Source organism: Mixophyes fleayi, chromosome 2 (assembly GCF_038048845.1).
Source record: "Mixophyes fleayi isolate aMixFle1 chromosome 2, aMixFle1.hap1, whole genome shotgun sequence".
NCBI classification, from domain to species: domain Eukaryota; kingdom Metazoa; phylum Chordata; class Amphibia; order Anura; family Limnodynastidae; genus Mixophyes; species Mixophyes fleayi.
In genome coordinates, this window is record NC_134403.1 from 365,754,659 (window position 1) to 365,826,747 (window position 72,089).

Here is a 72,089-nt window from a genome sequence, read left to right on the forward strand (position 1 = left end):
GCTGATTCCCCGCGACTACACTGTCGGTTTCCAGACCGCTTCAACTCTCCCATGTTTCATCGTGTCTTCAGCTCCAGCTGATTCCCCGCTACTACACTGCCGGCTTCCAGACCGCTTCAACTCTCCTGTGTTTCATTGTGTCTTCAGTCCAGCTGATTCCTCGCTACTACTCTGCCGGTTTCCAGACCGCTTCAACTCTCCTGTGTTTCATCGTGTCTTCAGTCCAGCTGATTCCTCGCTACTGCACTACAGGTTTCCAGACCGCTTCAACTCTCCTGTGTTTCATCGTGTCTACTATTCCTGCTGACCTCCGCAAGAATCATCATTGCTCCACTCGTGTTATGTTCTCTGTCTGTGTGCTTCACAGAGACGGATTACCGCTACCAATCTCCTGTGGCCTCTACTCCTGTTGGCGTTCAGCCGCTCAGCTATCCCTGTGTTTCTCTGGTGACAGCCTGCTCAACTGAATCGCAGTATGCTTATCTTTTATTGACTGTACCAGTTTATTGCATATCCGCTTAGACTGTGTTCTGCTCGTCTACGGAGTCCTCTATTCCACGAAGTTATATATGCTATTGACTTTGCCTTATATGATCCGGATTTCATTAGTGACTTTGTATCTTCAAGCAGCGCTAGTCATTTACTGTGATAATATATAAACCATTGGAATCAAGTTCCTTGTGCTCACCGTGTTACCATTGATGTTCCATTCATCTACCCTAGTGCCTATCCTCACATATATATGCAGTGGTACAACTTGCTGAATGCAGACCACTGCCTCCCTGTTTCCTATTGGCACCAGTTACAACTTTTCTCACTATAAGCAGTGGTACAACTTGCTATACGCAGACCACTGACTTTCCCGTTACCTACTTGCACCTGGAACCAGTCCCATCACTACAAGCAGTGGTACAACTTGCTGTACGCAGACCACTGACTTCACTACCTCCTATCTATCCCTGGACATTCCTCTCACTATAGCAGTGGTACAACTTGCTGTACGCAGACCACTGACTTTCCTCACGTCTTCACGTCCATCAAGATCCTCGTGTGCATATTGTTTAACTCATAACCTGTTGCTGCTACTCATAGACTTTCCTCTAGCATCCTCTCACCATCTGCTGATTCTCCTGTTCCGCTAGTCACCCTGCTACCAGAAGACCACTGTGTGCATACACTACTCTGGTAAGACTACATCTGGTGATATCCTGAGCAAAGACTCCTAGGGCCCGTGACAGGTCAGAGGTAATACTACTGACAACCAGTTTGAAAAACTAAAGGATGTCATTGCAACATGGCTTATCCTGCTTGGACTCTCCTGAAGATATGTGATTTCTGATAACACCACCAATATTGTTAGAGCATTACAGCGGGGGGAATTCCAACACATTTCCTGTTTTGCTCACACAATCAACATGGTGGTACAGAACTTTTTAAAAAATGACAATGACATGCAGGAGATGCTGTCTGTGTCCCGAAATATTTAGGGTCATTTTCTGGATTCTGCAACAGCAAGTAGGAGAATGCAGCAGCTGCAAGAAGAATTGAATTTAGGGGGAATGTACTTTAGTCCAGCGCAGTGGAGAATACTTTCCGTATTGTACAAGGTGCTGAAACCACTCGAAGTAGTCACCTGTGAAGAGAGTGCAGACACTGTTAGCTAGGTTTAAGAGCTATGTCTTCTCTTTCTTTCCAACTGACCCAGATCTCAAGAGATGCAATGAGCTCCTGGTCAACAAGCTGACAGCTGACAGCTGACAGCTCAAGTGGTACATGACACAATGAGGTCTCCTCCTTCAGATTCTCTGGAAATTGCTGCTAGAAAAAACTTAGCTTTCCCAAGACACCCAGGGCTAGATTTACTAAGCTGCGGGTTTGAAAAAGTTGGGATGTTGCCTATAGCAACCAATCAGATTCTAGCTTTCATTTATTTAGTACTTTCTACAAAATGACAGCTAGAATCTGATTGGTTGCTATAGGCAACATCCCCACTTTTTCAAACCCGTAGCTTAGTAAATCTAGCCCCCAGTGTTGATGTAGATAAGTCTGCACAAAATTTTGACATTTGGGGGTAAATGTATGAACCTCCGGATTCTTCATCTCCGGCGAGTTCAGTGTCTTCAGCGCTTAAATTTAAAGCGGCACTGCCTTGTTAAGGGAAGTTTCCCTTTACAAGGCAGCGCCGCTTTAAATTTAAGCGCTGAAGACACTGAACTCGCCGGAGATTAAGAATCCGGAGGTTCATACATTTACCCCTTGGTCTGGTCTAAAAAAATTGCCCAAAAATTGTGACAGCACTTCCGTAAAATGAACTACAAATTCCATGAGGAAGGCCATTACCAGCAATTACACGAAAGTACACAGACTTCTGTAATGCTGGATTCCATCGGGGATGAATTAATATTGTTTGAGGATGATGTACACCCTGATGAGGGTGAATATGATGACAGTGTAGATTGCAGGTGCTGAGATCTAGCTGAGAGAAGGGAGCTAGCTGATGCTGGTATGTTTGGTAATATTTTGGGTAGAATGGCATGTTGGCAATTTTATGTTTTTCTGCAGTAAACTTTTACCGTTATTAGAGAGATGTTTTTTTCTTTAAAAAGGTACAAGCTTTTTAGTTACATTTTGGTTTCCCTGACTTAAACCGCTATGCACTTGAACATAGGCTTTAGCACATGAGGTAGAGGGATTAGTATTATCATGACTGAGACTAGAGAGTGACAAGAACACTGCCACCCCTCCTGTTTCTGTATAAGCTATGGCACAGTAAAATGTGACTGGAGACTTTCAATAACACCCAGCCCTATTATTTGAATTTCTGTTTCAGCACTAAACACTGTCTCCTCTCCTATTTCTGGGTGAGTTATGGCACAGTATAATGTAACTGCAGATTTTGAAGAACACTGCCAACCCTATTATTTCTATTTCAACAATGACAATTAGCAATGGAGCTCTATAATTCTTGCTTATCTCATATATGGTATGTGGTATTTCATAAAAACATGTATTACACTATTAAGCGCCCTGTGTGTTTGTTTTATACAGTGTTTAATGTTTTATTCTAATGTTTACTGTCCTTTGATAAAGGTTTGTAAGTACATACAGTATCAATACTGTAAGTCAAAATTACAATATAGATATGGGATAATAATCCTGATGCCCTCATACTATTGCGAAGGGGAGTAAGGGTTAAGGGAGGTAATAAAGTGGGAAGAAAATTCTATAAAAAGGGGGTTAGTACAATAGGGACCTTAACATAAATGTCACTTAAAAGGTCAGATTTTTGGTAACAAAATAAGAAGTAGTCTACTCATTTGTGGTCTGTGTGACATGGCCAATTTGCCCTGATTTTTCCCACTTAGCACGTTAGTGTCACGATCTGCCTTAGGCTGCAGTTCAGTATTTCCTCTCTAGATGCTGCACTGCCTTCATCTGATCCTGCCTGCAAAGGGTTAAGCCTTCATGATTATTCCTGGATCATAAATGCCTGTTTATGGTCTTTAAGAGACTGCCTTTCTGTTACGGTTCTCAGGAGTTTTCTACCAGTCAGTATTAGCGCTGGCTTTCCTAAGGCACGGAGTCTATCAAACCCCCCGGTCTTCACCAAGAACCGCCGCAAGGCAGGATGGACTTTGCTGCCGGGGGTCCACAGGTCGCGGTCCCTAGGTTAGCCCACTAACGTGATAGGAGACAGACGTTTGGTAGGAGGTCCGGCAGGAAAGGGGAATAGACTCTGCAGAGGTAGTGTAGCAATGCACAGAGGAGCAGGATCTGTTAGCTGAAGTGACACAGCACATACAGAAGAATCCTAGCCGTATGCAGTGGAACTCCGGGTCAGATACATAGGGGAGCAGGCAGAAACGTAGTCAAAGGAGAGCCGGGTTGGATACACAGGAAAATACCAGAATGCAGCACATGATACACAGGGAGAGACAGATGCTAAGTGGTAACTTGTTGCTCTGACAAAGCTGCAGTGTACAGGTGAGCTTAATATAGTCTGTAGGTAGTAAAAGCCGCCTCCCAGCCACGATCATGTGACCACCCAAACCAGGAAGTGCTGCTGTACACAGAGGCAGGAAAATCAGCAGCATGAAAGCAAGTAAGTTTGTGACACTTTCCCAGCAAGCTGAGTCTGTTCATCAATTGTCACTGCTGCTGTTTTCCCTAAGATCTGATCCTGACATGCTTCCTGGTATTTGACTCCTGCTAGTTCCTATGTTTTTCATCTTCTGCTGTGACCCAGACGCTGGCGTTGTTTGACTTTAATCCTGCTTACTTCCTGGTATTATTGTGGGTCTTCAGCTTCCGACCTCTGGCTTGCCTGACTCGCCTTTTTCCGGCATTTCCATAGTGTATGTATATATATATATATATATATATATATATATATCTGCAAATACCTTGCTTTGCCAACTGATCATCTCTCTGCAAGTACCCTGCAATTCCAACTGTTCATCTTTATGCAAGAATTCTGCATTCATTAAGAATGCTTACCTCAGCAAGAACTTTGCATTATCTAGTGCTTATTCTGCAGTGCCTGGGGGTTGCCATTCTCACAGTCCGGAGTTCTCCATTTCTCCCAGTTCCAGCTCATTCTGTTGTGAGTTTCCATGTGTTACGCAGTCTGACTTCCTGTGGGTTCCAGTTCCATGTGCCTAGATACAGGTGCCAGAGGGTGAGTTCTCACAAACAGTTCCAGAGTGTTGCTATGGCGGCTTCCGGTTCTGTACTCTAGCGCAGACTCCGGTCCTAGACAACCTGTATCTGCAGTCATCCTGCTGTGTTTCATTCACATTACTCTCTGTGGTCTTCATATTAGGAACCCTGACAGTTAGGAGGTATGAATTTTTTCAACTGATAAATAAACAGTATACTGTAATAGCAGATCATTTCAACAGTCAATATTGAGGTCACTGTGAGGTGTGCTCTCAGACTATGGGATTTGCAGCCGTCTCATCGTTCAACTTGGCAACTTGGCGATGGTCCCACCCCATGGCATGGGGCCCCCTGATTTATGGTCCTGTGGGCACTGCACACTCTGCGCTCATTATATATAGACCATTGGGGAATAAACAGATAAATAGTACCTTGGAACATGGTTTCGGGTTTCTGACCATTAGACCTGGACAAGAAAGTGATTTGTGGTGAAAAACACAATTTCCAGGCACTCTCAACTCGCCACTCCAGGGGCACATATTATCCCAGACTTTCCTGCAACTGGCTCCTTGGTGAGAGGACCATGGTAGTCTTAGAATAGATAATTTACTTGAGGTCGACAACTGTTACTAATATAGGGATACATGTGATAATATGCCTGCTTTATCCATAAAGAGAAATCCACTCTTTGCTGCCAAGTTTATTCCAAAGCAATATAATTTTCTAGTGCTGAGAAAACATTGTTGCTACCTAACAGTTAACTAAATATAGACAAGTGTTGTCATATATCATTTTTTTGTTTGCAAGTAATGTCTAATGTTGACTTAGCTTCTCTCCATCCAGTTTAAAGGGTTATTTAATTGTGGTTTCCTTCGTAGTGAGGCCAGTGTACATGACATCATTGCTGGGTAAAGCATAGATATGAGTTTAGGTACAAGAAAAATATGAGGACACTTGTTGTAGGGTTGCAAGCTTAAAGGATTTTATCAAAATATAAATCAGAACTGTCACGAGCCGTGGTGGTAAGCCGCATCCTGGCGAGATCCAGCAGCCGGGTGTGTGCATTGGTTACAATGAACTGTTATTTTTCCTTGGGCTTATCTTTGTGGCATAGAATCGGAGGGTGTAGGGACATACTCCAACACCAGGGGGAGCTCTCCTATGATTTTAATTGGTTAATTTATACATTTATACATGTTCCTGGTTTATGTTATTATCAATGCCAGTTCTAAGCTAGTAAATTAATTAGCAGCCTCCTGAGGCTGTTTGTCAGCCCTGTCCTCCTCTTTTCTGATTGGCCCTTCAAAGTATTTAAGACAGGGAGGGCTTAGCCTCACTGCCGGTTATAGCGTCCAGTTTCCTGTTAGCTATCCTGCTCCTGTACTGTGTTTGGTGAAAGCCTTTTGGATTGATTTCTGTGTATGAACTCTGCTTGTTTTCTAGATGTTGATACTTGCTTGTTGCCCTGATCTTCTGCCTGTACTCGGACTCTGAACCATTGCCTGTGACCCTGACCTCCTGCCTGTACCCGGAAACTGAACCAGCGCTTGTGACCCTGCTGGTATCTGGCTTCTCCACCGGTGCTCTATCCAATCCGCAGACCCCCTGGCCTGTCCTAGTCTGTGCATTACCTCCTACATCTCTGCGCCGCCATGCAGGCATAAACTTGTACTACTCTGAGCATAAGTCCTGGGGGCATCCGAGTACCTGTGAGCATAACCAGTCTCTACGGGAAAGGCGGCTGCTAAAGGTGAAGACCTCTACCTCTTGTTCTACAAGGTTATGCTGCACTGGTGACCATAACAAGTACTTTACATTTCTATTGCGTTAGATATCGCTTATGCAGATTACTGGTAAAGATATGCACGGACAACTCTTGTGTTCTATACAGGTAGATATGCACCAGTTTTCATAAATGTCTACCTGTATGTTATGTGTACTGCAGTCCACTGAAAGATCAGAAGGAAGCCACACTTGGGAAAGAGAAGACTATTCACAATGTCAGAAAACCCAAGATGATTTACATCACTGACTTATATGTGGGACATTTGCAATTTTTTACCATCCTGTCAGTATGAAGCTGCAATCCTAGGATCATAATAACATAACTATATTACATTCTGAAAACTTTAAAGCAACAATTTACTTCTACTTTAAATATATGTTATTTTGCTTCTTGTTGCTCTATAGTTATTTGGTTTGTATATAGGTATTGATGCGTTTTAGAACATTTATCTTCTTTTGCGATTTATAGTTGTATCATTGTAACATAGTCTATGGGTTTTTTTAACTACTGTATGAAGATCCTGTTGCAGAATTGGAACAATTGGGATGCTACACTACCAGGTGCTTCCCCTACAGGAACCCGTTTCATTTAGAGCAAAATAGCTCACTGATACTCTGATGCCTACATGATATTAGTATACAATTCCAGACATTGCCTAGGAGTTAGATCCTGGAGTCTGTCGCAAGGAGCATGAGAATACTGATAAGGAATAGTCAGGAGAATAGCCATAAAAAGACATTGGTCAGGACAGGCTACATTTGAATTGTCCACCTAATAATACTGTCTACATTTCAGTTGCCGGCCTAGTAATACTATCGATGTCATTATTGTCGACCCTTCCAACCCTATCTGTATTATGGTGTCGACCATATAAATGTCTATCATGTAACTGTCGAACATATGTAGTAAACCCTATTAATGTTCCATATTAAACAACCTGTGGGAAATTGTTCCTATAGGGGTCAAAAGCCACTATATGCGACTAGAAGAGAAATAGCTTAAAAGCCAGCTATGAAAAGGGTTTTTACTTTAAGAATATGGAACTGTGCATCACACGCCTACAATAGCTGGTCTTAGCAGTCGCTTGAGAACATTTATTTTTAAGGAAGTATTGAACATCTTCCTAAAAAAACAGGATATGTGAGGCTATCAGTATTAACAACACAGTATAGTATGTTGCGTCAGCGAAACCATTTGGTTTCAGGGAAAATTGTATTCCCCTGTTTAAAGCAAATTGAACTATGCTTTACATGGTTTTTTTTTACGAAACATTTAACTTGATGGACATTTTGTTTTTCAAATTAAGTGTAACCCCCTGTTCCGGTCTGTAGTGTGAGGTGCACAGGTCACACAGCGCACCTCCTTCTCTAGCCCTGGCTAGCTAGTGGGTGTAAAAGGGGGGTCTCTGCACATGCAGTTTTTTAACACAAAGTAGTTGGTGAGACACAGCTGATGTAATTTGGTGGTGCAGTGCAATTAGATCTTTCAATAATTTGGGCGTCAGACAATCTCTATATTGCAAAATATAACATCTTTATTTACACTCTTTCTTCACTCCAGCACATTCTTAAACTGTCGCAGTGATAAGTAAATATATTCAGTTCCTATATACACCTCCTGTCTCCTCCTGCACAGTGCTTAACATACATGTGGACAGAATATTCATGGGGAGGTCACATGGTATCTTTGTAGCTGGCATATCTCGCTCTCCTGTTAGAGGTACATAAATCAGTCTCACTTGGCATCTCGCCATGAACCCTCTCCCAGGGTGCTGACCCTCTTTGCCTTGAGAAAGCTCAGTGTAGTGAAACGCACGTCGGCGTCTCACGCGCTGTCCTTCTCTTAATAGAATTTAGATTATAAAACCATATAGGAGGTAGATACAGGTATATAATGATTACAGGGTGATTATTAAGAGCTAATTTAGCGCAGTGTCTATACACGAGTATCCAGAACAGATCCAAGGCCAGGCTTATTAAGATCAGAAACTATCAGAGGTGGAGTTATATACACGCTGCTCCTTCGCATTGAACTCAGATAGAATTTAACTGCTAGAGACATTGGCTCTCAACTCGGAGTCCAAACTATACATAGTGTGCCATTACCTGCACAGATTAGAGAATATAAGGGCGCTTGACAAGCGGGGTGGATTATTAATCAAGTGCAGGCACCTACTGCAATACATAGCACTATTGCAGCTTATATACATCCTGGACTCTTTAATTTTAAGAGAAAGAGAGATTAATGCGCATGACTAGCATTATATAAAGCTGCTCAGCTGGTATTTGCCTTTTCAATAAGGCATACCATTATACCAACTAACACAGATCTGGTCACCGAGTATTTATATAATAGTAGGATTTTCTATGTCTCACATCATTCAAGAGGTTAGATGTACCCTCTAAGTTAGGTCTATTATTGACAGTGGAGAGGATAAATACTTTTGTTAATTAGACACTGTGAACAATTAACCCTGTTAACATTATTGACAGTACAAATCTGTCACGTTCACTCTTCCTTACTAAGTAATAGTTTGGCCCAATATTATTATCCTAGGAAGAAGAAACAAGTTGCAATACCTTTCTACACTATCACTATACATTAACCATACATAGAAAGAGAGAAGGGCGCGTACTAGCAGCTACATGCTAGTTTTATCAGTTTGTATAATTTCTGGATATAGTTTATCATATACTCTTTTTAATATTTCACTGCTCTACACATTAATAAAACTGTATTATTAATTTTAATGTATACCAATAAACTTTAAAAGTGTTTTATAAAACATATATCCTTAGAGTGCCCTAACTTCCACATACTGGTTTTCTGTGTTTGTAAACCTCTTCGGGGTATATTTGCTAAACTGCGGGTTTGAAAAAGTGGAGATTTTGCCTATAGCAACCAATCAGATTCTAGCTGTCATTTTGTAGAATGCACTAAATAAATAAAAGCTAGAATCGGGTTCTGCTATATAGCAACATCTCCACTTCTTCAAATCCGCAGATTAGTAAATATACCCCCTAGTGACGCCTCCTGATAATTCATGGTGCCTCGCGGCACCTGCCGCGCCTCTCCCTTCTCTGGCCGAGGACCGGGGACCACCCTCCTACCTCCTGGGTCCTGGCTTGCAAGATGTCTCCCACCAACGGCCAACTGTCACACTCCCAACTGCCATAGAGGTTCTGATCCTCCCATACCAGCCTTGTTGATAAGCAACCTTCCTGGTGTGTCTTCTCTGGGTTAAAGTGCCGAGCCACACACTCAATGAGCAGCAGACGGGGTGTTACATAAGCAACTATTTAATTGTTCCATTTCTTGATCAGCAACCCTGATCTTTATAAAAAGTTCCAAAAATGAACTTCAGCTTTCCAAATATCAGACAGGTTATTTATTATATGCCGTAGTAACTGGTGAAAATTTGGGCTTATGAAAATGTGAGACAAACCCTAAAGGAGAACTTCATAAAAGCATTTCCGCAAGTAACCCCTTCCCCCCCACACCCTGCAGTCTGAAGCCCACATACTGGGGCAGACTGGCCTTTGTTAGGGTGGCATATGCCCCTTGGCCCGGTCCTATAGTGGACTGTCTGAAACAATGGGGGCTTTCCTTCTGCATTTCTTATTCACTTAGAAGGGGAGCTGGTTTAGCTTTCGCAAGGCTGCATCCTCCCCACACCCCCTCCACAGCCTCGGTAGCTGAAAATCCTTCACTAATGCATCACTTCCAGTCCACAGCATTCTATAGATAAGGAAAGTCTGCTTAAGGGGATTATTAATATACAAATGGGTATTAATGGTATGTGGGGATAAGTGAGCAGGGGGTAAATGTTATGCGAGGACTGGAGTGTGTGGGGTTAATGTTATGTGGGGACTGGTGTGGGGCAATTAATTTTATATGGTGACTGGTACAAAGGAAGTTATGTTATAGAAGGACTGATGTGGGTGGGGTTCATATTATGTGATGTCTGGTGTAGGGAAGGTTAATGTAATGTGAAGACTGTTGTGTGGGGGATTTATTGTTATGTGGGGACTAGTGTGTATGGGGGCATTATTATCATGTGGGGATTGATGTATTAGGATAGTTAATGTTATATGGGGGTTTAATGTAATGTGGGGTAATATGAGAATTATTAATTCTAAGCAGTGCCCTTTTCCCATTAAAATGTAAGATCTCTCATGTGCAGAGCCCTCCCTACACTCTGTTTTAAAATCTACATTTATATTGTCTACCTTGTATGTCTGTTTTCCAAACTGTCACAATTTCACGCCAGGTACGTCTCACTTTTCATCGGCCCCTAATTTTTTTGTACTTCATGTTTATTTGAAGAAAATTAACAGGCAGACAAAACATACCTTTAACATTAAATAATTTTATTTAAAACTTGTTTAACTTACATTAAAATAATATTAATAATAATATTAATAATAATAAAAAGAGATTGAAAAACATACCCATGTATATACAAACGAAACAAAATTCACAAGTAGGAGAGCTTTGTACATAACCAGAACAGATGAGTCATTCAGCAAAAACGTCTTTACACCGACACTGTGTTGTTTTCCACTCATGTTGCATTACTGAATTAACTACTCTGCATGACTATTGTTCAAACACTTTGCCTAGTGTGTAAATCTCACCCTGAATACAGCAACAACTTAATATTAAACATAGATAACAAAAAACATACAACAAAAGCAGACTTTTATAAAATAATAAATAAGAACAAAGCAAAGCAGTTCTTCAGTTTGAGTAATGGCAGTCAGTCCCTATGTCACTTTCACCCAGTCAGTTTATGATCAAATAAATTAAATATTTAAAAAAGGATTTCTTTCCTGACACATTGATGACATTTGGCAACCTGTTGAAATTGGGAGAAGTAACAAGTTCTCAAAACTGCAACACCCCCCTTCCCCCCCCAAACACCACCTTCAACAACAGGGGTATTATTTTGGCAATGCACAACCATGCTAGCAGCAAAAATAAAATAAATATTTGAGGCTATGCTGGGACTGGGTCTTGCATATGCCATCTTAGCTCAATACTAGAAGGGTTGATTTTCTGTAGACCTAATTGTGTCACAACGGAAAACAAAACTGTTGTCATTAAGTTGGTTCTGTTTTACTATTAAAAAGTTGGCAAAAAGGCGGTTTGATTTCCTCATAGACATTTACTAGCCTATAGTGACTGCTGGTATTTATCTGCTGCCCTTCCAAAACCTGTCACCTTATGCACCTGCCTTGGACGGCCTTTTCTTAATGTGATCTGTGATCAACGCTCATAAGACTTTTAACCATCAATTACGCATTAAAGTTATAGCGTGTCAATTGTCAGAGGTCTGTGATACATTTGTTCAAAAAAGGAAATACATTCTGTCGTCTAAATTGGACTATACATATAGCTTACTTCTGAATGAGGTTGATTTTCAGAAAAATTCAACCTGAAGAACCCAAGAAACATTCTGAATGGTTAAAAATCACCATTTTTATATTTAAACAAGGCAATTTGCTCAGCCCAGCTTAATTGTCAGATATTGGCGGTATAGTTGTTACAATGGATGAATCTGCTACAAATTATATGCGAAGAAGAAATTACAGAAAACTCGTTGCAATAAAAAAAAAAGAGATTATTAATTACTGTTCAGTGTAACAATTCAACATGAATTTATCTTAAAGTCCTCAGTTTGGACACCGAATTGCCCATTGTATTGTACCGTATCCTGTTGCTGACACATTGAATAGGGTTTTTCACATTGTTGCTCTAGCTGTTGCAGGACTCGAAGACTAACAATAACTGGACAGTCAGACGGTGCCTCTAAATAGAGTATATTATAATGGTGTTTTTCTTGTTTATTTTTTTGTATGTAAAGTGAGTAGTAATAAACTAAAAATCAAATAGTATTGTATTCACTATCAACAAAATATGCACAGCACAGTCATAAAGATAATACAAATACTTATTAGTAGTCTTTTTTTTGCTGATGTTGAATTTGGCTCATTTTAGCACTAATTTCCAGTATGAGAACATTTACCAAAGTGAGAAAATAGACATTTTGGGCCTGATTCATTATGAAAGTAAAGCAAAAAAAAAAAATGAGTAACTTTGCAAAACCATGTTACATAGGAGGGGGAGGTTAATGTAAAATGTGATGGCAGATTTATAGTTGGGGTAGGGTTATGGTTGGGGTAATGTTCTAGATCAACTTTAAATTACAGTGTACAAACAAAGCTATCAAGTATTTATGTGCTCCATGAAAAGCAGCCAATATTAATCTTATGTGCAAAATAATAAACTAATTTGCACCCCTTGCATTGTAACATGGTTTGTCCCGGAGAAAACTTATTCATTTTTTTGCCTTACTTTCCTTAATGAATCAGACTCTTTATGTCTGTTCTCAGCACAGAACCAGATACATTAGCATAATGGAATACAAGACTGACCACTGTAACAACATGAGAACACAACCATCTCAAATGTAACTGTCCATTACTCTGAAGGACTATTTGCTTGTACTAGAGTTTCATGATTGATCATAAGTTTAAGAGGATCCTTTTTTTATTTTCCTTTTGTATTTCTCTATTATTGAGATGACACTAAAATAATAAGTTTTTGCTTCACCAAAAATGTTTCTGCAAAGGTGCTAGTTAAAGCTAACAAGTGCAACACGAGGGATATTTCTTTTGTCTGTCCCATAGTACCCTGACCTCTTTTAAGACTCTCCACTAAGTGTTGAAGTGCCCAAAAATACTGCAATTATATACTATAATTGTTTTTTGTTCGTGTGGATTCAATGTACTTGCTACAATGCAAGCACTCTTTTAAATGTTCTCAATTTAGCATGGCCGTCATTTTCATTTTCTATGACCTTTATGATTTAAGTTACAGGCAGAGCAGCAGTTTTCACTGCAGGACTGACTCATCTAGCTTACATGTGCATACAGCAATAGAAAAGATTTTCTTTCCCTTTCATAAATGCAAGTCTTCAAGGAGAACTAAAGTCAAAGACCGCACTAAGATGTGTTAAATGTGATGTTAAATCAGTCCTGTCAAGAGGTCCTATGATATGATTTGTTCTTTGCTTTCCTACACAGTGCCTATGTGGGAGAGAGCATTTATTCAGCCCAATACGCACTCTCCCAGACAGGTCCAGCCCCGGAGCGAGCATAGTGCAGTCTGAAAGCTTGTCCCGGAAGACGATTTGGGCTGTCAGAGTAGAGTGCTCGCTCCCAGGCCAACTAACTCTATACCTCGCTAAAGGACATGATTCTTCACTTGGAAAGAAGATGGTATAAGTGGACCAGTGATAGAAGTGGGGGGTTTATAGGGCTACGTCATACAGGCACTTCTCCTACTGCCTCCATTGTAAGACTATCAAAATCCTTTCCCTTCCAAATTTCCATTTCTTCCCCCACTGGGGTGGACTATAAAATTATTTGATATGTTGCAAGAACCAAGGAAATGCAAGACATTAGATATAATAGCATACTTATATAAAGAGAGAATTACTTTGCAAGTAATTAGTGCAAAGCAACTTATCGGATCTTATTGTTCTTAACAACTTAACATATAGTAAATATTCTGAAAACATACTTCAAAGTATTTTATCACCATGTAGTTCTGAAACTGTCATTGACCTTCAAATTCGTAGTATGTTGTGGTTTGAATCTGTATAGTATAGGAAAACAAAGTTCACCAATCTCCCGTTGAAATTGTCTGTTGCCCATTCCTTTTTCTTAAATTAAAACGAGAAAAAAAAATATTTTTGAGTATTTGTGACTACTTTTAGATGTATTTTGTCAGATTTCAGAGCTTCCTTTTTGATCGGTCGATTTTATCTTACGTTTGAAGGTCGCAGGTGACAGAACGACACTAAACATGTCACAATGTTAGACACGTGTTTTTTCACATAGTCTCAAATTGACATCATAATTCCCTTTTTATAAGGTAACATAGCATAACTAGAGATGAGCAGAGTGGATGCGGAATGTTGCAACGAGTAACAAAGGCAAAACGTTCCAGTGGTACAAAGTTCGAGTTCCACTTTTGTATCCCCATTCTGCATATTGGCACGCTGCACTGAATTTGTAAATTTCACAGAATTCATAGTCTATAGACAGAGTTGGGATGAACGCTTCAGTTCATCCTGTTGTGTGGTGCTGATAAGGGGGAATTCAATTGGAACACTTGAGCCCAATTTTCTTCCAGAGGAATATTTTCAGGAACAGTATTGAGAAGTTGTACTCCACACGTATCCTACCCTGAGCGTAAAGTGCAGAATTAAATACAGCATACAGTGATATCAAAATTCCATCTTTATTCCCGTTGTCATAGTGCAGGTTAGAATGGCTTCCCTTTACCAGATGATCAGTCATTCTTTCAGCTCATAATTCTGCAGAGTCCATGAATAACGTCATTCTCTATGTCATCGCAAAAACAGTTACAGACACAGTAGATGACACAATATTTGCACTTCAGTGTTCCCTTGTTTCATCAGTATTCATTCTAAAACACTTTGAGGGGAGAATTTGGTGGAGGAAAAGTTTGCAGATGAAACTGCTCGTTGATTTTGTCATGAGGATCCATTTGCCATCTCAATTTGGAGACCAGTCAGTGGAAACAACTCTCTAACAGAAAAACAAAGGCAGACATATAATTAGAAGGGAAATATGAAAATCTATTAAATGCATTAAATTAATTAATGAAACCCAACTTAAAAAAAAACGGTTAATTTATACAGTATTTTTTTCCCCTTTCTACCACCAAAAGCAAAAGATACAAACTGATTTGGTTCACTGATAGCTTCCCCATAACTTTGCATGGTGAAACTTACTCAACAAGGATCACGGCCGTACAGTACTGTACAATACTTTTTCTGTTATCGGCAAAGGCGGGCTGGGCCGGGGGGCAGGGGCCGCTCAGCTTTACAGCTATTCGGGTAGCCACCCCCCCCCCCCCCGTTGAATATAATATTTAATAAATATTGCAAGAGGTCGCATCACAAGACATGTGATGCGGCCGCGTCAGAAAAGGGAGATAAGAAGCAAAATCCACTGCGTAAGTGAAGAATTTCTTAAGTTAAGATGAAAATCCATCTTAACTTCAGTCTTATCTCCCCGTTTCTTCTTAAAAATTATCATCTTAACTATTGCACAAGATAGGATCACTAATGAATTAGGCCCGTTGTATATAATAGAATTGCAGCATAAATGCGTTTGTGGGGTCAAATTAACCACCAAACTCAATCAATGAATCTGCTAAGATGTCTATATACACGACAGAAGATACAGGGGGTAATTGAACACTATCTGAATGACAAAGCTAATTATCCACCTCAAGTGTTTGCCCCAACTGCCAAAATACCCAATCTGCCAATCTGGCCATATTTGTCAAAGTTGGTATTGTATCAATTTGTATTTGAGACTCACGCCTGGTCTTTAGGATCCTTATTTCCATTTTGAATTTCCGCATCTCCATTATTCTGGGAACGTCCTGTCAGAAAAATCATCTACAAGTTAGATCTTGTGTGTTATTTGTATGATATTGTATGTTGCAATGTACTATAAGAAAGAAAATAACATGTAAGGAAAATACCAGTAATTTCAAACTTTCACTTTTCATTATATCTAAAGATCATTTGGAAGTTGCCGTGGCTGATGGGATCCTCCCCAGAGAAGATTGATGATTCTTATATATTTCTTTTCTGGTCAACACAATTTTTTATTATTTACCCAAGGTTCATAAAACACTTTTTGCACCCACTTATCTCAGTCAGAGGGTCTCTCACTTCCAATTTTGTTATATATTGATTTTTATCTCCACCCTTGCACTGTGTCCTACCTATTACATTCAACCTATATATTACATTTGGCTAACATAATAATTAGAAAGAAAGTTAGAGTTTGATACAGAAATATTCTGCATGAACGAGGAATTAAAGAAATCGGTGATCTATTAAATCAAACAGGTGGAATCTCAGAGAGACAGCAAATTTATCTCAGACTCAACTTTGTTCATTGTCACACAACATGATTTTCTTTTTGATGACATGTTTTGCGAACATGCAATAGGAACAGCCATGGGGACCAAATTTGCCTCCAATTATGCCAGCCTCTATATGGCAGACTTTGAGTCCATTAATGTGTGGGGTGGAGTCTGGGGGTGAACCTGGCTCTCTATAGTCATTACATTTTGATTATATAGGATGGGGTGTTTATTAGCGCAACATTGTGTCTCTTATCATAACACAAATACTTATAATCTTAAATTTAATCACACCTTTAACAAGGTTTCCATTGACTTTCTGGATTTCAGGTTGCTCCAGGTTTCCAAAAATCAGATTTAGACCAAAGCAGTTCTAGCCAGTTTTATAAGCTGGATTGGATTCCTAGTGAACCTAATGGGAGCTACAAATGTGGGAAGATATCATATATTACCTGCCGACATATAGAGAATAGTCTACTAAAGATGTCTTCAAGTGTAAATAACAAAATTAATTAATACAATTAAAATCAAGAGCTTCATTAATTGTAGACCAGTTACATGTTTTTTATGCTTAAAACACAGAAAATACCTTAACATGAAGCCTATCATAAGACTCATCCCAATTCATTGTAGAATTGTAGGCCTAGAACATATTAAGTAAACAGCTAGGAGATGTTCACTTTAAATGCCTCTGCAAAAATGAGGCATACTGAATATATCACATGAACACGTTATATCTATAAGAACAAAACTATAGGCTTAATTGGCATCATATAAAAGTTATTTTTCTGTACAATTTACTCTTTTGGTGTATAATATAATTCCCTTCCCTTTCACTCCTATTTCTTGTATTGCTTGTTGAGATACACCTCTCTTTATTTAAGTAGATTGTCAATAAACATATACATTTGAGGTTATAATATTTGGTATTAAATATTAAATATTCAATGATCAAACTGGACAGTCACATGATTGGGACAAATCACATGAATGAGCACGGTCAGATGACTGACACTTACTTTCTAATCAATATAAAGCTTCTAGAATACCCTATTACTCCTAGTTTATTTACAACTGACGTCTTGACGTCATGACTCAGTGACGCGACTGGTCATATGACCGATAGTATGTTTCCTGTCTTAAATGTCCAATGTACTTTCAACATTTGATCTCAGCCACAATGTGTTAAATATTAATCTTATATTCTAATTTAATGGTTTTTGAGAATATTATAGTTTAAAGCTACATATGACTTCCTCTGTATAAAATAAAATTGTTAACATATATTAATTATGATAGACTAGTAGTAACGATACAGCTGTTGGTAATTTGTGTCTAATCAGGACCCTATGTAAAGACAAGGTCCTGGGGATATCATCAACTTTGACCCTCTTTAGACGATTTACAGCGATGAAACGCGTACGGGTTCATACTTTTGCTGTTCTGCATTTATGAAATTAATATATCTTGGCTCAGACCTGGAGCACATGTCAACCTGACTGTACCCTAGTAATCTGACATCGAAGGAAAGAACCTTCGTGCAAGCTTACCCTTGCTATAGTTTCTCTCTTGTGTCCTGATTTATGTGTAGATATATAAACTGTCTGTTTGGTACTATTGTTCCTTATATATATAGGGTGCATTTTAGGAGACAAATCAACATCTGATACTGTTGGGATGGATAGATCTGTAAGGACTCATCTATACTGAACTAAGCATTTTATTAAACACTTTGATTCACTGCAGTGTATGATTGTAAGATTATACTATAATATAGATATATAATTATAGGTTAGAGACATGGTCTATCAAGAACTTTTGCGGTGATAAATAGGCATATTTTCCCCTAAAAATGAAGGTAAATGTGTCCTTTTCAACCCAGATGGTGCCCACTTCATTAGTAAACTGGATGGGGGCGGGGCTTAGTGACACGATTATCGCGTCATCATGGCTCCGCCACCCATTGTAATTGGTCAAAATGGTGACAGTTGCTTAGGGGGCGAGGACAAAATGACACTATTCATCGATCCCCATCCCCACACCCCCACCTCCCCTGGATCTCCTGGGAGCCAATGAATAAAAGTTGGCAAGTATGCATTAACCCCTTCATTAATTGTGCAATGGCACTTCCCCCACATTTATGACTGATTGAACTTTCATAAGTAGAAACTTAAGTCACCCCTTCTCTGAGTGGGCATTAAACCTTGGACTATATCATACTATATCAATACCTCTCCAGGTCTTGGGGAGCTGTGTGTCTGCCGAAGGCGGAGTGACAGTGACTCAGGGCCACTATCTTTGCTGGTAGCCTAAAAGGAGAGAGGGGAAGAAGCTTGGATTGATAGACAGCAGTCCCTGAAAGTGACAAGGATACTGGTGAGGTGTTTTCATTATACCCTGTATGTTGTCTGTGCCAGACTGTAGTGTTATTGTTGCAAGTTATTATTTAAATATGTGTATTGCTGTTCTGATTGCTTGCACTCATGCTCCCTGTGCTCTCTCTGCCTATCTTAGGATACTCTCTCTCACTTTGCGCAGGCTCTGACACCCTCTCCGTCTGGTGCACTCTCAGCCTTGCTTAGTAAAACTGATAGACTCACTATCATCATCATCAGCAGCACAATCACAATTTATTTATATAGCGCCACTGATTCTGCAGCACTGTACAAAGAACTCATTCACATCAGTCCCTGCCCCATTGTAGCTTACAGTCTAAATTCCCTAACACACACACACACACACACACACACACACACAGACTAGGGTAAATATTTTGATAGCAGCCAATTAACCTACCAGTATGTTTTTGGAGTGTGGGAGGAAACCCATGTAAACACAGGGAGAACATACAAACTCCACACAGATAAGGCCACGGTGGGGAATTGAACTCATGACCCCAGCGCTGTGAGGCAGAAGTGCTAACCACTGAGCCACGTGCTGCCCTCTTGCACGCTCTTCACCCCCCCTTGGGCTACAACACCATCTAATTCTTATGTTGTAATTATCAGGGAAGTAAATAATCTCCCATAGTAATCAAAATCTTGCACTGTTCCCAGTGTCCCATTTATCTAGTTAAATGGTGGAATCCCTGCTTTAATTTAACAAGTAAAATATATTTGAAAAATCTCTCTGTGGGGAAACAAGGTATTAATATCACCGCAACCTGTCTGCACCTCGTTTCTCACAAACTGCGGACTATATAAACATATAATTTTTCTAGCCCTCTAGTTCCCCATATTTGTTAGTCATATTTAAGCTTTTATAAATTCTATTTTGAAAGTAGTTATAATGTCTGACGGCATGGTTTGCCTGGGTGATTTTGAACCTTGGGTAGGTATCGGGTATGCCGGCTGTGCGGCGCAGTAGGTTACGTTAAACCCGGTATCTCCCACTCTGAGACTTCAGATTACCCCCCTTCATGGCACAGAGAACACAGTTTTCTGTAAAGATAAGAGAAAATAAATGACAACACATCGACATCCTGATAATAATTAGAACCATGTTTACAATCCCTGAAACTCTTAAGTTAAAGTAAAATGTATTTCTGGAATTCCCCGTACTTTCCATTGTGAAACAAGTTGACTCAGCATTTATGCCCTGTCCTCTTTCCACTGTAGAAAATGAAAATAATCATTTGTAAAACATCATCAAACTAGTGATTCCTTAAAGTGTGAACTTGAAGAAGATTGGACCGGATTCATTTAGAAACGTAAATTCCTATACGTGCTTTATTTTGCGTTACATTGCACTGCGCATGCCCAGAAATTAACTATAGAACGCAAGTGTATGCAATTTAACTTCCACCACAAAGGACAGTTAAGAAGACAGGCTATGAATTCAGGGAGGGGACTGGGCATATACACATAGTCAATGTACAGTAAGAACATGCCAAGCTTGAGCGTATGCAGTAGCATCTGATTCAAGCTCTGGGTATCTCTCAGGTATGTGATTTTCAGTCGTATCACTACCACCAAGTCAGGTGTAAGTGCCGAGTGATAGTGATGACGGCTGTGTATACAGCTAGAACATGTGTTTGTAACCAGCAGCAACTGTAAAAATGCATTTTCCGTACTGTAGACATTAATAATATCCTGATTAATGTATTTCATGGGAGGGGGAAATTAAAAAAACAAAACACACACACAATAAAAATCACAGGTGAGAATAATTGAAAGCTTTTGTTTTCTGTGCATTCTCCTGGGACTTTATATTCTACATATGTACTGTACGTATCATGCAGTGTATTGTCTATCAGAACAGAGCGCACCTAGACCTGTATTCAACAAGAGACGTTTCTTCAGAACCACTTGTTGTTGAAACTGTGCGTATATTCGATTTAAGTTTAAAAAAACACTCACAATACTTTTGTTTTGCGTTCCTTGATGAATCAGACCCTTTGTGTGCAGCTTAAAGTGGCCCTGCACATAGAAATATCATTGGAGATATCAGCAATGGTGCCCAGAATCACCACATACATTGGTTAGCATGGCTGCCTCGCAAAGCTTGTGCGCTGGCTTCCAATATGACCAATGTGCTATATGTTCTCCTTGTACACGTGTGAGCATCCGCCCATGGTCGAACCGTACTGGTAATTTAATTGGCTCTAATGTGATTGTATAGAAAAATTAGATTCCATTGGTGCAGGCACTGATGTGATTTAATACACATTCTCTGAACAAAGAGTAATAATAATAATAATAATAATGGGCCTGATTCAAGTCGGAATGCAAATTGGAAGTAGTTCCTGTGTTTAAACACAGTGCGCAACTTTTGCATAGTGCCGCCCATGTTGAAATCAAAGCTTTTCTTAAGATACATTACGATTTAAATAGGCATAGGCAAACCAAGGGGGGGGAGGTTCCTAGTGCCCAGAAACCCCCTCGAAGCCTGCGGCACTGTATAATTGAGGTGGCTGGACCCTGCCCCCGCTTCACATCGCTCTTCTTGAAAAGAGAGAGCTGCGTACACCTAGCAGCAGTGCACGCAGCATTGCCTATGTATATTATGGGGATAGGAAGAGATGGAGAGCAGCCAAGCACTGTCTAATAATATAGCCACCCACGCCCCAATGTATGCTGGTCACACCACTGGCGGCGTGGTGTGAAAACCCCCCCTCTGCAAATCCTGCATTTGCCCCTGATAGGGGAGCAAATACACAAGTCTTTTTTAGGAACATGTTTACTACATGCCTATTTACAATTAAAACAGAACACACATAATTTTTATATGATCAAAAATAAAAATAACAACTGGTAGTGATAACAATATAAAAACAACTAAAAAAAAATTTAAAATTTTAACTATAATTTTTTTCAATATAATCCATATATTATCACTATCATCCGGCATTTACACCTGCCTTCTAGCAGCTGCAAAAGATATAGCTGGAAACATGCACACTAAACACAGGATTTACTTGTGTGAACATGCCCTTAATGTACATGGCCTACATTTGTCCGCTCCTTCCCTTCCGTGTCCCGCCTCCCAAGTTATAAGGGGTCGTAAATGTGAGATGTGTGTTGATATAAATTATGTGCAGTTGTTTGTAGGTGTGTAAATTTGGTGCGAAATCACACAAGTTACATTATCCAAACGGGCGGACGTCCAGACTTGAATCAGGTCCAATGTGTCTAAAATGGTTACCATGAATAAATCAAATTACTTTATTGTGCACGTTCACAAACCTGGTCGGCTGATGACCTCTTTTTTCAGTCAACCACGTTACATCGTTTATATAAGATCTCTTTATACAACTGTCAAACAAAGTGATCTATCCACTTGTTTCATGTGTCAAGTCATATTGAGAACAGAACTGGACGCACAGATAAGTGTGTGACCAGCAGTACTGTAAATTCCAATCTCATTTCGCCTGTACCCCAATGGTATAAATGGTATAAATATATGATATGGTGGGTCCCAAACAATAGATTTGCAAAAACAGAAATTGCTTTTTTAGCATGTTAATAATATGTAGTAGTCTGGACAGAGCAATGCTTTGCAGACCTGTAGACAAGTATATAGTAGAAAAGTCTGCAAAATATCAGTACAAAATTAAAGGGGATGCTGTACTAGAAGCAGACTTTAAATGACAGTTTGTGTTGAGTTTCAGTGTTGTTAATTTTGGGTTAATTAATTCAACTTATTCAAAATGCTGACAGTAGAAAAAAACAAACAAATCATATTTAACTTTTTATATGTCCATCTAAAGTTTTTAAAGTTTGAATCTATCTATCTATCTATCTATCTATCTATCTATCTATCTTTCTATCTATACATGCATACATACATACATATACGCACATGTGACAGCAAAATATTGCATACAAGCATGCAGATATGGTCAAGAGGTTCAGTTGTTGTACAGACCAAACACAAGAATGGTGAAGGAATGTCATCTAAGTGACTTTAACCATGGAATGATTGTTGGTGCTATACAGGGTGGTTTCAGTATGTCAGACACTGCTGGTTTCTTGGAATTTCTATGCACAATAGTCTATAGAGTTCATAAAGAATTGTGCGTAAAACAAAAACTATCCAGTAAGCGGCAGTTATGTGGGCAAAATCACCTTCCTAATGAGATAGGTGAGACTGGCTCAAGCTGCCAGGAAGGCTATAGTAACTCCAATAACCATTTGTCACAACAATGGTATGCAGAGCAGCATCCGTGACTGCACAGCGGATCAATACTGGATGGTCTACAGCAGCGGAAGACCACACCGGGTTCCACTCCTGTCAGCAATGAACAGGAAACTGAGGCTACAGTGATCACAGGCTCAACAAAGCCGGACGGATAAGGATTTGAAACATTGCCTGGTCTGAGGATTTTCGATTTCACGCAGATGGTAGGGTCAGAATTTGGCATAAAAAAACATGAATCCATAGATCCATTCTGCCTTGCGTCAGCAGTACAGGTTGGTGGTGGTGGAGTAATGGTCTGGGAAATGATTTTTTGGGCACATATTTTGTCCCTTAATACTGGGCATTGTTTAAATGCCACAGTCTGCTTGAGTAGTGTTGCTGACCATGTACATCCATTTATGGTCACAGTCTATCTTCTAATGGCAACTTACAGCAGGATAACATGTCATGTCAGAAAGCACACGTCTCTCAAACTGGTCCCACAAACATGATAATGAGTTCAGTGTTCTCCAATGGCCTCCACAGTCACAAAGATCTCAAGCTCTCAATCCATAGAGCATCTTTGGGATGTGGCAGATTGGGAGATTTGCATCATGACTGTGCAGCCAACAAATCAGCAGCAATTGCGTGATGTTATCATGTCAGTATGGACCAGAATATATAAGGAATGCTTCCAGTCCCTTGTTGAAACCGTGCCATAAATCATTCACTCTGTTCTGGGGGCAAAGGGGGGGTTCTTTTTTCTTTTGCTTAATTATACATTGTATATGCAAAGTATATTGCACTCATTTAATATAACCATCCCAGGTATCAGATTGTTATACTGTAGTTATTACAAATGATTTATAAATAAATTCACAGAATATTGGGAGGGGTTTCACCGTATGCTTCATAAACTTAAATTCAGCCCCATTGAATTAACATTTTGCAGTTTTTAGTACCTGCTGTTAAAGCTCACGGGATACACACTGCAATTCGTCTTGGTTTTCCAGCAGTAACCGAGATGGTCCGTCTCGCCCACTGCAGGTGCATGACTACTCTCTACTCTTAGGAAACTTAAAGTGCACCTAGGTTTGTGGTCAGGCAGAAAAATAAGAAGATGAGAAGTGTGCACCATTGTACATACAATATCAAATTCCAGTTACCTATCACTTTAGAACAACCCCTTTCATTAAGAATATTTTTTTTAAAAAAATTCTCCTAAAATAATGCTTAGTTTATCCTTATATATGTCTGTAGTTAAAGTATATTGATGCAGCGTTAATTACATGGGGCATTTTGGGTGTTTAAAGATCTTGCATTAGGTAAGCAGGACCTAGAAATGCACTTCTTCTCCAGTGAACAACTTGTAAAGTGCAAAAGAACCTACACTAAGGGGTATATTTACTAAACTGCAGGTTTGAAAAAGTAGAGATGTTGCTTATAGCAACCAATCAAATTCTAGCTGTCATTTAGGCAACATCTCCACTTTTTCAAACCCACAGTTTAGTAAATCTAGCCCTAAAAGTGGGAACCAATTGTTGCAGCTCAGAGCTGGTGCAAAATACATGTGGTTTATAGCGTAAAAATGGCCTCCATCACATTATCTCATTGAATAATCTCCCTCTGCAAAATGCAATGTATTTTTGTGCCATGTTACACAAAGCTAGACTCATCTGTGCGCTACTTCCATAGTTAGCCGGGAACATTCTCAGTCCGCCCAATTCCAGCTCCCAACTGTTCCAAATCTCTGTTCCTCTGTAAACACCACCACATTCCACAGCCAAATTGATGTGCACCTGTGCAAATTGAGGTGGTAGATGGGCTATCCTAGAGCAGGCTCATAGAGCACAAAGGCAGATTCTAGCAGTTAATGGTAATGGCTCTGTACTTTGACAGAACACACTTGCCGCTCTGTCTGGTTTAGATAAAACACCACATGTAGGTATTGGATATAAGGACCTACATCTCCATTCACCACAATGGTTTCCTCGGTAATGGGTCAATTCACAGCTAAATGGCTACACTAGAGGTACCCAAACTCAGTCATCAAGAACCAGGGCTACCATCAAAAACTGTGGGGCCCAGTACTAATTAATCTAGCAGGGTCCCCCATCACCTCTCCATACATACCCAACTCCCTTATCAAAGTAAATGTTTCACTTTTCTTGCTAGTTATTTTAAAGCCGAATATATTGAGCATGAGATCTAGGGGTTGACTGAAATTAGAGCTTTGCATATGTCAGCCCAAATATTACCTACACTGTACTAGAAAGTTTATCTAACCAATGTCCCCTGCAATCAACGCCCACTAAGAAGTCCTCCAAGGATTTACCCTTTAAAAATGCAGCTTCATACTCCCTTACATGTATAGAGGGGTTACCAGAACTGTGAGTCTCTTCTTCTGCCTTGGTTGAACCCTTAAAAAATTGTATATCCACAGAGGAAGAACTGATTTGTAGAGCTGCCAGGAGAGGTGTCTCATGCCCTGTCCCCACCATGTATTGCTGCCATTTCCTTTCCCCTATATAGTTACATATAGAAGTCATGCATTTCATGTTGCATGTGAATATGAAGAGTGTAGCTGACCTCCTGATGCTGTGTTCTCCCTGGGCAAGAAGTCCTACATGTGCTATTATTTCCTAACTTACCCCACATTTAACCCCACAGTCCTGAGAGAGGCATGTAACGCCTTACAGAGTACTGCTGGAAATGCTTAAATGAACTTACCTTGTTCCCCGACTGCCTGTCTTCTGTCCCACTCTCACTGCAGTGTCTCCCAGTCACTGATAGCCTGGGAGTGCGCCGCACATTGATGACATCACTGCGCCACGCACTCCCAGCCTGTCAGTGTCTGGGAACTGCCACAGTGAGAGTGGGACAGAAGAAAGGCCATCCTGCTAGGGGGCACAGACAGACCTGGTGCCCGGACAGACGGAGGGGTCTGGCTGGGCCCCCCAGTCTGTCTAGCCCCTCACATCCGTTCTGGCCACTGATGGTGGCCCTGTCAAGAGCTACTAACAGTTCATGTTTTCTATAGTCATGCAAAGGTGAATTAATCTATTTAGCTGGGTCAGTATTTATCCCACCTGTTTCTACAGACAGAAATCCTGAAAACATGACCTGTTGGTAACTCTTGAGTTTGAGAACCTCTGGCCTAGACCATGGCAGCACCAACACACAATATGTCACTGTTTCTTATAATGCAATTCTATGTCAGAGCTAGATGACCTTACTGTCATGGAACAGTGGTTTCCATCCCTCCCACTTTAAAAGTTAGAGCCTTCTGGTTATTTTGGTTTGCCTGTTCAAAGAACGTGTCTCGTAGGAAGTCCAGGACAGTGAGGTCTATCTCTGCCATGAAGTTCAGCTGATCTGCATCCTTTATATCTCTGCAGATTATGGTATGCTGTACTCTGCTTGGCAGGACTCTCATTAACCAATGTTCTTCACAGTCCAGGTTGGCATGTAGCCATTTCATGGTAAGATGGATCATGTCCAAAAACTGTGACTTCCTACCCATTGCAAATAGATAGCCATGGTTAGACCCAATGGTTACATCCAGCCAGTCTCTGCTTTTAGCTTTGTATTTTGCTGAACATCGTGCTCACTTAAGTCAAAGTAAGTTTTCTGTGGATCACTAGTCAGGAATGGAGCAACATCATTAGTCACTGCCTATATATGTACATACACATACATGCTTACAAAAAAAAAACAACTTTAAATGAATAAAAGAATCCCCACACCCTTTTTTTAAATGTATATCATAAAATTTTAACCTGCCATAGTCCGAATGGAAAGTATATAATTTTCCTCTTTATTAATCCTTTATAGACCAAAAGGGAAAATGCAAAAATTCCAATTAATGTACAAGCCACACACACTAGTATGTACTGACGCTAAATGATCAAAGTTGGAAGTCCCCACGACTCCCCTTCACTGGCAGCTAATCACATGTGCCTTCTCCTGCTATGATATAACTTCAGCTGAAAATGTGCAAATAGCAGCAAATTTTGCATGGGCTGAAAATGTAAAAACGAATATTTGGGGCTTGAAACAACCATAATCAGGATTTCATACTTAGGTTCTCCAGAGAGAAGTAATAGGCAGGGCCATCTTTTCCATTGGGCACGATGGGCAGCTGCCCAGGGGCCCCACGGGTAAACTGGAATAGCCTATTAAGTGGCTGTTCAACCCTAGACAAAGTCATTCACTCCAGGATTCCCTATCTAACTGTTGTAGCTAAAAGAAGAATAAAACCATTCAGTGCGCCAAAAAATCATATAGTATTTATTGCACTCTAAAAACAATAGGAGAAACCTATAAGAAATGTACATCTCATATATCACTATGTAGGAGCAAATTGAAAAGCTAGAATACAATAAGAAATACGTCCCTGTCCCAAAGAGCTTACAGTCTGATTAGGTAAACAAGACTTATAATGGACCACGGCTATAGAGGGTCCGCGTGAAGTGGTCCCACTTGCCCACCCATTCCACGCCCTGCCTATACATGTCAAAACTTACTGTTTATCCCATACATCATTTCAGCTAGCAGTACTCCCCAAATACTTTACCAGTAATACCCCCATACATTTCTCCTGTCATTTAATAGCATTGTGCCCTAACATCCCTCCATTTCTCTCTCTTTCCGTAATTATAAACTTCCCCCCAGCTTTCCCAAACACTACAAACTGTTTGTAACTGGAGTAGTATTCAGACTTGCATAAGATCAATCAAGGAGCTTTAATTTTTCAATAAACAGCAGAGTATAGCAGGCAATGCAATTAGCATGAAGTCATCATACTTGGTTGATGGGATGAACAAAATAGTTTCTAATAACTAATGTACATTTCACTAGCCTTAAGCTATTTACTTGCCTTAAGCTTAAGAAACCCTGCATGTCTGCTAACTTTGTAAAATGTTATGGTGTTCTAGCATTGCTTGTCTTTCAATTCAATGGACCATTTGTTTCCTTTATTTAACTTTCTCAAACAACTCAGATGTCTCCACCTTTACCTCATTTACAAAGCACATAGACATAAAACATTTTTTACTGATATTCTGCTGACTTAATCAAAATACAATAAAAAAAAATATATATATATTCAAAAGCAAAATGTAGGTTCATCATCTATCAAAAATCACTTTGTCCTGTCATTTAGAATGAACTCTGGAAAAGCCAATCAGATTTCGCAAAGATTCAAGAAATCAGTTTAAATGACAATGTAAAATAGAGTTTGTGGGATTGGTATTTTTTCAAAGCTTAATATGGCCATTATTAGAGGGCCACTTACACCCTGTGTGCCACAGTACAGATGCCCTATGGTAGTTTCGTCCTTAGTGAAAACATATGTAGGTTAAATTGCTAAACAATTTAAGTTACTGATACCAGCTGGGGTACACAATAATAATAACAGGTGCCGTCAATGTTACGGTTTACTTACTTGATAGGCGCCTTTTCACAAATATGATTGCAAAAATAGCTGCCAAGATGACGATGATTCCGCATGCAATTACAGAGATGATGGCATTTTTGGCACCAGGTTCTGTTGTAGGAACGGTATTGTTATTTATCTCTGCATATAAAATAAAACATATTTAATTAAAACTGATATGTTCAGCTAGTTGTCAAAACAGATTGATCAAAACCTCCATTATCTCTATTATATGACAATATGTATTATATGACATTAAGGTAGGGTGACCAAACATTCCGGGGTTCCAAGGACAGCCCCCATAATGAACGGTTTTCCCCTGGTGGGGACATGTCCCCATATTTGTGCATGCACAGTATAAGGTACACACGCATGCAGGTATTTCCTGTGCTTTCCTCTCAGTCTCACAGCGGGAGAGCACATTAGGAAAAAACAGACGGCTGAGGGTGCAAGAGACCTCAGTTAAGGAAGCCCATCATACTAGTAAATAGTAAAACACTGTCTTTAACTGTATATTTTTGTTCCTTTTTAATACACTTCTTATTTTTTTTGTTTTAGCATTGGCACTGAAAGCATTAGACATTGATTTTCAGTGGGATTTCAACATGTGCGATTTCAAAACTATTTGAAATCCCATTGAAATGAATGGGGCCATTGAAAAGCATTAAAAAATGCTCCATCAAAGCTGTTTTCCCATTACCAGTCAAATAAGCTAATAAAGGAAACCTAGGCGTTCTAGACACCATGACAGATGTGTTTGGAATCCCCCAAAGCTAACTCATTTTGTAGCTCTTGGAAGCCTCTTAGTAACTATTATTGTTTGTTTCCCAAACCAGTAAAGAGGAACATCTCATCAGGACTTGGCCCGTTCCTGTGGCAGTTAGCACTGACATCAACAAATTAGAGAGGGAAGCTATTGTTATTGAGAAATATTAAATTAGGAAATATTGATATGGTTAGTTAGGATTATTGATAAAATGATTTAACATGATTATATTGTTTACACATAATTGTACTTAAATTGTGCTTTTTGCAAGTTACTACACGCTTAAAAATTAGTTTGTGATTTCAGTCTCACTACACATTCGTTAGGGCCCCAGGTTCTCACGTATGTGCGCTGAGAACCTGTCTACTATTAGCACAGTGCTGATGTGTGTTACAACAACAATAAACATGTTATTTTTGCATTCCACACCATCAAAAAATGTGAAGAATGTTGTCATTCATACTGCTCTGTAATACAGGCCAGTGCAAAGGGAGAACCATTCAAACCAATACTTGTGTGCACAGCATTGCGATTGCAGGAGGGCCGAGTGATTGTCAAACACCCTTGTCGGTTGACCACACACCCTCCATTGGCTGGTCACACTCCTCCAAGGGCACACTATTGATTACCGGATTGCATTTAAAAAAAAATCTGGTCACCTTATATTAATGTGTATTTCACTATGGTTAAAGCACCTTTCTTGTTCGTATTAATAACCTCCTGCTCATCTATATATGCCTAGTTTTGAAATAGGCGGGATTAGAACACTCTGCAGCCAATCACATCATCAGATTATTCGGAGAAGCTCCTAGCATTTTATGATATGAATGTCGGAAGCAGTGACTTGAACACACACATGTGAATGTGTAAGTGAGAGCAGGACTGCATGTGATAAGCATACTTGCCTACTTTCCCGGAATTCCCGGGAGGCTCCCAAATATCGGGGAGTCTACCCGGACTCACAGGGGAGAAGCCATTGTGCTGTGAATTTTAGCATTCCTTGACACGGGGCGGGGCTATAGTGACGCAATAGCGTCATCACGCCCCCCTCCTACCCCCTGTCACATGACCTCTGCTCCAAGATCTCCCAGAGCAGGGGTTTAAAATGTTGGCAAGTATGGTGATAAGGGCAGTGTCATGATGTCAGTAGAGGAATGGAGGTAATCAGGAAGCAAAAAACTGAGCCCGTTTAATCGTGCCTAAAAAACATGTGTTTTGAAAATATTCTTCATGTAATAGAGATGCCTTTGCTACGACTAGTAAGGATTCCTATGTTTTGTGCACATCTGACAACGCAAAATAATGTAAAAAACATTTTTTTAAAGCTAAACTACCACTAAAGTGGTCAACAGAATGGGTGTATTATTGAAGTTTTTAAAACTGTACCACAATATATATATATATATAAAATTGTTTATACAGAGAGTTAAGAAAACCAGAGAGAAAAAAAGCAAGTTAATAAATAACTGGGGCTATTTGTAGGTAATGTCATACACGACGTGTAAGTGCCTTTCACTACAGACACTGTGAGGAGCAGTGTTAAACAATTTAATGAGAAGGTGAATGCCAAGGAAAGGTAGGAGTAACTATTGCAAAAAAACAAAACCTTATCTAAAGAGTCCCAAAGACCAAGAATTACAGATAACACATTTTCTACATATCCATTATGTTGGGCAGTCTTGGCTAACCTGTGGCACTCCAGGTGTTGTGAAACTACAAGTCCCAGCATGCTTTGCCAATATATAGCAGCTTATTGCTGGAAGGGTATGCTGGGACTTGTAGTTTCACAACACCTGGAGTGCCACAGGTTAGCCAAGCCTGCCCAACATAATGGATATGTAGAAAATCTGTTATCTGTAATTCTTGGTCTTTGGGACTCTTTAGATAAGGTTTTGTTTTTTTGCAATAGTTACTGTGGCACTCCAGGTGTTGTGAAACTACAAGTCCCAGCATATCCTTCCAGCAATAAGCTGCTATATATTGGCAAAGCATGCTGGGACTTGTAGTTTCACAACACCTGGAGTGCCACAGGTTAGCCAAGCCTGATTGTAGGGTATTCAAAAGAACACCACTTTATGATTGTAGCCAGCTCATTAGACAGAGCTCAAAAAAGCAAGAGATAAGGTAATAAAAGACATAAAGTCATTGAACACTCACCTATTTGCAAAATTCTGGAGGTGGCGCTGTGGTGAGCTTCCAAGACACAGGTGATGTTTGTATTTTGTTCAACCTTCAAAGATAGGCTGCTAGAGATGTTGAACGTTGTACTAGAGTTAGTAATATCCTTATCTGTGGGGTAAACAGTTTCTGTTTTATTTCCAGCAGAAACTTTCCAGAACATTCTATGAGGCTCTGGAAAACCAAGTCCTGCTGAGCAGCGAAGGGTTACAGTTTCTCCCTTTTCGACATCCAAACTTGAGGAATTGGTGTCAATTTCCGGTTTACTGAAGTTAGCTGTAATCAAAGGTAACGTGGGGTTAAAAAAGCATTGGTGTATTTGGTGACAACGGTGCAAACTTACACAGCCAACCACAAAACAATGAAAGTGGTCAGTCACCCGCACAACTACACATTAAGCAGTCATTTAAACAGACAAAATATAAGAAACATACATTATAGTTACAGTGTGTTATAGCTCTACAGTCTCCTCTAATTTAACCCTTTTACATGTGTGTATGAATTTAGCAATCTTCTATGACTAACAGGGCAGCTATTTTTAACAATGTATAAGGCATTATAGCTAGAGATGCTCAGGCTCGGTTCCTGGGAAACCGAACACACCCGAAATTATGGGATCCGAGTACCGAGCCGAGTCGGATCCTGCGAATTTTGGATTCCATTTTAAGATCCCAAATAACGGTGGGTGTGGGAGGGAGGGCGGTTCCAAGGACAATTCCATCTTGCACCATTTTTCTTTTTTCTTATTGTTCCAAGGACAATTCCAATTCCATCTTGCATCATTCCCTGAGAATTGCGCAATTTTGGATCTCGTTCTACACACTTCACAAGGAAGTGGGCAGATGCAGGAGGATGGAGAACGTTATCTCAGACACCTCTACAGAGCCTCTTTCTACAACAGTTAACACTATTATTATTAAGTTACTTATAGAGTGCATACATATTAGGCAAACTTTAAGAGTCCATGCCCCCGTGGAGCTTACAATCTATATTCCTTACCACACGGAAACGCATACAAGGATGAATATCGTCAGAAGCCAATTTAATTATCAATGTGTATTTGGAGTGTGGGAGGAAATCAGAGCGCCCGGAGGAAACATGCAAACTCCACTACATGGGTTCCCATCAGTCTCCTATGCCTTAGTCACTTTTCCAAATTAGACCTCAGTTTTTGTCACTGATCACACGTACAAAAAAATGGATATTAATTGTGTAATTAACTCAGATATTACGCCTGTTGAAGCATCTGCAGTATTTTTTTATTTTGGATATTGGGCCTGATTCATAAAGGAAAAGCAAAAAAAAACTTTGCATCTTGGCAAAACGATGTTGTATTGGAGGGGGAGCTAAATTTAAAATGTGGGGACAGATATATAGTTGGGGTAGGACATGTCCTAGATCAACTCTAAATTTCAGTGTAAAAATAAAGCTATCAAGTATTTGTGTGCTAGATGAAAAAAAAGCCAGAATTTAACTTATGCGCTAAATAATAAACTAATTTGCACCCCTTTTATTGTAACACGGTTTGTCCAGGAGAAAATGTACTCCTTTTTTGCCTTACTGAATCAGTCCCATTGTCTGTAGTTTGGCTTTGCACACTATGGAGGTTAATTATAAGACGCTGCCAAAGCACACTGCAATATGCTTGGCTTCAACTCTGTCTTAATGGAATCATGCGAGTTAGGTGACTTGGGGGCTGTCATATATATATATATATATATATATATATATATATATATATATATATATATATTCCTGGGTGTTTATATATATATAATCCTGGGTGTGTGCATATTTTTATCACATTGCTCGGTGTGCATCTCGAAATGCAAGATTGATGCGCTAAATGGGTCAAATTAAAAGTACAGGGAGAGACTTGATGATCACCAGCTCTGAGCAGCTGCAAATCTGAAGTCCTTTATGCAGGGTGGAAACTCTCCCTTCTGCCTGTGAAAACGTCCGCTCCACTGCAAATGCCTCCATCTTGCTCCATAAGCACCTGTGCAGAAAGCCGTTGCACTCAGGGCCGGATTAAGGGAATGGAGGCCCCCTTAGCCCAGGCCCCCCCCCCCGTGATCCAAGCCACCCTCCCTCCCCCTCCTCCCCGTGATCCGAGCTGTCCCCCCTCTCCCCCCGTGATCCGAGCCGCCCCCAAGGTACTTACCTCCTTCTCCTGGCATTGCGGTCCTTCCCCGGTGCGCTGTACACTCCTTACTGAGGAGATCTCGTGAAAGTGAGACTCACGAGATCTCCTCAGTAAGGAGACTACAGTGCGCCGGGGAAGGACCGCAGTGTAAGTGCTCAGCAGCATTGATCGCGCCGGGGGCGCCCCCCGCCCCCGACCGATCAATAATGCTGTTGAGCACTTTCAAGGGCCCCCTGGATGCCCGAGGCCCCTGGGCTGTAGCCCAGTTAGCCCTATGGTTAATCCGGCCCTGGTTGCACTGGGCAGCGGACATTTTGCACTTCATTGAAAAACCAAAGAACATAACTTCTCTGTAGTTAATTGTTTTGCTGAGTGTAGCAACACACTGTGATGACTTACTGTAACAGTGGTGAATTAGTGTTTAGAAACAACTAGAATGCATCAGAAAAGTTAGCACAAAAAGCAATATTACATATTTATTTTTTAACCTCTTGGGCTTCCTTTTCCAGATTCATTAAAAAAATAATAATAATTGAATTAGACTTTGCGATATAAAGAAAGGCGATCCCCATCCTGAGATGATACTTGAGGGGCTACATGAGGGAAACTTTGAGGCAGCAATAAATCTCTCATATATTAATCAGTGATGGGCACAGTACATAGTTGCCTACTCTCCCGGAATGTTCGGGAGACTCCCGAATTTCTGGACAACCTCCCGTATTCTTCCCGCTTCTTAGTGAAGTGGATTGTATCGGGGCTTATCGTAGCGATTCCCAGGGTTCTGGGGGTGTGGTCACATGGAATGCATCACTGTGACCCCGCCCCCTGCGGCAATAGGCTGAAAATGGTGATGGACAGCTGAGGGGCGGGGCCTAATGACGCAACCCACATGGCCACGTCCCCAGGAATCGTCAGCGATCTCAAAAGTTGGCAACTATAGTACAGTAACTGGTGCAGCAATTACTATTAAATCCGTTTTACATGGATCTATTAGTAATGCTTTGCATGGAAGGCCTGATTCAGGTCTCCCATGCTTTTTAATAGGGGAAGGGGCTTTCTGGTAAGCATGGGAATCCCTTTGATGCCACATGATGATGACGACAGGGGGATTTCCTATTGCAAACACAGAAGCGCCAGGCACTTCAGCAATGAGCACACAGAGTGCACATCGGTCATGTTGTCAGGAATCACTCTGCAGGTCCCTGGTTTCACCTGACAGCTGTCATCATAATGTTGTGTTTATAAACAGCACCAACGCAGATGGCTCATGTGCATCCTGCAGTTTGCAGGTTAGTAGCAGTATGCATGTACTGTAATCAATGAGATTTAGCTCTAGTTATTGATAACTGAACAAAATTTATAATCTGAGAATTTTTTCAAAAAAGCCACACACAAAACAATCTGAATTACTGACTATTTCTTTCGATTTAGATGGATTACTAATAATTCCATATAAAACTATAACATTTGACTTCATACACAGAGGCGGAACCAGCGAACTGTGGGCCCTGGTGCACTGAAGTGGGATGGAGGGAACCGGGGGCCAAAAGCTCCCTAGTTCTTCACGCAGCGGGCCCTGTTATCTCCGTGGGCCCGGGTGCACCAATGGTGGTTCCGCCACTGATTAAACACTAGGGGCGGGGAATTCAATTAGCGGCGAAGTGTCTCACGGACGTTCCAAAGACATTTTGCGTCGAAAATTTGACAGAAATCTCTGCTCATTTTTCCTCGCGCCCCACAGAGGATGTGAGGAGAAATGAGAGCGGATTTCTACTGTAATTGCCGGCAGTGTGCGCGGAGTGATGTCCGCGCATCACATTGTCAGCAATTGAATTCCCCCCCTAGGAAGGAACTGTAAATTACTTTAAAGAACTACATACTCATTTTAAGTGAAGCTACATCTTGTGTGCAGTCTCTCTTGAAATTGTAATTACATTTTACAGACTATTAATCCCCTCCCCTTTAACAGTTACTGTGTGTTTGGAGTTTAATACTGTTGAATGCAAAAGTTTAGGCACCCCTGGTCTAATTGCATGTTTATCACAACCTCTACTGGGTACAAACTTACACATTTGTCTTCACGTACTAATACACAATTACTTTTCATTTGTTGAATATAACAAAGAAAAAGAAACTGAATCTGACATGTGTCATAGTTTTGACAACCGTGCCAAGGATTCATACTTCTTCTTTTTTTTAAAGGCCTCAAAATTGGCCTTAAACAGGGGCACAGTTAGGGGGGGGGGGGGGGTTCAAGTAACCCAGAAACCCCCCTTTCTCTAATCATGAAATCTCCCAGTTAGTAGGTATATTACATAAGCTTTAACACATTGTCTGCAGCCTAGGATACATTTCCATGAGCATCTGCACATGTTTTCATGAACATTGGTCTCAACAAAATGGCCGCTGTCACTTTTGTCTCTAGTGTTTTATTTTTACAGTTTTATATCTAGTGCTCTAGTGTTTGTGTGACCTAGAAAATACAGAAAGTAAATGACCTGTTATTATCTACAGTCTGATGTGCAGCACCGGGTAAGTAGTTATAACACTATTTTTTATTTTAATTGGGTGTGAGAGGAGATTAATATTAGTTTTGCAGAGTAATAATAATTTGGTCAGGTGGTCATATTTATTTAAAGCAGTGATCACATTAATGTACAGTGTACTTTATGCCTCATTCTTTTTTATGTAACATTTTATAACATTTTACTGTCTAATTCTAGTTGTCATATCAGAATACAGCACTACTGCCTAATTTCTGATTTGTATTAGAGATAATTACTGACCCCCATGTTCTGGATTTGGTTTTGGTTTTGGATCTGGATTAGCTTCGTGTTTTGGTTCTGGTTTTGGTAAAACCGCCCTTGCGTGTTTTGGTATTGGATCCCAATTTTTTTTCTAAAATCCCTATTTGTTTTCGCTAAAATCACATGTACTTACGTTTTTCCCCCCTACATTATTATTAACCTCAATAACACTAATTTCAAGTCATTTGCAGTCAATTTTGACCCCCTCACAGGTCACAATATTATTTTTATACACTTTTAAACAAAGATTGCAGATTTAGAAGACCAAGCCTGCCAGACCTATTATTTATATTTGAGCAATGACAATTAGCAATGGAGCAATGGAGCTCTCCTGAATGTCACTGGAGACTTTGAAGAACACTGCTACCCCTCCTCTTTCTTTTCTACCTATGACACTGCCCAACTGCACTAGAGACTGCCAAGAACTGTGCTACCCCTTCTGTGTCCCTCTGTGAAAAGGCGCTGGATCGCCGTGGAGGGTGGTACTTATAGAATCCAAAGCTCGTGAGATCCAAGATCCGATGATGTAACAATGACGTTTTACCTCGTTTTTTATTCCGAGGGCATTGTTTTGCTATGCTGAATGTGTGGACACTGCACAGTGCCACTTATCTTTATGTCATTTCCATGCTGTACATATATACACTGTACAGTACTACTTCTATTTATGTAATTTCCATTCTATACATATTCACACTGCACAGTACCACTTCTCTCTATGTTATTTCTATGCTATAGATTTATACACTGCACAGTACCACTGCTTTTTATGTCATTTTCATGCATTTGGACACTGCGCAGTACCACTTCCATCTATGTCATTTTTATGCTGTACATATGAAACACTGCACAGTACCTCATCCCTTTCTCATTTTCATCTTGTACATATGGGCAATGCTCAGCACCACTTCTCTCTATGTCATTTTTATGCTGTACATATGAAACACTGCACAGTACCTCATCCCTTTCTCATTTTCATCTTGTACATATGGGCAATGCTCAGCACCACTTCTCTCTATGTCATTTTTATGCTGTACATATGAAACACTGCACAGTACCTCATCCCTTTCTCATTTTCATCTTGTACATATGGGCAATGCTCAGCACCACTTCTCTCTATGTCATTTTTATGCTGTACATATGAAACACTGCACAGTACCTCATCCCTTTCTCATTTTCATCTTGTACATATGGGCAATGCACAGCACCACTTCCATTTATGTCAATCTCATGCTGTACATTTGGGAAAATCTCCCCTATCCATACACCACAAAAAGTCTCGGAAGCCTGATGGTGACCACGTTTTTATTTTAAGAAAAATTTAACTTAAAATATTAAAATAAATTAGAATTACCAGGATTTCACAAAAATTTCCTGATCAGGGTCAAATTTCCCGAAAACCGGGAATTAAACTAACAAGTGAGAACAGTGTAGCAAACGCCTCTCAGTAGCTGCTCCTACCCCAGTTGTTATTAGACTGCATCTTACACTCTGTGACACATCCAAACTTCTTATTTACAGTCACAGTGTTCTCCCCAGCACCTATTTCCCAGGTGCTCCACCCGGCTCTTGGAGCCCAACAGATTCCTATTATAATAGATTAAACCGTTGTTTCTCCTAGTAGAACAGGAATTATGTGTGTTAGACCAGGGGGTAAATGTATCAAGCTGAGAGTTTTCCGGCGGGTTTGAAAAGCCAATCAGATTCTAGCTATCATTTATTTAGTGCATTCTACAAAATGATCGCTAGAATCTGATTGGTTGCTATAGGCAACATCTCCACTTTTCAAACCCCGCCGGAAAACTCTCAGCTTGATACATTTACCCCCAGAGGTTTGACCAGTTCTGGCAGCTGTAGAGAAAAACCTCTACAATTTTTCATTATTGTAACTGCCCCCATCCGGCTGCTTCTTAATGCCACCCGGCTGGCAAAATTTTATGGGGAGAAGTCTGAGTCAAACAATTTCACTACGAAAAGTGTCTGTGGTTGGTTTATTACAGCTAGTTAGTTTTTGTTTTGTTTTTTGCTTTGCTCCAAAATCAAAGATTTGGAAACCCCCTACTAGAAATCCTGCGTGTGCCCCTGTTAAATTAAACCAGGGGAAGACAGCATTAAAAAAATACCCTGTGATGCAATGACTATCCAACGTACCAAAGCTGATTAAGATTACGCCTGCAATATCAAAATATAATACACAAGTGATGTTAATATATGTATGAACCTCTATAAATGATATCTGTATGCACAATGAGTTCTTACACCATCGCTTAAATCAGTGAGTTATCACTTAATTGTTCATTAGGAAAAGGCTTGTATTATATAGAATAATGTACCATATAATGTAATTGCAGATATTAAAGGTCACCTTGGGTTTCTGCGACCTCTATATGGTCACAGAAATTGTCAGTGACACCATTGGCAGCACGGTGGCTCAGTAGTTAGCACTTCGGCCTTACAGCACTGAGGTCATGAGTTCAGTTCCCAACCATGGCCTTATCTGTGTGGAGTTTGTATGTTCTCCCCGTGTTTGCGTGGGTTTCCTCAGGGTGCTCCGGTTTCCTCCCACCCTCCAAAAACATACTGGTAGGTTAATTGGCTGCTAACAAATTGACCCTAGTCTGTGTGTGTCTGTCAAGTCTGTCTGTTTGTGTGTGTGTGTGTTAGGGAATTTAGACTGTAAGCCCCAATGGTGCAGAGACTGATGTGAGTGAGTTCTCTGTACAGCACTGCGGAATTAGTGGTGCTATATAAATAAATGATAATAATAATAATGTCCATATAATTCACAGTAGGAGTGCATTATTCTATAATATTTTAAAATAGTTTACTATAAAATGTCAATGACCTCTTTTTGTAGGCTGCCTTATTAATAGTATTAATACTGTTTTCTATTATAATGTCTTTGTATTATGTAACAGTTCTATTACAATCAGCTTAGTATAACCTGTTCACCGTAACACTTACCAAGCACATTAAGCCGGAAAGAAGATTGATGGATACAGTTTGTCCAATCTGTCTTTTTGAAGACGTCGCATATATATTCTTGCTTATCATGGAAAGTTATGTTGTACATTTTCAGATCCCCATTAGTCTGTATGATGATTGTGCGATACTTATAATTATCGTTCACATTGTCCTTCTTTTCTTCTCCATATTCCATAGCATATACGACTTTATTTCCTATTCGCCAATCGAAACGTAGCTTGTCAAAACGGAGGTTTTCAGGATTGTGGAAACCGCACTTGAGCTCGGCCACCCCTGAGACATACGCAGTCCCATGGAGAACTTGCAGTGAGGTTCCTGAAATGAAAAATAAATAAGTGTGCCCATTTCATAAACACAGAGGGCCTGAGTCATTAAGGAGAGCAAAGCATGAAAAAGGAGTAACTTTGCACCTGGGCAAAACCATGTTGCATTGGAGGGGGGGGGGTAAATTTAAAATGTGATGGCAGATTTAGGGTATGTCCTAGATCAACTTTAAATTTCAGTGTACCAATAAAGCTATCAAGTATTTGTGTGCTACATGAAAAAAAAAACAGTATCTAAGTTATGTGCAAAATAATAATATCATTTGCACACGTTGCATTGTAACATGGTTTGTCCCGGAGAAAACTCCTTTTTTGCCTTACTTTCTTTAATGACTTAGGCCCACAAAGTGTAACTCAGACGATTACAAAAATGTGTTCCTTTAATAGTAATGCTGTTTTGTGGCTTAATCTCTCCCATAGATTCCATAGATTGTAAGCTTGCGAGCAGGGCCCTCTTACCTCTACGTATGTATGCATTACGCAGTATTGTCTTATTGCTGTTTGTTCCCAATTGTAAAGCGCTACGGAATCTGCTGGCGCTATATAAATAAATGATGATGATGATGATAGATGGTTAAGGGTTGTGCAGACTAGCATGTTTAGATGAAGGCAACCAAACATTTGCTCTAATAGAAACAACTTGAGCAGATTGGGGTGTTGATAGCTACATGTGGGCTAGGTGTAATTATGGATCTTGCATTGCGCCCAGCAGCAAAAATATCAGGTTTTGTTTTTTCAGGACATTATAGTTAGTTACATCAACTTAACAGAGCCAACAAGTTGCATTTAGGGACATTCCTAGGGTTGTCATAGAGCTTTTACCTTCTGCAAAACATTTGGGAGTACTGGAGTTATCTTTACTATCAATGGAATCCCTTTTGCACCATCTAAGCGCAGTTGATGTTGGAAAGCGCAGTAATCCTGCCTAATGACACAATTACACAACAGAGTATATTTTCACCAGGGCCGGCAATCCTACAAGTGGGCCTACAAAGAGTTATTAATGAGGGTAATTCCCATTAGCTAAATAGGGCATACACCCATGTGTCCATTACGGGGAAAAATAATTAGATGTACTGCGCATCTGCATATTCTCTGCACCGTGTCCCTCACGCCTCCTATGATGACAATGGTTTCTACCAGGGCCGGATTAAGGGAATGGAGGCCCCTGGGCTAAGGGGGCCTCCATTCCCCCGTGAGGCCCCCAAATGCAAGCCGCCCCCCGTGAGGCCCCCCAAGTGCTTACCAGTCACTGCAGTCCCCCTTCCGCGACGCGCTGTAAGCTCCTTACTGAGGAGTTCTCGCGAGAGTGAGACTCTTGTGAGATCTCCTCAGTGAGCAGATTACTGAGCGCCGGGGACGGATGACTGCACTGACAGTGCTCAGCAGCATTGATCAGGCAGGGGGCCCCCGCCCCCGGACCGATCAATAATACTGCTGAGGACTTTGAAGGGCCCCTGGGCTGTAGTCCAGTTAGACCTCGGGGTAATCTGGCCCTGGTTCCTACTGAATAGATAGACTGCGTTATCATGAGTAGCTGACAGGTACATTTCAAGTTTTAAATTGTCCTCCACAAATACACAAATTTTAAATAATTGGCAAATACCCTGCTGTAGATGCAGCAGATGATTCAGCTGCTGTCTGTGAGAGTTATGTCTAAGTTTCCTATTCCAGGTGCCGATCTAGCAATCCTTACTATAGCTAGCACTAAGGAGTAGATTTCAGGACATTGTTTAAGGTAATTGTTTGAAGAAACCAGTAAATTAGACAGAAAACAATTTTAAAAAAACTAAAATATAGGATACTGTTCTGTAGCTATTCAAAAATATTTTCACCTCAATGTCCAGATCAATCTTCGGAGTTTCAGTACACAATATACAAATTTATTGATCTATCACTCTAAGTAGAATTTGTATTCTGGGGTGTGGTGGGAGAGTCTTGATTTACTTTTAGGTAACATGGATGGAGTCTAGATTTGCATGGACATATTCACTGTGCAGAATATGGGTGTGATTTGAGGAACTGTAACCATGTTGCGTGTAATGTTCTAAATTTTATAGTGCATCTTTTATAGTGTTCTCAGCGCTTTATTTTATTACATTTTCAAGCCTTGCTCATCTAGGATGTCCTCTGTTTAGAAGTATATGGAACCTGTAGCCAATCAGATCATCGGAATGGTCACAGCAGCAGAAGATGAGCTGATCCTTTGGGAGGTAATAACCTGACCACTCATGTAATTGTGTGAGGATAGGGCTGTAAGCTGCCAATGCAGTGTCATGATGTGAGGAGGGGAATGGAGGCAGCAGGAAGCCACAGACTGAGAGTTATATAGTGTAAGGAACAGGGTTCCCAGCAGCACAGAGTATAACAGGAGACGAGTGATGTGTTAGTGAGGACAGGGCTGCATGTGACAGGGGCAGTGACATGATGTGATGAGGGGAATGGAGGCAGCAGGAAGCCACAGTATGAGAGTTATATAGTGGAAGGAGCAGGGTCTCCCAGCAGCTCAGAGTATATCAGGAGATGAGTGATGTGTTAGTGAGGACAGGGCTGCATGTGACAGGGGCAGTGACATGATGTGAGGAGGGGAATGGAGGCAGCAGGAAGCCACAGACTGATAATAATATATAGTGGAAGGAGCAGGATCCCCCAGCAGCACAGAGTATATCAGGAGATGAGTGATGTGTTAGTGAGGACAGGGCTGCATGTGACAGGGGCAGTGACATGATGAACGGGGCAAACTGGAAGCCACAGACTTAGAGAGTTAGATTGTGGAATGAGAAACCTCCTCCAACAGAGTAGTGGTGTGAGGTTACTGCGGAGGTCATATTATCGGCTGTCAGAACGCCTACAGAGTTTACATCAACATTAATATACAGATTAATATAACAGCGACAAGCAGAAATAAAGACTGAACATCTAACAGACACCAGTAAATATAGACTTACCATCTGACAGACAGGCATTCTTTGTCCCACTTGTAATGAGCGACACCTCTAAAATGCGAATTTCAAAAATAAATCCAGTTAATATTGACGCCACTTCTAATGGACATACACTTAAATTGCCATATTGGAAAGCATATTGATGCCATTCCATTTGTCTGTGTATTTGCATAATGTATTTGATCTATGAATGATTTTGCTGTACTATAGAACATCGACTTACCAAGCCATAGTATGAAGAGGACGATGAACAATATCTTCATTTTGTTCTTTTATCTGTAAAGAAAACAACAGTGGATAAAAAAAATAAGCAACATGGAAATATTTGATAAAGAATAATTTATTGTATAATATGTAACCCAGTGTGACAACAATTTGTACTTTTCAGGAATCTCCTGAGGAAGTCCCAGAAAGAGAAAGGGCGAAACGCGTTGGTGATGTTTTTTTTACCCTATCCCTCTATTTGACGCTTGTGTATATGGATCATAGGTTTATAAAGAGTCTTAATGCTGTACCAGAGAAACTTCTGTAATCAGATAAGTCCATGTTTCAATTTTGTTTGATGTACGTGAAATATTTTTTGATTTGGTAAGAATAAAACATTTTTTAAGGGTATCAAACTATGTTGTTTTTGTATATGTTTGTTTTCTGAGTTCACAATCATGTGGAACAGAGCAAAGAAGTCTGGAGTTTAAAGAGATCCTACATGAGAGGAGATATGCACTCTATTATATAATTGTTGGTACGGAGGCAAATTATATATTAATCACCTGTGAAATTATTGGAGTGATTCTTCATGGAATTAAGATGTTTAAGTGGATATTAAAAAATGGATGTTGCAGACGTGCTATAAAAAGTAGATTTTCTGGTATTAGTCCACTTTATAAGTGTTGTTTTGTGCACAGGTGTCTTTAGAGAAAAAATAGCTATTGTTGTCTTCTTCTCTGTTGGTTTTATGTCATTGTCTTCCAATATAAGGAACAGAGAGTTTTTAGGTATAGTGGATCATCATAATACACAGATAAGCGAAAACTGATCTTTTTGGAACGCAATTTTTTATAGATCTGAAGACGGCTATAAAGAGTGGAAATTTCGCACTAGGAGGTGCCTTTTTGTTTTAATTGTTTGCAGATTTTATATTCCTGGTTGAACAAACAGGATAGACTGAAATAGAGCAGCCATTGATGCACGGGAGTGTTTTTTTTTTTGTGAGATATAACTACGAGGGAACTAAGAATATATTGGTCCCTGGGAGAGTTGGCAACCTCCTGGACACCTGTGGAGGTGGAGCTTAATTATGCAACATTAAGCCACTCCCCCACTATGCAATGCCGTGAATTTCGCCTTTTTTTTATTATTAATGGTGGGGCTATGGTGACTCCGGGATCTCCCGGAGGGCAGGTTGTAAAAATCGGCAAGTATGGCTTTAAGCAATCCCTGTGGGCTGTGGGGGACAGGACAATTAACAAGATCGGGACAAATAAGACCGGTGCCCATTAATTATACCTACCGAGTAAAAGTAAATAAACACTAACAATTATAAAATAAACTTTCATTGAATAAATGACTCACCAAAACCCTCGTCCACCACTATACAAAATACAAAACTAAATATTCTTTCCTGATGCCAAGTAGTCCCATTTGCGAATAAAACCTTGTTTCGCCTCTCTTAATCCAGTTTAGTCAAAGGAGGAAAAAAAAGAATAGCTAAAACGACAAAGGACAGAACCGAAACAACTGCGATGTGACCCTGATCTATGGGATGAGTCATTAATATATAACACAAACACTGATCCTTTGCATGAAATAAAATAGCCAATTTCCTGGAACAGCCCTGCAATATAGGCAGAAGCATGGTGATGTCACCAGTTATAGGACAGCGAACGTTAATATGGTGTCATTGGAATTTCCCAGCAAAATATGTTGTGACTATGCAATAAGATATAAAGTATGTGGATGAAGCAATGCACAAAACACTATAATAACTAATGTTTGAGGAAGTATCACCAATATTTTCATATGTTGTTTGAAACAGAATAGATGTTAAATGTGCAATTTATGAGAAGAATAATGTCAAAATTGATGTATATGGACTTATTTCATCAGCAGCCTCACGTCAATACTCTGAGCTGTTATTAATGCTTTAAATGCTCGGATTGGCTATGCGTTGGTCTAACCCCTCCCATTTAGATATCGCCTCTACATGGACACGCTAAGGACTGGATTAGGTTGAAATATGGCTTGTTCTAGCTCACTTCATTGTCTTCACTTCTCTGTATTCTGGTTTTCTGGTCCTATTCAAACACATCTAAAATATGGATAATGTTAAAGCACCCATGCGAGGGTATTCAATTGACCGAAAGTTATTTTTTAACACCGTGTTAAATCATTTTAACACATTTTATTCTTCATAGCTTTACCCGCTATTCAATACAAATTTTAACGCACCATTATTTTCCTCAAACGGTCCTCTCGCGCTCAAGTAAAAGATCTATTGAAAGTATAGGGTGGGTGAGAGGCAGCCGCGTTAAAAGTTATTCAATTGTTTCTTAACGCGATGGGTTAAACAGGCCAATATGCTGTTTTATCTGGTACCACTTTGGGGTGTGCTAAAAATAAAAAACCTAAGAAAACTATTTGAAATCATGTATTAATGAAAAGAAAAGATAAAACTATGTTGATCAGTAATGCATAGCATGAAAAAGTGGATTTTATTTTAAAAAAAGAATGAAAAAAAGAACATAAAAATAAAAAAACACAAAAATCACTAATTAATTATATTTATGTATGTTTTTTTTGTACTAATATGTATGTAGCAATGGGTGTTGACATGTTATAGATGATTCTATAGTAAAAAATTGTAAAATAAAAAAATATGTAAATCTATGCAAATTTATGCCAATCCTTTTTTTTTTTATATATACATGACCGAGTTAAACCCTCCCCTTCACTCCCCTAAAAATTTGCAAGCACCCATGATTAACGCGCGGGGGCAGTGTTACCTGTTTCCCAATTGAATTGCACGAGTTTTAACGCTGCGTTGACTAAAAACGGTCACTCTAGCAGATGAAAACCCGCGCTGGGAATTTTTTCTTTTACCCGGCGGGGAAAAAAAACAACTTACTGTTAATTGAATTCCCCCCATGGATTGTAGATGAAATTGAAAGAAAAGAGAGCTCTCTATACAGTTGTAGAGTATTCCCACAATAAGAAGAGTCTGGGTAGCTTCTTTCAATAATAAAACTAAACAAAAACACAGAAAATGCAAATCTACTACCAGCAGCAAATGTTATCATAACGTGTTGATCTAGAAAGTAGCCTTTACGGATTCAGTAAGAATGTATTCCTCTTTCAAAGCAAATTGTTCTATGATTGATTGATGTGCCATGCCTGCCATATTTTGGAGAACTAAATAGGTCCATTGTATTTCTTGAGATACTGTACTTAGTTCTAGAATGTTAACTTACTTTATGTTGGGTGACCCTGGCGCTACCGCCAGTGTCCACTATTGAGTGCTGACCGGGACCACTAAGAAATATATATATATATATATATATATATATATATATATATATGTGTGTGTGTGTATTTAACTTTAAATATACCACTAATAATGAATAATACTGCAGAATACACAAGATTACTCTAAATTAGGATTAGGGATCCAAATTAAACATATGTCAAGTATGAACTATAGACCTTTTCTCCATAGTCAACCAATATAATAAAGGACATATTTACAATGAAAACGCTGCCTCAGTTTAAAAGGCAATATTTAAAATATTCCAAATAGTGTATATCTGAGATGAGATCACAGTTCACACAGCTATATTGCAATTTGATACAAACTGAACTAAGTTGCATAATAAATACTGACATGTTTATAGTATGAGTACAGATATATAGCACATTTTTTGCTACAAATATTTGGATATACTATTCTAAATAGTGCACAGAACTGATACAATTATGGTGCATTTTGACATAAACTGAATCATGTTGAAAATAATGTATCCTTAGTTTTGATATTCTGAATGAGAATGCACTTCATTGCAACACACAAAGCACCTCTCTGCGTTATAAATGTTTTGGATATTACATGCTATATTTTACTATTTCGCAAGGAAGAGATATATAATTAGGGATTTTTGAGTTTTGAAATTTACTCATGGAAAAATAAAGATTAGGGGCTAGATTTACTAAACTGCGGGTTTGAAAAAGTGGAGATGTTGCCTATAGCAACCAATCAGATTCTAGCTGTCATCTTGTAGAATGCACTAAATAAATGACAGCTAGAATCTGATTGGTTGCTACAGGTAACACCTCCACTTTTTCAAACCCACAGTTTAGTAAATCTAGCCCTAGATATCTAATACAATGGCACTTTAATTTTAGATTCCAAGAGTGCCTCCATTTGAGAATACTTTAGTCCCTCTTTTCTTTTATGTATTGCCAATATTTTCTTATGGTGAGCACTCTTTGCAAAACTAAGTATATGTAAAACATTGATAACATTTATAAAATTTATGTGCAAAGTAGGAATCCTTTCCTGTGCAGAGAGTGAGTTTGCAGTCTGTAGTTATAAAAAATGCAATCTTGGTTTAAATACAAGTAATTGATCCTCCACCCAGGCACATTTATTGATAAGGGGCTCAGCTAACCAAAATGTAAAATTAAAAGACAAAAAATATATTTTGGAGATTTAAATAAACAAGTTAGTGACACACCTGCACTGGGCTCTAAAGTAACCTTTCTAGTTTTCATGGGTTCATCAGTCTCGTAGATTTAAATTCTTTTTAGGCTAAGCACTATTTAGTGGACTGTGCCCTGTAGTTAGCGGGATTGAAGGTTCCACTCTCGGGTGATAATTATGAATGAGTGGAGGATTGGACTATTTAAATGTACAGGACTCAAGTAGGTTCGAATGTTATCCACCGAGTCTGAGGTCTTGACCAAAAAGGGAGGCCATTCAACTAAGACTAGTGTCCCGGTCGAGTTCAAGATTAAGCCCATCAACATAGCCTTGACCTTGACTCGTGGATGACTAGAGCGAGCTGACCCAAGCACTGATGGCAAGCGTTAACTTGCTTAGTGAGCAAGACCATGAAGCCAGGAGACCCGAGTGTAATGACGGAGTCTGGGCTCCTGCAACCTGTGTGATGACCATGATTTCAGAGAGGGACAAAGGACACTCAGGTTTACTGGAGACTGACTCGATGTTGGGAGATCAGGCGATCGGTAGAGGAGGACATATAGAGGTCGGGAGTGAGAGTGACTATCATGTCATGTCAGCTCTTGTGTGAAACCTGTAATCCACTGTCAATTATTTAACTGAAGCCACTAAGGGGTATATTTACTAAACTGCCGGTTTGAAAAAGTGGACATGTTGCCTATAGCAACCAATCAGATTCTAGCTGTCATTTTGTAGACTGCACTAAATGAATGAAAGCTAGAATCTGATTGGTTGCCATAGGCAACATCTCCACTCTTTCAAACCCTCAGATTAGTAAATAAACCCCTAAGTGTGTGCTGGAGAAGTTCAATAAAGAGATGGTCCGGCACACAGTATTAACACTGTGACGTGAACTGCATCTTGGATCTGTGTCACTAACAGCCAAACTGGTTTTAAAACTTGTATCTGCAAGGGAACCGTTTTACCTTTTAAACCACAGAGCCTGGGGGCTACACAAGAAACAGAGCTAGCCAGGAGGAACCCTCTGTAAGAGGTGGGCACAAGTGTGAGCATCCACATCACAGACATGAGTGGGAAAGTGGTTACATATATAAAGAAAAAAAAATATTAACCAAGTAACATGTATTGTGCATCTATTTATCCCATGTACCACCAAGTGTGTATAAATGTATGCCAAATAATCTTTGTCTTTGAATGTTTTTTTTTGTCATTACTCATACAGTATATTAAGCAGTTATTCTCAGTTTACTTTAAATGTTTGTATTACCTCTTGAAGCTGTCTGATGTGACCCTAGATTATGTATTGTATGCTGAAGCACAAAGCAGGACAGTGTTGGAGAGTTTACACTAAAATTGTCCGGTGTTCAAAAACATCATAAAAATAATAATATAAAAATATGCCTTTGTTTTTATTATTCACTTAGATAAATAAAAGACATATATTGCCTGCGTTAGATATAATAATTAGTCATCACTCCAGTGAACATGGTGAAAACACAATGGGCTTAAAGGGATTTTCCACTTTAATTAAACCCCGTACTAATTCCCTCAAAATATTATTACTTCAGTGGGGGTCTCTCCCCTAGGTCTCCCAACATTTCACGGGCACTCACCTATAGCCGATAAAACTGGCGCTGTCTGGATCAGGAAAGATCTGACGCAGGGGCTCTTAATGACAACCTTCCTGGGGGTGTGTTAGATTTAACCTATTACAGAAACAGCCGAAGAGAAAATGCTGAAACATACAAATGTACGGGAAATAAGAGTCAATAGTTCTTATAAGAAATAAGAACTATTGACTCTTAGCTTTTTACTGAAAGGTGGATGTCAGAGGTTCTGAATTTATGTGAGTGTCATGTTAAATATGTATAAAGGAAGAGAATTTAGCACATGGCTTAGTCATAGTGGAAATTCCCTTTAAAGCTTGTTAGAGGTTTAGGGCCTGATTCCCCACGGCACTCATTGTAAGCGCGACGCACACTTGCAAAAAAATGCACCTAAATGGGCTCTGCATACACCGGCATTCAACACGGAGCGGATCTGAAAATACTTGTGCTAATGAATTCATCTCTAGGTCTGCTGTGCTTTACTACACAAGACACTGCAGCATATGGCCAATGCCTATGTGGAATATACATAGAACACACAGGAAAAAAATCCATTAAAAACATTTATTAGGAAGATATTAATTAACACAGCTCCACGTCTGCTGCATCGCTTTGCCAATCACTACACTGGCTCCCTGTGTCCTCCAGAATCAAATTAACCCTCATCTACAAAGCCCTCAACAACACTACTCCTGCATAGATCACAAATCTCATATTGAAATACTCTCCATCCAGCTATCTTAGATCTACCTCTGACCTGCGCCTTGTCTCGTCTCTGGTAACCACCTCTCACTTACGCCTACAAGACTTCTCCCGTGCTGCTCCTCACTTATGGAATTCCCTACCACGCTCAATCAGAATTTCCCACAGCCTTCAAATCTTTATATGCTCTTTGAAAACCCATCTCTTTTATAGAGCTGACCTTATCTCCGATAGTATTGTAGTTTTCACACTAATGCACCCTCACAACCTTCCCAATCTCCACTCTGAGCCACACTCGCTCCTCTTGTTCCAGCTGTGCCCTCCTCCACTTAGAATGTAAGCTCTCTAATGAGCAGGGTCCTCCATACCCTTTGTTTTCATGTCTGCATTTATTTTGTCTACCTTGTATGTCCCTGTTTAATGTATGTCCCTGTTTAATGTATGTACTACGGTACAGCGCTGCGGAGCACTGTGGAGCCTTAGAAATCTACAATAATGATAATAATATTCATGTCTGCTGACCATAAAATAAATGTTTACAGTTGCTTGTGATTGCAGACATATGTTAGAGCATGTATACGAGACTGTCATCACTAGTGATCAGGACTAGTCCTATAGCTGGTGCAAGATAAATGGCAGAAAAGCAAGCAACTTTAAGATGCACGGAGCTTGATTTAGACATGACTGTGTGCGCTCGAGTTTGGCACGCTCTTACTGTAAATTGGCTATGGCAAAACTTCCCGATCACTCTTCGAAATTGTAGGCTGTAGTAACTGTCCTTTGCATACAATGAAGCAGCAGACAAGGCTACGCTTACTGGCATAGGTCCGGGCTATGGGCATTCGCAATTTAATTTTGTGTACGATACGCTCAATATCGGCAGATAGGTGCCTTGATGAATCAGGCTCTTATTAAGGTACCCACACACTTTACAATTTTGATTGCCAATTAGGCTGTTTTAGACCTAACTGGCCATGAATCACAGAGTGTATCGGTCCCACGAGGCCACCTGACCAATCAAATGTTGGCCAAGAAAGCCGATATATGGGATTGGATGAAGACTGCATCTTGTCCTGTATGTGGTCTTTGTCCAGTTGTGGTAAAGATGCCCTGATAGTTCCCACTATTCGGTCTTAGCAGAGAACAGCAGGATATTGTCCTTATCTGATAGAGATCCAAACGCTCAGTGGTCCAGCTCAGAGGCCAGATCGAACTATGTATGTGATTCTTTATGACAGTTTAAGACATTATAATATTACACCGGCACAGGCTAACAGCGGTACCCATTAACTAAAGAAGGTCTAATAAAAAGAAAATAGCAATCACTGCCACAAAGCAGTAAATGCACATATATTCATTTACTGTATATGCAAATATTCTTAATTATTAATATGTCAACCAACAAGGTATGCTCCATGATGTGATGAGTAGCAGGGTTGGGGGTAATGAAGGGAGTAACAGGATGATGAAGAGGGATAGTGGGGGCTGTTAAATTAGAGGGAAGGTAGGGTGGATGGAATTACAGGGGGGGTGGTGTTGTGCGGGAAATGAGTTTATATTAAATACAGCTGGTGTGGGAGCATATAGACAAGGGGACAGTGGTGAGAACATATGCAAGAGGGTTAAACACTACTCTTATATACAGGCCCACAAAATTCATAAAACTCCCCTGGATACATTGAATTTGGGATTTTATCCTGCGCTTTACTAAACCACCATTTACCCAGCCATCTATAAAAGGGAATACTGAGCCCCAAAACACACAAAGGACTGATCCCAAATCCTCACTCCATTTAAATATATGTGTTAAGCATATTTGCCAACTCTCCCTGAATGTCAGGGAGACTCCCTGAAATAGGGGTGATCTCCCTCACTCCCTGAAGAGTCTGGCATTCTCCCTGATGCTGAGCCAGTACAAGACGTGGTTGGCTTCGCCATCTGTGGCATGATGACACAGTTCAGAAATTGTGTCCTATGTCCATGTATTGATGCCTATGGAGGTGGCCATTTTCATGGAGACCAAGATTTAATCAAAGACTGACAGGTAAGACAACATGACTTCAGTAATGGAGACAGAAATGTAAAAGACACTCCAGTCTCTAGAGATTCATTCGCTGCTTTTCTTTAACACATAGTTGCCTACTCTCCCAGAATGTCAGGGTGACTCCCGCATTCCTGGGAGAGCAGGGCAACCTCCCGCTTCTTGCCCCCGCAATATATAAGTGCCGGGGGGGGCTTAATGGCACAAATATCGCATGCGGGACCAAAATGATGCAACTCGTCAAGGCCCGCCCCCCCTCTTCCCCGCACACCCACCTCCCCCGGGATCTCCCTGAAGCCAACACGGAAAAGTTAGCAAGTATGGTGTTAAGAGATGCTGGCAAAAAAAAACATGTATAAAGCAGAATAGTAATCAAAACGTTATTAATAAGAGCAATTCTTTTCTGAGAGATAAATTCCATTCTTGCTTCTCTCCACACGTTTATGTGGCATAATTGTCTTTATCAATATCATTCCTAAAATCGTGATGCTTGGCTGGGCAATAATGTGCCATATGTTTGCCCTTAACTACACCTCACTCTCCATTCTTTTACCATGGTACTTAAAAAGGTAATTCTTTTTATTTACATGTTAGTAGTGATAAGTGATAAATTAGTATTTGTTATTGATTTACATAAAGTATACAATCTCTGCGCTTGGAAGTGACCTTTGCAATTCTTCTTAGACTGTACAATACTATGCTGTAAATAACAGGATGAATGATACCAAAATGCTTTATTATAAACACCTGCGCTGTAATAAGTGTAACATGTAAACTGGTAAAACAAGAAAGTCTACTGGAGCATTGCATACCTTGACTCAGGGAAAGTTTTAGTCTGTGAATTGGAATGTGATACAGACTTTCACGTAAATCTGGCAGTATGCACTGAGCAATTACTGATTCTCTGAACGAACAAACCTGTTGTGACATTTCGCTAGGTCAAGTACAGTCTACCTTGTATATGAGGGGAGGTCATTCATGAAATGCAAAATGTCCATTACAGTGTGACTAATGGGATGCAATGTTGGTGCTGATCTTATTTATTAACCCGACCCCAACAGCCCAGGAAAAAAACTCTTTTCGCTGCTAGGCCGGTAGCCTCAGGGAGCAGGGGCACGCTGGTTTCTCAGGCCGCCCTCTATAGAGACACCAGTCATGCCCTGACCAGCCTGGGGCTGTATTTCATTATCTGTTTTTTATTTTAAATAGTGGACTGTGCATGAGGACTGTCTTTATTACAGATGGCAATAGTATGTATAAAGAGTTAATATATTACTGAAAATGCTGTTCCGTTAATAGTATTAAAAGACCCAATTTCCTCCAGCCTCTCTCTCATAATTTTTTTAACCCAGGATTTCCCAAATCCCAGTCCTCAGGGAGCCCCAACAGTGCAGGTTTTCCAGGTGACTAAGGTGACTAGTATTTACCTCCACCTGTGGACCTGTCACATTGTGCCAGTAATGAATACTGTGCTCCAACAAGGACATACAGAAAACAAGCACTGTTAGAACTGGATTTGGAAACTCTGATTTAACAATTAAAAGGCTAATCGGAGCAGTAGTTTATCCACCTCTTAATACATGGAAGCGCTGTACAGTACAATTACACACATGCTTATAACATGAAACGACAGGTGTTTGAAAATGTCTTAAGCTGGAAGCAGAAATAACTGACAGATATGTATGAAAATCAAAGTATGGTGCAAATATAGGACCTAGAAACAAAGCTGATATTATTTTTTTGCATTTCATATATATATAGATAGCGTCGCACTCTAACATAAAACGTGGCAGAGTTTCCTGGGGATAGAATATGTATAGTAGAATAGTAGAAAATAGTCTGACACTGCCAATGCCCTGAGGAAACAATGACGAAACGATCCTCAGACATGACGAAAGGGAAGTGAAAATAAATCTGAGATATTTCACAAGCTCCTCCTAGTGAACTACCTGTGATTTCTGTATGGCACTCTCACTGCCATCATCTCGTTATAGTAATCAGCCTGCAGTGTATTCAACATGAGAAAGTTATTGAAACTGGAAACTGATAATGCTAAATAACAGTCATAGAGAAAAGACGGTCAGAGGAAGTTCCTAGTAAGAACAGAAAAGAAAAGGGAAACAGGGAAAAACCAGACATGTTTTAGAGATCTGCAGCGAGGACATGCTATAAACTAGAGTTTAATTGAAAATGAAACATGCATTTAATTTTCATGTTCATATACATCTATTTAAACGTGATCCTGGTTTTCTTCATTAAAACAGTTTAATATTGCAATGTCACGAAAAAACGGAATTGTTTGGCAATTGTTTCTCTAATAGAGTTTTGTGGGTTCTAATTATGTCAATTTGTTGTTTGTACTTATAGAATTTTGCCAGTTTTGTAATCTTGTTGTATTCTCTAACCCTCTGTGTGTAAATAAAAGTATAATAATAATAATAATAATAATAAAAAAAATAATAATAATCATCATCATCCTACCTGGCACAAGTCTGAGATATGTTGCACTCCTAGATCACTTTCAGGAACAAGATCAAACAATGCACAGTGTCTAAGTGTCTATTGAAACTGTCTTACAAAAGTATTTATTTGCAAACAATCTGACGTTTCAGGGGTGTGGCCACTTCATATCTGAGCAATCACACAGGCAGGCTACTTCCATGACACCATCAGGTCATTTGCATAGATAGATTTGTAAAAACAATCTATGTGCCCATGTGCATTATTTTAAAGCACAAGAAACAGTCCTTAAAGGGACATATTCATTAGAAAACACTACACAGCAAAACATGCATTTACACAATCAATTAATTAGTATATGTTTCACATCAAACTGCTATACTAATAGAATTATCCACTCATGGAAGGGTTAGGTCATCCAGTTCCTTCCATAAAGCTATCTTTGTCATTGTGTATATATAATATAAATACTTATTTGACATTAACTAAGAAAACAGCATAGTGTTAAATTACAGATTACATCTAAAATATGGTTTGCACATAAGAATAACACAATTCTCAGAATATTGGCATTGCATCAATGTATAACAAGGCTTTCCATTTAAATCTTAGGTGTTACTAGATGTTTTATTATTGAACGGGTTGTAATGTATGGAGGTAATCATATGTAACAATAAATTACATTGCCACTGTATATAATAAAGTAAATTCAACACATGCTTTAATGTTTTCCTGTGCCGTGGTTTATAAATATTAGGTGTTTTTAGTTGTTGTTTTATGATCTTTAATAATAAATAAACAAGGTCAAATAATATGGTTTTTTTACAAAAAATTTTTACGGAAATGGACACTTTATATACAGCATTGTAAGATTGTATAAATATGTATAAATATGTATAAAACTGTATAAATATGTAGCCTGTTTTTCAGGACCATGCACCTGAGAAGTCAGGTGGTTTGACCTGTACAGAATATAAATGCTCAGAAATGAGCTCTACCGAGATGTGACCTGTCTGCATTGCTGGATCATGGGGCTAAAACAGAAGTGTCCCAGCATCTAACAGTGACCACTACTTTACTGAATTAACCTTCCCGAAGCTACAGTACCTAAAACTAACTAGCACCATAACCTCTCCACACTCCTTATCTAAACAAAACAGACCACTGTTATCATCATTTATATGGAACATACAGATATGAAATAAATGTTTATAATAAATCTATTGTATAAACAAATATTATAGTACATCTAATTGTCCTTGTCTATTGTATATAAATACATGCTCATCACTTTTGAAAAGTCCTATGATAGATAGACAGACATATTGATAGATAGATAGATAGATAGATAGATAGATAGATAGATAGACATATGACAGATAGATGGATAGATGGATAGATAGATAGATAGACATATGACAGACAGATTAGATAGATAGATAGACATATGACAGACAGATTAGATAGATAGATAGATAGATAGATGACAGACATATTAGATAGATAGATACATAGATAGATCAATAGATAGATAGATAGATAGATAGATAGACATATGACAGACAGATTAGATAGATAGATACATAGATATATGACAGACAGATTAGATAGATAGATAGATAGATACATAGATAGATCAATAGATCAATAGATAGATAGATAGACAGACATATGACAGACAGATTAGATAGATAGATAGACATGTGATAGATAGATAGATAGATAGATAGATAGATAGATAGATAGATAGATAGATAGATAGATGAGACAGACATATATGAGAAAGAAATGAGATAGATAGATAAATACATAGACAATATGAGACATATTAGATAAATAGATAGATCGACAGATAAAAGAGACAGATATGAGATAGATAGATCCATAGATAGATAGATAGATAGTTAAGCACCAGCAATAGATACACTGTTATATTCCACATTAATAACATAAATACTGCATTAGATACATAAACTACAGCAAAGGTGAAATTATCTTTCAAAAGCTATCACACTCAATCCCCTCTTTAAATCAGCATAAACATACATTCTCTTTCACCTAATCTATGTCACACATAGTCAACAACAAAGTTTAATATGGATAATTTATTTTTTAAGTTCTACAATTCCTTAGAAATATGCATTTGTGTAATTTTTTTATTTTTAGATCATTACATATCCACACAACTATGATCATTATTTAAATAACAGCCGTAAAAAGTAGGAAGCAACTGGGAATGTGTCCAACTTTAAAAATAAATACCTCCCAAAAGATAAAAATATAAAACGTGTATGTCCAGTTCATAACTGTATGCAAATATACCAGATTACAAAGTAACAACTTACAGGTTTTGTGCTTTGCTTGTTGGGTTAAGAAAGTAAAATCCAACTAAACCAGTTGCTGATAGAGACGCTCTCTGTCAAGTCAATGTTGCCTCGAGATCTCGAGAGTCTGCATAAGAAATGAATGGGGAAGTGGCTTATGGTCTTGACGTATCCAATTTGAGTTGGAGGAGGTTCCTCTTATTGAGAATTCCCCACATTTATTATCCTAAGTCTTGAATCAAGTCTTGAAAGAAAAAAACATTCTATTTCTCTTTAGTGTTGACATTATTACAAACATGCTCCAAGTGTTTAAATAACGTAACTTGCTGTATCTCTTAGATAATTTAAGTTTGCTGTCTTATTAGAAACAGATTATTATGATTTGTATAATATCATGCAGATAAATTCATACTGTGATGTATATATCAGTCCCATTATAATCAAGCTTGTAATATACTTTTTGGTACTAGGACACAGGGAGATACAGTGCCCAAGGTCAGATGACAGTGACCCTGTGATCTCCGGCAATCCTCTGTGTGTCATTGCTAGAGTATTTAAAAACTGAACCAGGCCTGGCCAATCTGTGGCTCCCCAGGAATTGTGTTGTGAAACTACAAGTCACATCATGCTCTGCCAACTATCAGCTGGCCACCTACTGGCAAAGCATGCTGGGACTTGTAGTTTCGCAACACTTGGAGAGCCACAGGTTGGATAGGACTGCACTAAGCTGACATTTACTTTTTTTTTTGCTGTTATCCTGAAAAGTGCATCATACAGGGACCATTTAGCAGAATGTGCCCTGGGTGCCTTCTGTGTGAGGTAAGGTCACTAATTCGTAGTGAACTTAGAGGCTGAAAACTGATTTGACCGACAAAATGACCGTACAAGATAAGTCAATTTTGCTTGTTATATATATAAAACTTATATATATATATATATATATATATATATAAAACTTTTGCCCGACTTTTATTAGTTCTTCTGATCATTCGCTTCTATATAAGTAAGTGGCACAGTGGCTTAGTGGTTAACACTTCTGCCTCACAGCACTAGGGTCATGAGTTTGATTCCCGACCATGGCCTTATCTGTCTGGAGTTTATATGTTCTCCCTGTGTTTGCGTGGGTTTCCTCCCACACTCCAAAAACATGCTGGTAGGTTAATTGGCTGCTATTAAATTACCCTTAGTCTCTCTCAGTCTGTGTGTGTGTGTAAGTTAGGGGATTTAGATTGTAAGCTCCAATGGGGCAGGGACTGATATGAGTGAGTTCTCTGTACAGCGCTGTGGAATTAGTGGTGCTGTATGAATAAAGAGATGATGATGATCTTTACTAAGCCCAGATTGACTTTATTTAAGACAGATCTTGGACAGCAGGTCACTTACTGTCCTGTGAATGATTAAAAGTTATGTGTACAATGATACATAGTGTTATAGTCTCAGGTGTCAACAGTAGCATACGATAAAAGAATGCAGAACAGTGAGGTGTTTATGGATGAGTATAAAATACACACACTCTACAAGCTAAGGAATATTTCCCGAAAGATTTAAAATATAAAAACATCCTGCATTACCACTTATGACCTAATGACAATACAGAACCCTTCCATTGAAAACGAATATGTCTCTGCTCAACGGTAATCATCATCATCATCACCATTTATTTATATAGCGCCACTAATTCCACAGCACTGTACAGAGAACTCACTCACATCAATCCCTGCCCCATTGGGGCTTACAATCTAAATTCCTTAACACGCACAGACAGAGACACAGACAAACACACAGACTAGGGTCAATTTGTTAGCAGTCAATTAACCTACCATTATGTTTTTGGAGTGTTGGAGGAAACCATAGCACCCGGAGGAAACCCACGCAAACACAGGGAGAACATACAAACTCCTCACACATAAGGCCATAGTCGGGAATTGAACTCATGACACCAGTGCTGTAAGGAAGAAGTGATAACCACTTAGCCATCATGTTGCCCAATCATGGCTATGATCTTAGTTTCTTCTGATAGTGTTTGGGGGTTATCTACTGTTCGGCTGCTGATACATTACAGTGAGAGTAATTACATAGCCACATTAGTGCTGGATACAATAACAGAACACTGCAAAGAGGTGCCTCTTATTTATTGCGCATGCTCACAGTTCATCAGAATGACCCATTATCCATTCCTAAAAGTCATGAATTGCCCATTTGCTGCTGTAGAAAAAGCTGCAGAAACGTTGCGGGTTTTGCAAAGAACTTTGAATTCTAAGAATATGAGAGTACAACAAGGGGATCTAAGAGCCTTTATATAGGACACTGGCATCTGATGTGCAATGAATATCCTTAAAATACACATGTGATATAATGCATTGAGAAATTCAATAAAATATATTCTTATAAAATGTTATGGACATTTCATGTTTCTCTTAATAACATTTGTAAAGTGTTCTGATGTCAGAAGACAACATTTAAATGCCACACTAAGGGCCTGAGTCATTAACGAGAGCAAAAAACTCCTGGACAAACCATGTTACAATGCAAGGGGTGCAAATTAGTTTATTACTTTGCACATAAGTTAAATACTGGCTGTTTTTTCATGTAGCACACAGATACTTGCTAGCTTTATTTTTACATTAAAATTTAAAGTTGATCTAGGACAGTGATCAGAGCCGGATTAACAATAGGGCTAAAGGGGCTACAGCCCAGGGGCCTCGGGCAGCTGGAGGGCCCGCCGACATTTATCGGGTCTCTGACTGTCACTTGTTCAAGGAAAATGGTAAGCTGCTAACAGCAAATGTTATGCTGTTAACTGGCTGCTGTCACTGTAGGACTTACCGCGTAATTGCTACAGGGAGTAGAACAACGGAAGGCGGTAAGTTCACTGGAGGGACCTCATGGGGGGGGGGGGGGCCTCACAGTATCCTTAGCCCGGGGGCCTCCCTTCCCTTAATCCAGCCCTGACAGTGATGGCTAACCTGTGACACTCCAGGTGTTGTGAAACTACAAGCCCCAGCATGCTTTGCCAGTAGATAACTGATAGCTGGCAAAGCATGCTGGGACTTGTAGTTTCACAACACCTGGCGTGTCACAGATTAGCCATCACTGATCTAGGATATGCCCTATCCCATGTATAAATCTGTCCCCACATTTTAAATTTACCTCCCCCTCCAATGCAACATGGTTTTTCCAAGGTGCAATTTTGCTCCTTTTTCATGTTTTGCTCTCCGCAATGACTCAGGCCCTACGAGTGGATTGGAAGCGGATGTTACTGTTCCTGAGACCCTTGTTGGCAGCTGAGGTGCTGAAACCCCACTATTTATTGTGCCTTCCTTATGGAATTGAGTGTGAAAGTTTCAAGAACTGCCCACACATTGGTCAGTTTGAGATGGAAATAGCCCTCAGTTGACGACTGGAGTCAAAGAATCAGTAGTATCATCTATACATTTACTGTAAGCGCGGCAGCTGGGATAGGATGTAAATTGAAAGCAGAAGTGTGGTTCGTGGTGTTAGGGGGTGGCAGTAGAGTAAATATTTAAAAAAAAAAAGAAGTTAAAAGTAGAGACAATAAAGAACACTAAAACAAACCTACTGGATGTACCACTGGGCTTTTCTCTGTGGCAGTGTATGTGGATTTTTCTATATATATACGAGTAATAACAAATCACAGCAGAGGAATAAAATTACACTATTACTACAAAGTGAATAAAAATAAATCCATTTATCATATGGCAAATCATAGCGAAAATATAGCACCTACCTGGCTGTTAAATAAATAGACAAAGCAATCACATACATAGCTAAAAACTGATTATTAACATATATAACAGGACAGACAGCATTGCTGATGGGTATAGAAAAAAATTAATGCTATGGATCCCTTGTTGTTTGCATCTGTCAGTTTATAGGGACTTACCAAAACTCTCTTTTTCTTGCAGTATATGGGACAGGGCAATTTAAATTTCTCTCTCTTTTCATTAACCTCAAGAGTCATTCCTCTCTAGAATAACGCAGCTTTCTGTCCAGGAATGCATCCCAAGAGCTTCACTACTTGGAACAATAAATATATTTGCTTGTCTCAGATATTTCCTCGCTTGGTGTTTTTTCAGGTTCTCCGGAGATCTGTAGGCGTTTCGGTTTCTCTAACCATCATCTCTTCCAATATTTACAATTACAACATTTTGCACATCATTTTAGCCCAGAAATCTCTGTGGTTAATCCAGCCAAGGCAAAAGCAACAGAACTGGGGATACTGGTAAAGCCACTGGTACTGCAGAATAGACACCAGATAGTGCAAAGTTCTTACTGAGGTAAGCACTCTTGCTTGATGCAGAATATTGCAGGAAGTGCAGAGTACTTGCACAAACATGAACTCTGGGTAATGTAGAATACTTGAAAGAAGTAGAGATGTTCACTGAACCCAGTGTTCTGGTTTTGGTTTTGGATCTGGATTAACTTTGTGTTCTGGTTTTGGCTTTGGCAAAACCGCCCTTGCGTGTTTTGGTTTTGGATCCCGATTTTTTTCTAAAATCCCTATTTTTATTTGCTAAAATCACATCCCCCTATATTATTATTAACCTCAATAACACTAATTTCAAGTCATTTGCAATCAATTTTGACCACCTCACAGGTCACAATATTATTTTCATACACTTTCAAAGAGAGACTGCAGACTTCGAGGACCAAGCCTGCCAGCCCTAGTATTTGTATTTCAGAAATGATAATTAGCAATGGAGCTCTCCTCTTTGTGTGTTACCTATATATCACAGTACAACGTGACTGCAGAGTTAGAAGACCAAGCCTGCCAGACCTATTAATTCTATTTCAGCAATGACAATTAGCAATGGAGCAATGGAGCTCTCCTGAATGTCACTGGAGACTTTGAAGAACACTGCTACCCCTCCTCTTTCTATTCTACCTATGGCACTGCCCAACTGCTTTAGAGACTGCCAAGAACTGTGCTACCCCTTCTGTGTCCCTCTGTGAAATGGCGCTGGATCATCGTGGAGGGCGGTACGATATCCGACGACATAACTATGACATCTTGTCTCGTTTTCAATTCCGAGGGCGTGCGAAAGTAAAGGAGCCGGGTCGGTTCGGAGGTCATAAACAAGTAATTTGCATTTAGACAGGCTTTCTGGTTCTGACCTCACAGGAAGGTGGGCTGTGGGCACCTGCTGCATGTCCTGTTAATCTAACAGATTTGTTCACTTTTGGAGTTAGTTTCATATTGAGGAATGTCCCTTTTATTCGTGCTTCTCCCAGCAAAGAAAATGGATCATTCGTAAGTTTTACAATTGCTGTGGTTTATTCCTTTTTATTTTACAAGAAACTATTGTATTACATCTTTGTATGTCATTACGTCGGTTTAAAGGGAGAACCAAAGGCTTATTCAGTAAGAGTGCGAGTTCTTCACAAAAAACCTTGGAGGTCGCACAATTGGTAAGGTATAGTTAGTGTGTGGGGTAGACAGGGCCATCAAGAGGAAGAGTAGGGTGGGCAGCACTGTTTAAGGGGGTGAGGCCACAGTCTTGGAGATGCGGTCAACATGGGGCGTGGCTGTTTAAACATGATATATTGGGAATATTCAATTACTAAAAAATACACACAGTGTCTCAGGAACAGCCACGGAGAAATTTTGCATGTATTTTTTTTGTGAAATATTCGCTGATTTTTGCTTGCGCGTCATAGAGGTGAGAGCAAAAAGGAGCGGATATTTTTACTGTACTACCAGTAAAAATGCACAGCCACGATATTCTTTATGTATTAAAACAGTGTTCCTCTCACTTACCTGTTATTGCAGTTTTCACAGCCTGGTACTGGATTCTTGTAGGCATCCTGGGACCTGTTTGGAAAATGTATAGGTATGTGAAATATTGAAAACCGGGTAATAAGTGAACACAGTACATAACACAGACCACGCAGTATATAATACATACATTATAATAAAACATTAAATTTATTATTCCACCCCCAGCCATATTACGCTACCCCCTAGCCAAATCACACCAACTACCAGCAAAATCACGTCCTCCCCAAGACACATCATAACACCCAAACACATCATTACCCACCCCCCATTCCCCCGCCACATCATTACCCCTCCCCCAAACACATCATTAACCCCTCCAAACACTTCAATAACCCCCCAGGAATATCATTAACCCCGCCAAATACTTCATTAAACCCCCCAAAACACATCATTAACTCCCCAGGAACATCATTAACCCCCCTAAACACATCATTAACCCACAGGAACATCATTAACCCCTCAAGCACTTCACTAATCCCCCAGGAACATCATTAACCACCCAAACACATAATTAAATGCCCCAGCAAACTTACCGAAGTTGTGCTGATCCTGCAGAGTGAGCAGTGCAGCTGTAAATCTAGTGAGATTTCCAAATCCCTCACCATAGGCCCAGACACTGCCCCTCCCCCCCACGTGCATGTGCGCCCGCACGTCACCCACGTACAGTGAAGAAAAAATAATTTTTAAAAAAGGAAAAAAAAATTAAAAAAAATATAGCTTACCTGCCCAGAGGCGCAGGCAGGAGGGGTTTCTGGGTCTCCATAAACAACTCCCCTCCGCTAAAGAAGTGCCCCTACATAGCGGCACTGTACTATATAGCAGCCGCATGTATACAGCACCGCCGTGGACGCTTCTTTGACAGCGCTGCAGCTGCTGTATAGTACAGTGCTGCCGAAACTGAGCTGCCTCTCTCGCTTTTTTTTTTTTTTTTTTTTTTTGTGGGTGGAGGGGAAATCCGCCCTTAAAAATCCTCCGTGTGACCCTGCTGCCAGCAGAGGCCCGGGCACCCTGGCAGCCCCCCCCCCCTTCCCCTGTGCCCTGGGGATAGACAGGGAGAGTTTTAATAAATTTTAAACAGAGCAGGTGGTAGATTTTGTCACACATGTCATGCAAGCTCATGTGACTGCTGGTTTAAGACAATCTATTTGTCTTTTTCATCACAATTACAATAAATTCATTTCCATTATGTACGTTGCTTTGGTCTTCCACTCAGTTCAAGGGAAGGATGCACAGCACAATAAATGGGAGCATGACATGGGAGTGACCTTGCCCTCTGGAGATTGGGCCAAGGTTAGCTAAAAACCTCAATATCTGTTTGCATCAAAGCAAATGCTTATAAAATGTATTATCGCCGATACCTTGTCACTGCAGATTACATACCATATATCCTTCTTCACCTGAACTTTGTTGGAGAACTGTGGGCAGACAGGTTCCTTCAGACATATTTGGTGGAGCTGCCCTAAACTACATACTTTCTCGTCAGAGCTTAGAAATCTAGTTAGGGCCCTACTTAATATTAAAATTGCAAATTCACCAGAATTTTATTGGTTCTGACCTGGATCACCTGACCATTCTACCTTCTGCTTCTCTGGCAGCTGTACTGGAGAACCGTGACCTGCACGTCCCTAGCAGAAAAATCCATACCTTGTTGCGGGGGTCCCTGGTGAAGGGGTGCGTTACACTCTGCGCCTCCAGTTTCAACAGGCAGCACCTTATTGGGCGTGACAGTCAGCGGCTATTTGTCTGATCATCTCCAAATGGAAATATCCTGACTCTGCGCTCTACTCTCTAATGATTACAATATGGTCTGTTTAGACAATGGAGTTTATGACTAGCATACCTAAAGACTCCAGTGAATCATTCACTGACATGTGGGGCCCATGTTTGGAATTTTTTAAAGCTTCAGACCCTTTGTAATATTTAAGCAACCTTATCATTCCTCTGTTATTATCGTATCTCTTATTTACTTAGGGGTAGAGGGGAGGGAATTTAACCGCACTAATAACTTTTATATTTTTAGATATAACTTCCCCTACTAAGAATATTGTTTTTTTATTACAAATATTATCGGCATAGTGCCATCCACGTGACTAGTTTAAAACTAATGTTATTATAGAAAGAAAGAAGAAGTCACATTTATTGATTGCACAATCTAATTTAATAACATAGTGCATCCGATAAAAATGACTTATTTCTCTCTACAATTTACTTAGACTAGAATCCTTTTTTTTTTCCTCTGATGAATCCTCACTTGACCCTCCGGCTCCCAGTTTACCATTCATTCTTCTTTATATCCCTTCCATACCTCTCCCTTTCCATTTATGTTAAAACCTCAGCAGCCTTTATAAGTTTTACTTTTTCTTCTTGAGTTCTGATTTACTATTTGTTACCTAGACAATTTTTTTGTCTCATGTCTAATATTCATTTCCATTCTTTCTTTTAATACTTAATTACTCAAGTAATCTTTCTAATACGGAGTTAATAATACCCATCAAGAGCATACCTGACTTTTCTAGTTCTGTTGATAACATGACCATAAATCCCACCCCACAAGCTCGCTGCCTGGGTGTAATCCTTGACTCACACCTATCCTTTGTTCCCCACGTTGACTCTATATCTAAATCATGTTATATACATCTAAAAAACATGTCCAGAATTCGCACATATCTCACACAAGACACTGCAAAAACCTTAATTCATGCACTTATCATCTCCCACATTGACTATTGCAATTCCCTCCTTACTTGTCTTCCCCAAAACAGACTTCAAACCCTTACAATCTATTTTGCACGCAGCGGCTAAATTTTCCATGCAAATTGTTATTCCTCTGCTGAATCACTCTGTATGTCTCTACACTGGTTGCCTGTTTTCTACAGAATCCAATATAAAATACTTTTACTAACCTACAAGGCCATCAACAAAGCTGCACCAACATACATCTCCTCTCTTGTCTCAAAATATCTCCCAACTCGGCAACTCCGTTCTGCACAAGATCTGCGTCTCTCATCCACCCTCATTACATGCTCCCATTCCCGGTTACAGGACTTTTTTCGGGCTGCACCCACTCTATGGAATTCTCTCCCTCACACAATAAGACTCTCCTCTGGTCTACAAACTTTCAAGCTTTCTCTGAAAACCCACCTCTTCAGACAAGCTTATAATATTCCTCAACCACTCTCTTAACCTTACTACATTACCCTATTACCGTCCGTTACACAATTTCACACAAGATAACTACCCCATGACCAACATTGTTGTGTGACGGGATCATTTAGCTTATGAGTCACTTTTACCTTTGCAGTCTGGCTGGGCCAAAATGCAAAATGTAGACTTAATGTCACGAGCCGCGGCGGTACTCACAGCCGCCGCGGCTCGCTTCCTGTCGGTCCTAACGTCCCGGCCGTCACCATGACGACCGGGACGTCATTTCCTTCCAACTCCCGACCGTTGCCAAGGCAACGGTCGGACGCTTCCTCAGCGCCGTGTCCTGGCAGCCAGGCGCGCATGCGCTCTAGGGACAATCAGGCAGATTTAGCCTGTGGCTGAATTAGCAGGCATTAGCCTGCAGGTGTGGATTTCAGGGCTAAACCCTGATTGGTCTTGCTAGGTGCTGGCAATTAGCCTACAAGTGTGGCCTTGTCTAGGGGCAGGTTCTGATTGGTTGTGGGTTGTATTTAAGGCAATGAGGTCTGCTGCCTCATTGCCGGTTATAGCTTCTGTGCTCCAGTCTGCTGACCTGCTTGTTCCAGTTCCTGTTTCCTGTATCTACGTTTTGACTTCCCGTGTATGACCCTTGGCTTCGTATTTGACTTCGCTTGTGTTTCCTGTGACCCTGATCCTTTGCGCGTTTACTCGTTCTGCTACTTTGCCTGTGACCTCTGACCTCAGCTTGTTCATTGTTACTGTTACCTGCTGCCGACCTTTGACCTCTGCGTGGACCTGACTCTTCTTGCCTGGGTTCTCCCCAGCCGGTACACACTTCACGACCCTCTGTCAGTCTGCAGCCCAGTCTGTCCCCACCATCAGGGGCTCCAGTGAACACCTGACTGGCAGAGTAGACTCCGGGTTGTGTTGTGCCGGCTGGAGGGGTTCCTAACACTTAACCTCATGTACCACCTGCTGCTATCTAGCACTGACCTAATGCTATGTTCCGTTCCTGCTCTGGCTGGTAGGAATCCACCTGCTGCTGTCTAGCACTGACCTAATGCTATGTTCCGTTCCTGCTTTGGCTGGTAGGAATCCACCTGCTGCTGTCTAGCACTGATCTAATGCTATGTTCCGTTCCTGCTTTGGCTGGTAGGAATCCACCTGCTGCTGTCTAGCACTGACCTAACGCTATGTTCCATTCATGCATTGGCTGGTACGATTCTACCTGCTGCTATCTAGCACTGACCTAATGTTATGTTCCGTTCCTGCTCTGGCTGGTAGGAATCCACCTGCTGCTGTGTAGCACTGATATAATGCTATGTTCCGTTCCTGCTTTGGCTGGTAGGAATCCACCTGCTGCTGTCTAGCACTGATCTAATGCTATGTTCCGTTCCTGCTCTGGCTGGTAGGAATCCACCTGCTGCTGTCTAGCACTGACCTAACGCTATGTTCCATTCATGCATTGGCTGTGTACGATTCCACCTGCTGTCTAGCACTGACCTAATGTTATGTTCCGTTCCTGCTCTGGCTGGTAGGAATCTACCTGCTGCTGTCTAGCACTGACCTAATGCTATGTTCCGTTCCTGCGTTGGCTGGTAGGAATCCACCTGCTGCTGTCTAGCACTGACCTAATGCTATGTTCCGTTCCTGCATTGGCTGTGTACGATTCCACCTGCTGCTATCTAGCACTGACCTAATGCTATGTTCCATTCATGCATTGACTGTGTACGATTCCACCTTCTGCTGTCTAGCACTGACCTAATGCTATGTTCCGTTCCTGCATTGGCTGTGTACGAATTCACCTGCTGCTCTCTAGAACTGACCTAATGTTATGTTCCGTTCCTGCATTGGCTGATACGATTCCACCTTCTGCTGTCTAGCACTGACCTAATGTTATGTTCCGTTCCTGCATTGGCTGGTACGATTCCACCTTCTGCTGTCTAGCACTGACCTAATGCTATGTTCTGTTCCTGCATTGGCTGTGTACAATTCCACCTGCTGCTGTCTAGCACTGACCTAACGCTATGTTCCGTTCCTGCTTTGGCTGGTAGGAATCCACCTGCTGCTCTCTAGCACTGATCTAATGCTATGTTCCGTTCCTGCATTGGCTGGTACAATTCCACCTCTCCTGCTATTTAGCACTGACCTAATGCTGTGTTCCGTTCCTGCATTGGCTGGTAGGAATCCACCTGCTGCTATCTAGCACTGACCTAATGCTATGCTCCATTCCTGCATTGGCTGGTACGATTCCTCCTGCTTCTATCTAGCACTGACCTAATGCTGTGTTCCGTTCCTGCATTGGCTGGTAGGAATCCACCTGCTGCTATTTAGCACTGATCTAATGCTATGTTCCGTTCCTGCATTGGCTGGTACAATTCCACCTCCTGCTATTTAGCACTGACCTAATGCTGTGTTCTGCTCCTGCATTAGCTGGTACCATCCAACCTGCTGCTATCTAGCACTGACCTAATGCTATGCTCCATTCCTGCATTGGCTGGTACGATTCCTCCTGCTTCTATCTAGCACGGACCTAATGCTATGTTCCGTTCCTGCATTGACTGTGCACGATTCCAGCTGCTGCTATCTACCACTGACCTAATGCTATGTTCCGTTCCTGCATTGACTGTGCACGATTCCAGCTGCTGCTATCTACCACTGACCTAATGCTATGGTCCGTTCCTGTATTGACTGGTATGATTCCAGCTGCAGCTATCTAGCACAGACCTATTACTGTGCTCTGTTCCTGTATTGGTTGTGTCCGTTTCCACTAGAGATGAGCGGGTCCGGAATTACTAAATCAGAACCCCCCCGAACAGTGCCGATCCGAGCCCGGATCCGAGCACTGTCCGGGGTTTCCTGCCGATAAAGAACCTCAGAACGAGCCAAAACCTCGTCATCACGCCGTCGGATCTCGCAAGGTTTTATTTATCCCGACGTGAATCTCATAATGCTGGAATTATAGCAACGGGAGCAGGGCGTCCACATCTCTCAGGTGGCCGAGTCTGGTAAGTTGAATGTTTTCTATGATGAGATGGTTGAAGGGCTTAACTGACACAAGGGATAGTAACTGAATTCAGAGGAACCACCACAAGTGGTGCAAAAGGATGTCCTCGCTGTGGGATGAGACAGGACCGCATTAGTGAAGCCCAGGTAGAGTCCACAAAGAAGGGAAACCACCATAAGGCGAATGTTTGTCTCCAAGCTCAAGCTACATAATGTGGTCATCTAAACTGCTTCATGTGCTATTCCCAAAGCAAATCTCACAATACTTTTCTTCATGTACCTGGAGATCTCCAAACCTTCCATTAATTCTCTATGCTTTCAGGATTCACTACAAAGTGCCTCTTTATGTATAAAGATGGGTTCTGTTATATCATGAGCTCACACAGCCATTACTCCCTTACTTAGACCTATGAATGTAATTATTAAAACTTTTGTGATGTAAATCCTAAGGTAAATTCATTTCTGTTACTGATTGTGGTATGTATTCCATATTTTACTGGCCATGCCCCTGTGTGCATATTTGTACAGATTATTTGCGTTACCTAGGAGACTGCAAGCAAGGCACTGATCCTGCCATATAAGTCCAGTGGTACTGCTGTTTAAGTCCACTGATCCTGCCACGTGTTGGGCCACCTGTTTGTGCCGCCCACTTGTGTCGCTTAGCTTAGTCATCCTGCTACCTCGGTGCAACCTTTTGGCCTAAAAACAATATTGTGAGGTGTGAGGTGTTCAGAATAGACTGGAAATGAGTGGAAATGAATGTTATTGAGGTTAATAATAGTGTAGGAGTGAAAAAAAAATAAAAAAAATGGTTTTTAGCACTTTTTATGCTTTTTTTTAAAAAAAAAATCAGAACCCAAAACATTAAATCAGAACCAAAACCTTTCGTGGGGTGTTTTGGCAAAACAAATCAGAACCCAAAACCTCAAGCTAATCAGAACCCAAAACCCAAAACCCAAAACACCAAAAGTGGCCGGTGCACACCCCTAGTTTCCACCTGCTGCTATCTTCCACTGACATAATGGTATGTTCCGTTCCTGTATTGGCTGGTACGAATTCACCTGCTGCTGTCTACCTCCATACTAGTGAGTGTACTCCTTCCCTGTATGTGCTGTGTCCAATTGTCTAAACCTGCTGAACTTTTGGTTTCCATGGTTGTCATAATGCATCCTAGTACAGTGTATGCAGTGTAATGCATTACAGCTCACCGGCTTCTCCCTTCATGTATGTAATTTTGGTTCCTTGAGTCCAGCTTACATGTGTTTTGCCTAAATTTATTCCAGCTTTTCCACTTCATTGGCAGTAATTACTGATCTGAATGTGAGCACATCTTTCTGCAAGCAATGTTTAATTGCAACTTATCCATTTTAGGGATGTGCACCGGCGACTTTTGAGGTCTCGTGTTTTGTGTTTTGGATCCGGATTTTCGTTATTTTTGAGGTTCGGATTTGTCTCGCAAAACACTTGACTAAAGGTCTCGGTTCGGATTTAAGGTATTGGATTCGGATTTTTTTTGAAAAAAACATAAAAAGTTTAAAAATCAAGTTTTTGGGCTTATTTTCACTCCTAGGCTATTATTAACCTCAATAACATTCAATAACAAGCATTTCCACTAATTTACAGTGTATTCTGAACACCTCACAATATAGTTATTAGTCCAAAACGTTGCAACAAGGTATCTTTCTGGACTGCGTAGAGGAGTGGGTCACCACAATATATATTAAAAACCCTGAACTTTTATGATTCGCACCAATAATTGTACCTGGACTGCGTAGAGGAGTGGGTCACCACAATATCTTAAAAACCCTGAACTTTTATGATTCGCACCAATAATTGTACCTGGACTGCGTAGAGGAGTGGGTCACCACAATATCTTAAAAACCCTGAACTTTTATGATTCGCACCAATAATTGTACCTGGACTGCGTAGAGGAGTGGGTCACCACAATATCTTAAAAACCCTGAACTTTTATGATTCGCACCAATAATTGTACCTGGACTGCGTAGAGGAGTGGGTCACCACAATATCTTAAAAACCCTGAACTTTTATGATTCGCACCAATAATTGTACCTGGACTGCGTAGAGGAGTGGGTCACCACAATATCTATTAAAAACCCTGAACTTTTATGATTCGCACCAATAAATGTACCTGGACTGCGTAGAGGAGTGGGTCACCACAATATATATTAAAAACCCTGAACTTTTATGAATCGCACCAATAAATGTACCTGGACTGCGTAGAGGAGTGGGTCACCACAATATATATTAAAAACCCTGAACTTTTATGATTCGCACCAATAAATGTACCTGGACTGCGTAGAGGAGTGGGTCACCACAATATCTATTAAAAACCCTGAACTTTTATGATTCGCACCAATAAATGTACCTGGACTGCGTAGAGGAGTGGGTCACCACAATATATATTAAAAACCCTGAACTTTTATGATTCGCACCAATAAATGTACCTGGACTGCGTAGAGGAGTGGGTCACCACAATATATATTAAAAACCCTGAACTTTTATGATTCGCACCAATAAATGTATCTGGACTGCGTAGAGGAGTGGGCACTGGGCACCACAATAAAATATATAAAAAACCTTCAACAGATCTGCATTACACTACACATACGGCTGCTCCTCCATCCTCTCCATCATATACATGTTGGAGTTTTAGCGTGTGACAACCTCTTGTTTTTGATAATGTCAGTGCATTTGGAATATTTTTCAATTTGCCCCACACCACTGAATGTACTTTATCTATGATACGCAATACGCATCTATCTATCTTGACTGCGTAGTGTGGTGGCCCCGGTACACAATTTGGTACCGAGGCCACAATATAATTTAAAAACCCTCCACGTGTCGGAATTCCACCAAACAAGTATCTGGACTGCATAGTGGGGTGGCCCCGGTACCCAATTTGATACCGGGGCCACAATACCTCCTCCAAACATGCTCCAGACAATTCGTCATTGACAGACCCCAGACAGACAGGGTCGTAGTGTTATTGTTTGACTTTGTAAACCCAAAAAAATGTCCCTGTTGCACATAGTCGTGCAATGAAGACTGACTTTTTCATTTAAAGGCACGAACTTTAAAGTGTAGTGTTTGTAAGTCTAAGTCATATTATACTTTTGGTAAAATTGTTTTTTTTTGTTCCTCTTTATGGTAATTAATTAGTAATAGAATTAAAGTAGGAAATATAATTAAATAGAATTAAAGTAGGAAATAGAGTGGTATAGAGTTGTAGTGTGGTATAGATAGAGTGGTCCACACAATATAATAATAAAACCCTCAACTGGTCTGAATTCCACCAAACAAGTATCTTGACTGCGTAGTGTGGTGGCCCCGGTACACAATTTGGTACCGAGGCCACAATATAATTTAAAAACCCTCCACGTGTCGGAATTCCACCAAACAAGTATCTGGACTGCATAGTGGGGTGGCCCCGGTACCCAATTTGATACCGGGGCCACAATACCTCCTCCAAACATGCTCCAGACAATTCGTCATTGACAGACCCCAGACAGACAGGGTCGTAGTGTTATTGTTTGACTTTGTAAACCCAAAAAAATGTCCCTGTTGCACATAGTCGTGCAATGAAGACTGACTTTTTCATTTAAAGGCACGAACTTTAAAGTGTAGTGTTTGTAAGTCTAAGTCATATTATACTTTTGGTAAAAT

The 72,089-nt window shown here is 40.2% G+C and overlaps 1 protein-coding gene and 1 long non-coding RNA gene across 6 annotated transcripts; one reads left to right on the plus strand and one right to left on the minus strand.

Moving 5' to 3' along the window:
- Window positions 1-10,817: 10,817 nt before the first annotated feature.
- CD86 (CD86 molecule) lies at window positions 10,818-56,574 on the minus strand. 5 transcript variants are annotated; one of them, XM_075197335.1, is made up of 8 exons: window positions 56,477-56,574; window positions 42,852-42,904; window positions 42,632-42,679; window positions 39,340-39,675; window positions 31,402-31,698; window positions 28,488-28,619; window positions 15,868-15,931; window positions 10,818-15,066 (listed from the first exon to the last, which is right to left on the minus strand). In XM_075197335.1, the coding sequence occupies exons 2-8, from the start codon at window positions 42,889-42,891 to the stop codon at window positions 15,012-15,014; spliced, it is 972 nt and encodes a 323-aa protein (XP_075053436.1). In that variant the 5' UTR covers window positions 42,892-42,904; window positions 56,477-56,574; the 3' UTR covers window positions 10,818-15,011. The 5 variants fall into 5 exon arrangements, with proteins under 5 accessions (XP_075053436.1, XP_075053437.1, XP_075053438.1 ...); XM_075197336.1 differs by lacking the exon at window positions 56,477-56,574 and adding an exon at window positions 54,153-54,227; XM_075197337.1 differs by lacking the exon at window positions 42,632-42,679.
- On the plus strand, window positions 31,573-43,230 carry LOC142139598 (uncharacterized). The gene is made up of 4 exons (XR_012688238.1): window positions 31,573-31,710; window positions 39,538-39,695; window positions 41,822-41,896; window positions 43,017-43,230. It is a non-coding gene; the product is annotated as an uncharacterized LOC142139598 (long non-coding RNA).
- Window positions 56,575-72,089: the final 15,515 nt, after the last annotated feature.

What these genes read in the sequence shown, in the direction of transcription:
- CD86 (XM_075197335.1), bottom strand. Translation starts at nt 42,891, where the DNA reads ATGAAGATATTGTTCATCGTCCTCTTCATACTATGGCTTG. An exon ending in TTTCCGGCTTAATGTGCTTG is followed by an intron (nt 31,699 to 39,339) that starts GTAAGTGTTACG and finishes CTTTGATTACAG; the next exon opens with CTAACTTCAGTAAACCGGAA. An exon ending in CTCCAGAATTTTGCAAATAG is followed by an intron (nt 28,620 to 31,401) that starts GTGAGTGTTCAA and finishes TTTTATATGCAG; the next exon opens with AGATAAATAACAATACCGTT.